The sequence below is a fragment of the Ictidomys tridecemlineatus genome, chromosome 9 (genome assembly GCF_052094955.1).
Source record: "Ictidomys tridecemlineatus isolate mIctTri1 chromosome 9, mIctTri1.hap1, whole genome shotgun sequence".
Lineage (NCBI taxonomy): Eukaryota > Metazoa > Chordata > Mammalia > Rodentia > Sciuridae > Ictidomys > Ictidomys tridecemlineatus.
The window spans coordinates 41,946,468-42,018,556 of NC_135485.1; the positions used below are offsets into that span (position 1 = coordinate 41,946,468).

Sequence of the window (72,089 nt, forward strand, 5' to 3'; positions counted from 1 at the left end):
AGATTCTCTAATTTATCACTTTAGTGGAATATGTTTCATTTTATTCATGGGCTTTAGTTTTCTCACCTTCAAAATGAAGCCTTTGAACTAGATAATCTCTAGTGCCTTCTACATCATCCCCAATTACTGGGGATTGAAACCAGGAGTACTCTACCACTACGCCGTGTCCCCAGCCCTGGTTATTTTCTATTGTGAAACAGGGTCTTGCTAAGTTTCTTAGGCCTAAGTTGCTGAGGCTGGTCTGGAACTTGTGATATACCACCTCAGGCTTCTGAGACTTGGATTATAGGAATGTGTCACCCAGCTGCGTTTCTGGGTCCTTTTATGACCCCTAAATTTGCTTCTTATTTCCTTATAAGAGTAACATGAATCCTATGATTCTAAGATTCTCCCTCTTCCTTTGCTGAATTCAAATACCGCACCATGCCACAGACTGATCTGCTCTTTGCTTTATCTTCTCATTTTATAAATACGTTTAGTGTTTTTAAAGCCCCATTCAGATTCGTAGTTAACTTGGAGGTTTGAAAAATAGTGCAAAAGAATGTTAAGTGTACCTACCTACATACTGTTCTTCTTCTTTATAAACATTTTAATGAGGGGTAATGTCTTAGATTGTTACATAGCAGAGATGTGAACAAGGATAAAAGTCTGGAGGAGGAAACTCATAGAGCCCAAGGGCAGGGCTGCCTCTCTGGTGAGGGTCTTAAAGCAGACATGGTGGTTCACTCATCCTGAATATGCCTTGGGCCGGATGGATTAAGGGACAATCCTAGGCTTAACTGCGAGAATGAAACCTAGTTGTGGAAGCAATAGCCTGGTTTGGGACTAAAATGTTTGTGTCCCCCAAATTCATAGGTTGAAATCTAATCTCCAAAATGATGGTGTCAGGAGGTGGGGGTTTTGAGAGAGGTTTTGAATGGGATTAAGGTCCTTGTAAGAGGCTTAGGGTTGCTAGTTAGCCCCTCTCTGACACATGAAGACACACAGAAGGTGCCATCGATGAGGAATAGGTCCTCACCTGATACCAGATTGTCCCATGAACTTAGACCTTCCAGTTACCAGAACGGTGAGCAGTAAATTTCTGTTGTTTATAAGCCATCTAGTCTAGAGCATTCTGCCATGGTGGGCCCAACTAGGACAGATCCTTAAAATAGTATTTTTTTTCAACCTAAAATAACATTTATTATATTTCATCTATTTCTTTTTTTTGCTAGTATTTTCCATCTATTACTATTTTCTAGTATATTCTTATGTGTTGTTTTTAGATAGACATGACAGGAGAGTGTATTTTGACATATTATACATACATGGAGTACAACCCATTCCCATGAGGATCCCCTTCTTGTGGTTGCACATAGTGTGGAGTCACACTGGTTATGTAATCATTTATGAGCGAAGGAAAGTCATGTCCAATTAATTTTTATGAAAGTTGTGTGAGGGCCAGTTCTGAATCCTGAAAACACCTTTTCACCAAGTGGACATGAGTGCAGGGCTCTCCCCATAGCCTGTGCAATGCTTCTGATGCTAACTCCCCAGATATAGACTAGACTTCACAGGTGGAGGGCACAGCATGCCATGAGGCTGCCCTAGTCTCAGACACCAGCCATTGGCTGGGGCTTCCCAGGTCATGCTCACTTATGACCAATTTGGGAATTTTTACTCCTTTCCTCAGTTTCAATAATTCGCTAAAACGATTCATAGAACTTAGGAAAATGCTATACGCATGATTACAGTTTTTTATGTTGAAAAAAGATATGTTTAGAATAGCCAGCTGGACTCTGTTTAGATGATCCCAATCGTGTTGGCAACATCCAAAGCATCATAATCAGGGCCCAGTTCAATGGAAGCCTTCTCTCTGTCAGGCCTGATCAGGGTGTTGACCTCAGCCACGTCAATGTCAGAGAGCTTTACAGCCTGTTTGTCTGGTGTTTGGTCTTGACATTGACGAGGAACACTAGTGTGTTAGTGTCTTCCACCTTCAGTCTTCTTCATGGCTGCCTCAGGGGTCGGGGGGAACCTGGGAATGGCAGAGTGGTCAAGCTTGTTTCTCTGGGGCTGCTCTTTGAGGATATGTGGGCTGCCTCTGGAGCCACAATGTCTTGGGCTGCCAGAAGATAGGTGACCTTCAGATCTTCTTCTTCTTCTGACTCTGGATGCCTTTCCACCCTGTCTTCTTGGCCTTCAAAATTTTTGCTTTGGCTTTAGCTTTCAAAGGGGCAGGAGCTTCCTTCTTAGCTTTTGGCGCCATCTTGGTGAAAAAGCACGTTTACATGCTTTTTAAACAAGATTATGGGCTGGGGATGTGGCTCAAGTGGTAGCACGCTCGCCTGGCATGCATGCGGCTCAGGTTCGATCCTCAGCACCACATACAAACAACGATGTTGTGTCTGCCGAAAACTAAAAAAAACAAAACAAAAAAACAAAAAAAACAAGATTATATGTTTTTTCCCCGTAATCATGACATGGTTACAAGTGTATTATAGCAGGAAGGTTGTAAACCAGAACCACCCCCCAAAAAAGAGGCAGAGCATGAGGTCAGGGAAAATCCAAAATGCAAAGCTTGTCCCCAGAGAGTTAAGGTGCACCTCTTTCCCAACATCCAAAAGTGACACAAAACACCTGGAGTATTGCCAACCAGGGAGACTCACCCAAACTTCTGTGTCCAGAGTTTTTTATTTTTTATTTTTGAGGGTTTATTATATAGACAGGATTATTGAGTTATGAATTATTGCCCAAAAGGTTGAACTTGTCCTAACCAGCCCCTTGCCAGAGACCCAAAACCCCAACCCTCTAATCATGTGTTTGGTCATTCTGGCACAACCAGCCCCCATCCTGTGTCATTTCATTGGCTTAACCTCTTCAGGGGACAAACATGAGTCACCTCTTCAGCATATTACTAGGGTCCATCATGAATAACTAAGTCCCTCTCATCACTCTGGAAATTCCAAAAATTTAGAGGCTCCTTTGCAAGAATTAGTGACAAAGTCCAGTTAAATTCTTTTGTGTTGCTTCTGGCTTTGGTCTGTTCTGGAGTCTTAATTTATAAGGAGTACGACTAACAAGCTGCTTATTCTGTCTTTCTCTGACAGGGACTTTAGGGTGAATCGAGGTCGCAAATTGATATAGAGACATGATAACAACTTGGGCTTGGAGTTTCGGATGCCTGGGTTTATCCTGTTTCTACCACTTACTAGCTCGATGGTCTTGGGAAGGGGACTTAAACCTCTCTAAGCTCAACTTCCTCCTCAGTGACGCGGAAGCTTATCATGGTGAAATCTTCTCGTGTCTGTCAAGATGGTTAGCACCATTTCAGGCACCCAGAAGCTCAGGGTTTGCCATTCGTGACTGCTTTGGATTCCAGAATAGCTATCGAATACTACTAAGTAAAATTTAAAGGTACCATATTCTAAATATCTCCAGGCCAAGTAGTTTTATCAGGGTTTTAGTTTTTAGAAGTCGATGATCCCTCTGTCAAAAGGAATTCTTTCACAAAATCCAAATCTAGAAAGAAGACAAAATCTCTACAGAGCTGACCTCCTCTAGCCGGGGAGGGTCAGGCACATCAAGCCACTCTTTTATCTTCAGAATGTTAAAATGTATTTGATGAAGTCAGTTTGAAAACGGGCCTAGGCCATGGCCAATCTACCTCCCCGACCTCCCCCAGGCAGCTCCCGTAGCAGAGTTAACAGAGCTCCTCTGTTCAGTGTCAAAGTCAAGCCGTGATTTTCTTATTTCAGTTTCTCCATGAGTAAAATGGGGGATAAGAATGCCAGCTTTGTTGTGACAGTGAGTTAGAGAATGTCTGTAAATTGTTTTCAGTCTTTAGAGATCAGTTTTAGGGACAAAGGCTTTTGCTCTCTTTAATTTCCAGCGTGCTCTTTGAAAATGTGTGATCTTAGGACAACGTGGAAGCAATGACTTATCCACCAAGGGAAAAAAATGTGCTCTGATTCGTGGGGAAGAAAGATGTCTAAATTAGAGTTATTCAGAAGCCTGTCTGTGAAGCTGGGTTACGACGTGGTCCTTCAGGCCTTCCTGTAATTAAAGGTCCTTTGCTAAGCCTGAGACAAACCTGTTCCATGGGTCCCCTGTTCCAGCAAGTTCCAGTGTCGTAGCCAGGCTTGATGGAGTCACTCTACACCACAGATCAGTTGTGCTCCTTAGGAGATTGGAGTCTGGTCCTGTTTCTGTTCCATTACCTGGGGAAATTCCGTAATTCATTTGAGTATTTGAAGAAATATTCACGTGTGTGTTAGCTTCCTGTCACTGTGGCAACATACCAAAGAAAAACACTTAAAGTGGGGGAAGATTATTTTGGCAGATGGTCTCAGAGGTTTTAGTCCGTGGTTACTTGGCTCGATTGTTTCTGGGCCTGTGGTGAGGGAGGACTTCACGGTGCCGAGGGTGTGCAGAGCAGAGCTGTTCATCTCACGACAGTCAGAAAGCAGAGAGAGAAAGGAGGAAGGCACAGGAACAAGATGCACCCTTCAAGGACACAGCCCCATGACCTATTTTGTCCAACTGGGCCATAACTCCTAAAGTTTTCACCTCCTTCCAACAGCCTTGGGAACAAAGCCTTCAACACAGGGCTTTGGGGGAACATTCCAGACCCAAATTATAACAATAACACTTATCTCAAGAGACTACATGGGATAACAAATACCCTTAACACAGCATCTGCTCTGGAGTCAATAATCCTTAGAGAACGGTTATTTTAAACATCTCCATTATTTATTATGGATTGTAAGTTTGTCATCATGGATGTTAAATCCCTGTCTGCTCATCTATGACCACCAATAAGTTATAACTTGTGAGATACTGCCCTTTCATAGCTAAAAAAAAAAAAAAAAAAAAAAAAGTTGAATCTAGGAGAGATGTTGATTTGCTCAAAGGTATTCTGGGAGTCCTTATTATCCAAGTCTTCATTATCTGCACTCTTGTAAGTTTCAAGCTTTCACGAGGGACCCGAGCTTCATATTATACTCATCCCAAAATGAAGTGGCTGCTTACAGTCTGAGTCCCCTTCTCAGTGCTCCTCCTTGGTTATAATTAGCTTCTATCTATGCTCGTCTCATTAACATCCTTTTTACTAGTTTCCTGTTGATTGCTGCAAGTTGTTGACTTCAGACAATGTAATAAAAAGACAAGAAAAACTGATTGCAAAGTAAAATCTCGAACTTTGTAAAGTGCACCGGATTTCGTGAAGGTGGCTACAGAGATGTTGGAGAACTAAAGTGATACTGAATCAGTTCGTACTTCAACAGATATGTATTGAGCACTTACCATGTACGCCCCCAAATACATCAGATAAAAATCCCAGCCCTCATGAACCCAACATGCCAAACATACACAGAACCACTAGTGAATGAATCTGGTGAAGCTGAGCCAATTTCCTGAAGAGAAAATCACGAGGGAGATGATGCGGTAGATGCTTCTGGTGGTTTTAGGTTCTATGACGTACCTCCATGAGCCTAATTCTTCTACCAGTAAAAATGGGCTGGCTTTAGAGGTTTTCTTCTAAAGAGAGTGTGTCACAGGTGATATTGTGGGACTTTACAGGCTAGGTTGTGGAAAGTGACAGGGCTCTGCCTCCTCAAGTGACCATGTTAAAAAAATCCAGGTACCTTGAAACTGTCAGGCTGGAGTGACCACATGGTGAGATCAGAACAGGACAGAGAAAGAAGCATGAAGGGCCCTTGCCGTTTGGACCCCTCGCTGTTGAAATCTCCCTTGCCAGACGTATTGAGATGGGAACTTTTGATTTGATGACATAGAAACAAAGCTAAGTCAAGTGAGCATGAATGCTTACAGTCAAGGCGTTAACTAGGTCACCGGCTGGCCGAGGTGGGAAAATGGGACCTCTCCTTTAGGGAGACAGCACTGCTGTCTGATCAAGGGACCAGGCTGCTCTCCAACCAAAGGGAGAGGCAAGTTTTTATTGATTTGCTGGGGAGGACTCTGACCACTGGACCGTCCTGGTCAACCTGTGCTCTTGCTGCTGGTGCTGTTGCTCTCATCCTGTGTGAACACTGAGCCTTGTGTTCACAATCTGGGCCTTACGGTAGGTTTGAAGGACTGGGGATGCTTAGGCTGCCATAGCTGCTGAAGAAGCACAGTTGTGGGGTAGAAGAAAATACATATCAGCTCCAACAGGCAAGCAGCTTGTCTACATGCAGGGATGAGCAGAATCTGACCCCCCCAAATTTAAGGCAGCAAAGGGGGCTCCCATAATATAAAGACAGAGATCCCATTCCTATCACCCGCCCGATGTCTGCAGACCCGTGTGAAGAGTCAGTGTTTTCAGCAAAAGCAACCTTCAAGTCCCTGAAAAGTAACCTAGGCAACCATTATTTTTGTAACCCACACACCAGGGTTGTTATCCACAACAAAGCTAGTGGGCAACAAATAATGCATTGCTCAGCTCGGTGACCTCCAAAATTAGTGATTTTTAAGTTGACTCAGAACAAGTGAAGATGGAGATTTTATTTCCAATTTCTCCTGGTGACAATTTCTTCTTGTGCAAACATTCTGCTTCTGTGGTTTTATCAGGGTCTCATAACAGGTCTGCTGAAAAGACACAGGCCGGAGGAGCAATATGCCATGCTACCGAGGGTCATAGTGTATGATGCCCGGGGTTTATTTCATTTTTGTTCCAATCTTTGACCCACCACGGTGGTCCCTGACTGTCTCGATATGAGTGAATGCACTGGCACATTATCCCAGCCCTCAGTCTGACCCCTCCACGTGGTGACAAGTGGAGCAGAGATGAGCTCTTGCCACTGAGCCCTGCTCAAATTGTCCAATTGTGAGAAAAATCGGTGTTGTTATTTTAAGACACTAAGTTTGAAGGGAATCGGGGATGTAGCCATAATTGGAAACTGCCTCAATGAGGAAGATAGGCAAAGGCGTTGCCCAACCTCAGACTAACCACGTAGCAAGAAGACAGAAGAATTTTTGAATAATTTTTACGGAAATAACTCTCTTTGTAATCATTCTCTTAAAGTCGAATGGGAAATGATGAATGGTAAACTGGGTTGTCATTCAATTTTTTTGGGGGGGATAGATGAAAAAAAGTACCATGACTCCATATTAAGATAATGTGTAAAGATGTTTAGCTCCTACCTTTTGGTAAGTAAAAGGCATGATACACACATCCCGTGAATTCATATTTTCATTTTTCTAGGTAGAGTCCTCATCAAATCCTTCATGCTCGCCATGATTTATACCCCAACTTTGTTTCCTAGGCACCTTAATCTACCTTTTCCCATCTACCTATTTTCTCAGGACATCCTATAGCAGTGATGGGAAGTGGAACAGGATCAATGAGGAATTCTATTCATTATGATTCTGGTACAGAAGTTTTCTTCTGGTGAACTCAGGAGAAAGTATAGGCCATGTTATAATCAACCCAAAGCATTGTCAGTAAATTGATTTTGAGGAAGAAGAAGGACATGAAGGATCATTGTTGTATTTAGGTGGTGTAGGGAGATGAAAATCCTATTAGAGCGTACTTCAAACCTAAGAAGCCCTCATGAACATTCCTGAAACAAAGGCACTCCAATCAGATGTGGTTACAGAGGCCTTGCCTGACATCAGACTAACAACACAATCCATGGTTTATTAGAATTGAGTTTTTAACTTTGAACATCAAGATGTGTATGTAACTTAGAGAAGGTACCACATAGAGGATAAGGGATCATCCATTTAAGTTTGAACTGCTTGGAGTTTTTGTCTAGCCATCGAGGTCCCTTTGGGATGAACCTGGTGTTTTCATATTGATTGCTTTCTTCACTAATGTAGTTAGGGAGAAGAGAGAATTTTTGCAGAATGTTGGAATTTAGCAGGGGGAGAATGTATTCGACTGACTGCCTCTCCTTGCTTCTGGGCATGGTTTTCTCCTTGAAGGTTAGAACCAAGGGGATTCTTTATCTTGCAACATTTTCATTTAGGGCAATCAAACACCACAATCTGAAGTCTTCAGCTTCAGGGAATCTCAGACTTCAATAAAGAGGATGGTATTTTATTATCTCCTTGGGTTGTTTTGGAACTTTGAAAAAAATTACACAAACACTTCCACTAACTGGACAGACTGTAACAGTGCAGAACAAACCACTCGAGTCCAGTTTCACTTAGGAAAGCAATTTTCATTGTTCAAGACGCTCCTGGTAAGGATACTCCTACAAGTAGATTTTGGCTCTCTTGAAACCTCTTCTGTAAGTAGCCGGCACTTCTGGGGGATGCAGTCAGCACTTGCATCTTATTGAGGGCACAGAGAGCGGCGGTGCCAAATCAAAGGAATTGCTCATTGTAGATAAATGGAGGACTCCAGTATTTTGTTTTTCAAGATTTGCTGTCCAACACATACCTCCTTTACCCACTAGGAGATTTTTCCTTTCATGAATGAATCTATGTCTGAAACCTTTTAGGAGTGAGTGTAGGAAGATCTGCCTGACATACCTGGATGTGGAGTCAAAGTCCCAGTCCCATCCTGGGCTGTGTGCTAGCAAGTGACCACGCCTGAGCCACTAACCCTATAGCATCTCAGTTTCCACATTCCTTGCAGGAAGGACCAGAGGATTACATGAGGTGGTTTGCTGCCCTCAGACAGTATCTGGTGGGTAATAGATGTTCTTGGAGTATTAATTAGCACCTCATGGGCTATTCTGAGGCTTACCTTTCCTATCAGCATGTCAGGAGTGCTGTGAGCCTCAGAAGTGTATGACAGAGAGACTGTGATGCAAGAGACAGATTTAAGGTAGGTGGCCCTCAAGAGGGGCATCTGCAAGGATAAGTGGGGGTGCTCTGATTAAGCAGCCTTTGGATGATCTGCATGATTTTAACTGTTTATTGGGAGGGTCATCAGGTGATCAAGGGTTAAGGACCAATGTTCTCATTACTGATGTGGGCTACCTTTAATCCTAAAAGCAGAAGGGAACATCACTGTCATTTCCCAGAAGTGGGTTTATTTCTTGGACCTGTAGCAGGCTGGTAATTGGGATAGTGTAATAAAATAAGAAATATCTATTTTGTCTGCATCTCAGGACCCCGGCCACAAAGCTTCTAAAACCCTTGGAATTTCCTGAGTGATTGGGTACGCTCCTTTCCACCAAGCCCGAGTACATGCTAGCATAGTATCTCTTGGAGGATGAGAGCCAGAGGAACCAACTGTATGATTAGAGGTTGGGATTTTTGACTCTACTCCCTGGCCAGGGGAGGGGAGAGGGGCTGAAGATGAACTTGATTACCAATGGTCAAGGATTCATTGATCCTGACTGCATGAGGAAGCTTCCACAACATCCCCAACAATGGAGTGTGGAGATTTCTGGACTGGTGAGAGTGTGGAGGTGCTGGGGGTGGGTGTGCCCAGAGATGGCGTGGAAACTCCATGTTCCTCCCCGATACCTTGCTCTGCAGTTTCTTTCTGAGTTGTAACCTTTATTATGAATCAGTAAGTAAACTGTTTCCCTGAGTTCTGTGAGGAGCTATTCTAGCAAATTATCAGGCCCGAGGGCGGGAATATTCCATTTAAATAAGACACTCAGATGAATAGGAGACCTGGACTGGCAATTGGCATCTGAAGTGGGGGTGGTCTTATGGGATGGAACTCTTAACCTGTGGGGTCTTCACCCATCCTGGGTAGTCATTGTCAAAATTAAACCATCAGGACACCCAGTTGGTGCCTGCAGAGAGTTGGAGAATTGCTTGTTACAGATAACTAGCACAGGGCTGATGATGTGGCTCAGTGGTAGAGCACTTGCCTAATGTGTGTGAGGTCCCCTGGATTCTATTCCCAGCATAAACAAAACAAAACAAAACAAAACAAAACACCCAATGTACTTGGTGTCAAGAGTGATTCATGGGGCTGGGGATGTAGCTCAGTGGTAGAGCACTTGCCTGGCCTATAGGAGGCCCCACACAGACAAAATTGTGCATTTCAAAGGTTTTGGAAAAATAATGAAGTGTTGTATGTAATAAAAAGGTTTTCTCTACAGGCCCTACCTCCTCTGAACACTGCGGGTGGTCTTTGGGCTCTCAGGTCTGTTTACCTGGAGTCGTCCAGCATCTAGCCCATTCAGTGAGCAACCAACAGTCTTTGCCCAGGGGCTAGTGGTACAGGGAGGGTAAGATGCTGAGCAGCGAAGTGCTCCAGGAGACCCAGCGTGGGAAAATGATCGTCTCAAACCATGTGGAAGCAGCCGGTGGGTGTGTGCGACCAGAATGTCTTCTTTACTGGCAGCGAAGCCCCTTTTGCTGACATGCGCCAGTGATTAGTTCTGTGGGGTGAGTAATACAGTGCAGCACAGTGACAGTCAAGGAAGAGACAGCCACAGGTCAACCAGTTGGAGGAAGACAGAAGTTGAGTCATTAAAACTAGATTTGACCCCAGTCTTGGAGGTCATTTACTTGAAGTTGCAGCTGACAGAACAGGCGTGAAACTTGTGCTTGGCGTGGAGTTCCTTTCTTACTCCTCTAGCTTCATCTTTAGCCTTCTGTCTTTGTCTGTGCTTCTCTGTCTGTCCTTTCCTCCCTGTCTCTTTGCCTATGTTCCATCTCTCTGCTTTCTTTCTTTTCTTCTGTTTCTCCTTCTCTTTATCTTTTCTTCTCTACCTCTGCATCTCTCTCTCTCTCTTTCTTGGAGAAAGGAAGTGTTCTGACTCCTTTGTCTCTCAGTACTGAGGATTGAACCCGGGGCCACATACGTGACAGGTAAATACTCTACCACTGAGCTATATTCCTCCTCCGTCAGTTCTCTTTATTAGACTTAAAAAATTAAGTGAATAAAAGCCATCGACTCCCATTTCATAAATAAGAATTGCTGGAACCCAGAGACCATCATCTCTCGTTGGCAGAGTATTTCTTAATGTTCAAAGCTCAGAGAATTGGAGGCTTGCCTGAGCTCTGCCGGTCAGTGGGCTGGTGGCCTTGTTGAAGCCAAAGCGTACACCCCAACAAGAGGGACCCTTCCCTGAAGCCCCCAGGATGGATCCTCATCAGGACTAAGATTTCCTGACCACACCAGGGCCCAGGTGGTGTGGTCTGAAATAGAAGAGCTGGGACCAGGCCTCGTGTCAGGACCACAGACTCTGTGCCTTCTTTTTTATCTTAGTGAAAGTAACGGAGGAGAACACCAAGCAGGAGAGAGGGTTGAGGAAGAGGAAGAGGAAGGAGCCCCGCAATGGCGAATGGAATGTGGGGCTATGTGGAAGGGAGTGTTTAATTTCATGGAAGCTGGAATCAAATATTTCAGATCCCAGCTAAGATCATAAACACACTGGGTGATCTTGGGCAAGTTACTTAACTTCTCCCGGCCTCTGCATCCTTCCTCTGTAATGCCATAGGGTTGCTTGTGAGTGTAAGAGGAGCCTGTCCCTCTCAAAATATCTACTACAGTGAATCAGGTATTCAATGAATGATGATGAAAACAAACCCCAATTTATTTTGTTTTTAACATTAGCTGGATGAGCTGCCTCCTGGGTCATGGCCTGGAATCAAGGGATATTTTCTGAATTCTTTAATTAGCTAGGTGCCAATTTCCTCAGAAACAAAAGTCAGTGAAACCTGTTGTCTGATCACAATGCCTGCGGGGTGACACAAGCTGTCATGTTCCTCTGTCATTTCAGTAGAACTTGGTATGACCTTCAGTAGAACTTGGTATGACCTTCCCATACCACCCTGCCTTGACACCACCTCAAGGTTGTGTTGAGGTGTATCAAGACAGGGTGGTATGGGAAGGTCATACCAAGATGGTGCATCTAGCCAAGACTCCCCCCAAAGTAGACCTGGTGGTGCTCCTCTGATTTACACACCCCAGGTACTTCCCACACAAGACTTCCATCTTACCAGGTTGAATGGATTAGAGTAGCTGAGTGGGATGATCTCAACGCTATGGCTCCACCCCACCAGTTGGTCGAAATCCTTGCCTTCGGGCCAATGCCACTGCTGGAGCACATTGGCCTATGGACCAGCAGCCTTCCTGGAACTTAAAATATTAACAAAAAAGAAGACTCATCTTTTCTAGTATTTTGTTTGGCCTTTTGTGACTGCCTCTCCCTGCCACATACTGCAGATGGAGGTATCTTAGCAGCAGAGAGAGCGAGCAGTGCTTACCCCCATCAGTGCAGTGAGCAGTGGCCAGTAGATTCACTTTTTTGACAAAATCATTTCAACAGGCCAGTGTCACCTCCATGTGAGTCTGTCCTTCTAATAATGCTTACAGAAAAAATGGCAGCATATAGAAAGGGCAAAGCAGTGGCCTGCTCTACACTGCAGGGGGAATCCAGGGGTGGACCTGAGGTTCTCGTTCCTCCTGGGCGGCATTGACAGTCACTGATGACAGCTGTGTGATGTGCCATGTCCTTGCCTTGTTCTGTTTGTGTGTTTTCTTTTTCTTGGGAACAAGAAAGTCTTCTCCTGGATTAGATCGACAGTTTCAAAAGAAGTTCTTGGAATGGAAACATCAGGACATGTGAAAACTCCTCTGTGATGAGGCATAAAGGGAATTCACTGCAGCTGCTGATTTGGTCCTTACCTTGTGGATCCCCACACTATCCCGCATGCATTGGAAACACCATTTGAATTGATTCAAGTGGTTAGAAACACAGGCTCTGCACCCAGAGGCTTGCAGCCAAGTGCTCTGGCTCCACTGTGTACCAAGTGACTCCAGAACTGGGCCTTCAACTTTCTTCAGTCTTTTGTTCTGTAAAATGGGTTTAATATGCCATTTGCCTCAGGATTTGTAATAAAGAAGTGCTAATTATTAAAAGTGAAGAAAAATGCTCCCTGGCTCATGTTGAGCTCTCCAGAAGGTTTACTATTATTATTAATACACAGCCCCAATTCCATGCTAGCTATTCTTGGAGGTGAACCTAAACATATTTTGTGTAGCAATCAGCATGTTGGCACCATGGTCAGTTGGCCAGTTCTGAGCCCTGGTTTAGTACTTATCAGGTGTGTGACCTTGGACAAAGGATCCACCTCTCTGGGTTTCAGTCCTCTTATCTATGAAATGGGGACAAGTCAGGGTAGCTCGTTCCTTCAGAACACGGTGGTGAAGATTAAATGAGAAGTACATGAACAAATCTCCATGCCTTAGTATCCCTCAAGATAAACAGGGGTGATGGTGCAGCCTGCCCCGTGGGGCCCTTGGGAGGCTTCAACGAGGGTTAACTTCAGGCGAGGTGCTTAGGACAGTGCTGTGAATACAAGAAGCACTTCAGTATTTTTGTTAAATGACATCATTTTCATATTACTGTCACCATTTATTCAATGTGTGTTGTCTAGAACTTTCATCTAAAGTAGCCCACATATTCCAACTGGCCTTGCTTTGAATCTCCTCGGGCGATGGCCGTTTCCCAGGCCCCTCTGCTCGCCTGGGCCTGTTTATCCACTCTGGTTTTTTATTGACTCAATCACTGCTTCCCTGGGTACCGTCCACACACACCAAGTTAATGGCATGCTATTTGCTGAGTGAGGCTTTTCCCAACTTGCTGCAGCCTAGGAACAGTCTCTAGAGCTCTCCCTGACACAGAGAACTCAGGTGTAATACTATGAAAGCTCCCAGTGGACTCCTGCTGTACCTCGGTTGTGTGGCCATAACTGCTTTTAAGCAATTTCAGAGTGTTATTAGCCTGCGGTCTCTGCTCGGGCAGGAGGAGTTAGCGTTAGTTAATGAGGGCTTCCAATCTTGGGCTCTTTGGAATCTTCGCTTGTATGTTTTATTTTCCATGGTGCTTGTCAGGACACATAAACTCAGACCTACATTATTCCTCCACCTCCTCAGAAATCCTTTCTGGAAAGAGCCAAATACAAAAAGTGAATGTTAATAGCTTAAAAGTTCATTTATGCAGCCAGTATTGGAAGCACTGACATACACCAGGCACGGGGCGGGGGAGAGTAGAGGGGACAGCGAGAGGCCTTGGGGAAGAGAAAAATATCATAGAGATGCGCAGACCCATCTCCACCATAGAAAAAAGAAAGAATTCATGAATACAAGCCATAACTAACTTTTATTGAGCTCTTACTATGGCCTCCCCATGCTTTATCCTGATCCAACCATGCTGATTACGATGTAATGTTAATCTTTAAGAATACAAACAGACAACACTCAGGCAGCACTATGTGCTAGCTTCTATTCTAAATATTAATTTATTTAGTCTTCACAAGAGGAAGTGCCAGGTGTTAGATTGGGTTCTTCAGAAGGCTACATGGAGACTAAGATTGTAGTCCCTGCAGAGCGGACCAGGTAGCTCTGAGCTATCTCACCCTAGAGGTGAGGGGACTGGGGTATGTATATACCCACTTGTGTGGGGTTGGTGGTCGAGGGCCTCTCCCTGTGATTATTAGCTCTCTGGAACTTTAGATGGCACAGGCAGAATGACTGGGCTGCCACAGAAAGCCCTCAGGGTATTAAGATTTGGACGTCCAGAACCACAGTGGCAGGGCCCCAGGGGACGTGTGGAGTGTCCCAACAGCTCTGCCCCGGTCCTCACACTAGCTCTGGGGAACCTGAAGCACAGAGGCTGAGTAACTTGCCCAGTGTCACGTGGCAAGGAAGTGGTGTTATGTTAGATTGTGTTTCCTTCTGCCCTAGCTCATGGGTTGAAGACCCTCCCACCCCCCCACCCCTGAACCTCAGAATTTGACCCTCTTTGGAGATAGAGTCGTTGTAGATGTAGTCAGTTAAGATGAGGCCATTTAGATGGATCTGGCTCCGGTATAACCTGTGTCCTTATGAAAAGGGGAAATTTGGGGGCTGGGGATGTGGCTCAAGCTCGCCTGGCATGCATGTGGCCCGGGTTCGATCCTCAGCACCACATACCAACAAAGATGTTGTGTCCACCGAGAACTAAAAAATAAATATTAAAAATTCTCTCTCTCTCTCTCTCTCTCTCTCTCTCTCTCTCTCCTCTCTAACTCTCTCTTTAAAAAAAAAAAGAAAAAAGAAAAGGGGAAATTTGGACATAGATGTGTGCACACAGGGAGAATGCCATGTGAAAATGAAGGCAGCGATCAGGGGAGCATCTACCAGCCAGGGAACAGTAAAGATTGACCAGAAGACGGGGGAGAGGCATGGGGAGAGTCTCGCACAGCCTCCAGAGAGAGCCAGTCCTTGATCTTGGACTTGCAGCCTCTGTTGAAGCCACTTGGTACTTAGTTACGGCAGCCCTAGCAAACTAACACGTGTGGCAATTGCTCCTTGTTGATTCCCGCTGCCAGCTCTAATTCATGGGTGCAAGGAACATGGTGTGAGGACGGGGAGGAGGATGGGAGCTGGCGGCATACTAAGGACATCAGGGTCACTCTTGCTTCCTCCGTTCTGTCTCCTCCCATTTGTTCTCAGTGCCAGGCATTTATTGGTTGTGTCCTATGAAACAAGATGCCGGCTGAGCTCTTGACCGACACCACTCCACTTCAACCCCACGCAGCATGAATGGAAGGTGTATTGGTACCTGTCTTACCAATAAGGTGACTGTGGACTCAGAGAGGCTGAGTAACTTGCCCAAGAGTGCAGAGTAGTTAAGAAGTGAGCCAAGATGCAACCTCACGTGGTCTGGCTCACGCTGTGCCAGGTCCTCCTTTGTAGCAGTGGACTGAGCCATGATCTCAGAACAGAGGTCTGTTTTGGAGAGATCTTCAGGACCAGTCGAAGATGCTGCCAGGGGGAGACCTGAGCTCAGGGCCAGAGGGAATTTCCAAGGAGAAATGCTGTGAACAGCAGAATATTAGGTGCATCAGAGCACCAAGTCCTGTATGTCTTGTTTTCTTAAAAAAATCTTCCATTTTGGGTATTAAGGGTGCTCTCCTTTCCTGTCTCTGTAAGGGGATGTGTCCTCTGGGTGCCCTCAGTGTTGAGTTAGAGGGACTGTGAGGACACGACTCTGCAGATCCGCCTTGTTCCCTGCCAGCCCCCTCTCCCCCATCAATATTGCAGAGAATTTCGTTCTACTGCTTTTGTCAATTTTCTCAGTCAGAAAAATGTTCCAGCATGCATCTTTTGTTCTTTTTCTGAGGTGGCTGCGGAGTTATAATTTACTGGCATATAGAGAAAAGTAGATTTTTTTTTCCATTGCAATTCCATTTCCCCCCTCCTTTGGGATTCTTGGGAAAACCTGATTAAAATGTCAGCCAGAAGAATGGCTGGTGATTCTTTAAGAGGACTGATTAAACCAGGATGACCCAGAGCACTAACAGGAGAAGAAAGCCCTGTGGGGATCTGAGTAGGTAACTTTCTAGTTATTGAAGTAGAGGGAAAAAAAAAGTAAGAAAGAAATGCACTTTGATAGAGAGGAAAGGTGATATTAAAATTATTATGATTAACAATGGTAATAATAGATACCACCTGAGTAATTGCTGTCCCAGGCTCTACACTGAACCCTTGATTTATTATCTTTAATATTCAAACTCTTCCAGGCAGGCGGGATGGCGGCTCTTACCTACATGGTGTATTGGTTCATTTTCTGTTGCTGAAACACATGATACCACAGACTGGGAGAGTTACAAAGAAAGGAGGTTTATGTGGCTCAGGGTTCTGGAGGTACAAAGTTAGGGGGCCACATGTAGTGATAGCCTTGCTGGCAGAGTCCCAAGGTGGTACAGGATATCACACGGCAAGACACGGGGAGGGTACAGGTATATATATATATGTCTCTTTGAGTCTCTCTCCTTCTTCTTCTAAGGCCACCAGGATTCAATCATGGAAGCTCCACTCTGGTGGCCTTATCTGATCCTGACCACCTCCCACAGGTCCCACTTCTACACACCATAGAGGGGTCAAGTTTCCACCCTCTTAGTACCGCACAATGAGGATGAGGTTTCAGGCCAATATCCATGCCGTATCCAAGTCATACCATGAGGCCAAGGGTGCCCTCAGTTATGTAGCCAGGGCCGTCTCCTGGGGCCTGAAGGTCACATTCAGGGTGGACTGTAGGGCCCATTACAGGAGGGGATTGTCAGGGTCATCCCTGGGATGGGGCTGCACCAGCCTGGGAGACTTGGTTCCTTCTCTCTGGGATTTGAGCACCAACACTTCTGGACTTTTCTGTGGCTGTGCCTTTTGGGCCTTGTCTCATTCCTGCTTTCAAAATTTCTTGCTAATTTTTTCCTGCTTAAAAATTTTCCTTTGAGCCAGGTGGCGGTGGCACACACCTGTAATCCCAGCGGCTCGGGATGCTGAGGCAGGAGGGTCACGAGTTCAAAGCCAGCCTCAGCCAAAGTGAGGCACTGAGCAGCTCAGTGAGACCCATAAAATAAAATAAAATACAAAATAGGGCTGAGGATGTGGCTCGGTGGTCCAGTGCCCCTGAGTTCAATCCCTGGTACCCATCCCACCAAATTTTCCTTTGAAGGAGAAGCAGCTCACAAATACACTCATATAGAGTCTTTGATTCTCTGCAGAAAAAGGGGAATTTGGTGGCTTGGTTGCAGCATTTTAATTTTGTGTTTTCTGAGGAATGTTTCTGATCGTTAGACTGTCCTGTGGGGGACATAGAAGTGAGACTCACACATTCGGACTGTTTGATCCCCTGAGGTTATTTGTGGCCCCTCTGCACCCTATGGCTACATCATGGAGGGGAGGTCCCTAGGACAGAGAGCGTGGTCTGTCCAGCTGACGTTGGCCAGGTTTCTGCAGGGGCTGACCTTACCGGCTCCCTTCCTTCCACCCCTCTCCTCCTCCCTTCTGTTATCCAAGACTCAGTGCAGGTTAAATCCACTCAATTATCGTGTCCAATACAATCGTTTTCATGGCATGGAGCACCTGATGGCGTTGCTGTTTATCTTGTCATAATCTCCTGCCTGAGGATTGGCTCTGGGCTCCGCGTGGCTACCTCTACGTCTTGCTCCATGGCACCTGCTTCTCCCACCCCACTCCCGTCTTCATCTTGCACTGATTACAGTTCTGGACCCACAGAGATGCTGCGAGTGTTCTGTGGAAAGTCTTCACTAAGCTCCATTTCTATAATAAATTCATCTGCAGAATGAAGAACTGCTTCATCGTTGAGGATGAGGTGGGTGTGAGCAGCCTGAAAGAGACGATGTGAGGAAGAGGGACACCACTGAAGAATACCATTCGGCCCGACATGGGGACTTCCCTTAAGGAATGATGGTGGGACTGCAAACAGGTGCAACGACTCTGGAAAGCAGTATGGAGATTTCCCAGAAAAGCTGGAATGGAACCACCATTTGACCCAGCTATCACACTCTTTGGCATATACCCAAAGGACCTAAAATCAGCATACTACAGGGACATAGCCACATCAATGTTTATAGCAGCTCAATTCACAAGAGCTAAACTATGGAACCAGCCTAGGTGCCTTTCAACAGATAAATGGATCAAGAAAATGTGGTATATATATACACAACGGAATATTGCTCAGCCATAAGAATAAAATCATGGCGTTTGCCGGAGACTCTCGTGCTAAGTGAAATAAGCCAATTCCAAAGCACAAAAGGCCAAATGTTTTCTCTGAGATGCAGATGCTAAATCAATGGGGAGTGGGTAGAAAAGATTAGAAGTACTTAGAAAGGGGAATGAAGGGAAGGGAGAGGAGATGGGAAGAGGAAAGACAGTAGGATCAGATATTTCTTTCCTATGTGCCTGTGTGAATACACAGCCCCACGCAATTCCACATCACGTACAACCAGAAGCATGAGAAGTTATACTCCTCAATGTAGGTCAAAATGCATCCTACCATCATGGATAACTCATAAGAACAACAACAGCAAAAGAGAATCCCTGATGTCGACAGTCCCACACTGGCAGGCAGGGAATGGGGTGAGCCAAGGGTCCCAGGTGGCAGTGTTATTCCTGGGCATGGCGCACCTGTAGGCTCCCGTCCAGAATGCGCTACATCACAGCAACAGGAGGACGTGGGACACTCATGGAACATTTCAAACAAACAGCTCCTTCTTTGCTTAGAAAGGAGAGACTTCTGTAAAAGTGTGTGTCGAGGAACCTGGTTCTGGCTGTGTTGAATAAAAGCGTTGGAACTGAACGTTCCCCTGGGCTCTGATCTCTGTGCTCAGGCAAGTCATAAACAGCGAGGGAGCAGCACCTCTGCTCTGGATGGTTTCCAGTTGGCCTTTCTCCAGGGAGCAGAGAACTGACCACCCTTTCTGCTCTTCAAAAAATTAAGAACCTCACCTTCCAGCCTTGGGCAGGGGGCTACAGGAAATATCTGGATCTTACTTTATCCCACATTTAATAAGACCGAGTCTCTATCTCTAGGGTCTTGCAATTTTATTACTATAAAAAAAAAATCAAAGTCTTTTCCTCTCTGGAGGGCAGTGGACCACTGATTTGTGTATACTCGGAGCATGCTTTGGTCTTCTCTTTGGTTTTCCCATACCACCTTATCACATATAAATCAAGACACTCTATAAAAGAAATCTCAATGACCAGTCCATTCTCTACATCCTTATAATCCTCCCATGTTTTTGTTTTAAAAATCTACCCTAAAGGAAAGAACTGAACTAATTTTAAGCAGACTTTTTAATGCAAAAATATACACAAGGGAGCAAAGGGCAAGAATTTAAATTACGTGAGATGATGAATTTTTTTTTTCAGATAATACAGTTATTTGATAACGCTAGCTGGTCTTGAAATTTCTCATTTGCAATTAGATGTATGGTGGGTTTTTTTTTTTTTTTTGTATTCAGGAGAAAATGTTTCCAAATAGACTCATGGGGTTTAAAAGACTTACATTAGAAATGAAAATCAAACAAAAAAATCCTCCCCCAAACAAAAGCTACCTGTGTTCATTTCACTAGGCAGAGATGATGGGGCACGTGATCCCAGGTCTAGTTTCTGGTGTCTTACCATCTTAGAGTGGATTCCTAGAATATGGTGTTTCAGGGTCGGCAGAAGCTTGGACGAATATAGTCCATGCAAATCTCCAGTGCTCAAATCTCCAGTGCTCTACCAAAAGGTCCCTTGACATCTGCTTGAATACTTCCAGGGACGGGGTTGGGGTAGGGCTTCTCTAGCTCACCCACGGGGTGTCTCATTTCATCTATAGAAAACTTAAGGAAGTTTTTTATGTTGTTCAAAAATCAGTTCAAATGCTTTTTTTTTGTGTGTGTGTGTGTGTGGGTTCAGTCTTTTAAAAAAAAATTTAAAATTTGCTCTAATTGGTTATACATGAGAGCAGAACACACTTTGATTCATTGTATACAAAGGGAGCACAATTTTTCACTTCTCTGGTTGTACACAAAGTAGAGTCACACCATTTGTGCAATTATACATGTACCTAGGGTAATGATGTCCGTCTCATTCCACCACCTACCTCCATACCCTCTCTCTTTCCCTCCTTCCCCTTTGTCCAATCCAGAGTTCCTCCTTCTCATGTCCCTCCTTCTCATTATGGATCAGCATCCACTTATCAGAAAAAACATTCGGCTTTTGGTTTTTGGGAGGGCTTACTTAGCTTAGCATAATATTCTCCAACACCATCTACTTACCTGCAAATGCCATAATTTTGTTTTCTTTTATTGCTGAGTAATATTCCATTGTGTATACATGCCACAGTCTCTTTATCCATTCATCTACTGAAGGGCATCTAGGTTGGCTCCACAGTTTAGCTATTGTGAATTGTGCGGCTATGAACATCGATGTGGCTGTGTCCCTTGTAGTATGCTGTTTTTAAGTCCTTTGGGCATAGACCAAGGAAGGGGATGGCTGGGTCAAATGGTGGTTCCATTCCAAGTTTTTGAGTGCAAAGATGTTGTTTAAGCTGTGGTGAGCAAGCTATGGACAAAATAAAAAGAAGTCCCCATGGAAAGACCCCAGCAGGGAAAGTACTCACATCTTTAGCTTGTGTGGTCAGAAAAGGTCTCACTGAAGAGTGATTTTTCCAGTGGAATATCTGAGGGAATAGCATCCCCCCCCCCCATGGGCACAGTAAGTGCAAAGGCCCTGAGGCAGGAGTGTGCCTGGTGTCTTTAGCCAGGGACCCAGTGTGATAGGAGCCAGGTGGGTGGTGGTTTCCCCAGGAGAGAGGTAGGATAGGAGGTTAGAAAGCAATTAGGAACCAGGCCACATGGGGACACTGGTTTTTATTCTGAATAAAGTGAGGAGTCACTGGAATGTGTTGAACTGGGAACTAATATGCTGTTGAGGGAGTTTAGGCCAAAGATGATGGTGTCTTGGAGGTTAAGGGGGTGGGTTCTGCATTGCTTCCGATTGGTCTCACCCGAGGACCCTGGTGTTACCTTCTGGGGCTCATTTAACCATGTGGTCCTCTTTCCTATGTTTGCCTCTTTTGTTTTTCGAGATGGGGTCTTGCTATTGTTGCCCCAGGTTGGTCTTGAACTTGTGATCCCCCTGGTTCCACCTCGGTGGGAGTAGCTGGGATTATAAGTGTCGCGTCCCTGTGCCCAGTTTCTCCTTCATATTTTTGAATTAAAATAAGGCATATGCCTCTTTTCTCTTCCTGTTTCTTTCTCTCACTCTTCCTTCCTTTTCTCCCTAAGGGACCGTTCTGGCCACTCTGTCCTGAGCCTCCGCCGTCTATTTCTGCTCAGTCTTGGGCTTCGAGAGTAGCAGCAGTGCCTGGAAATGGTCCGTCATTTTTCAGGCCTGGAAACAAGTCTCAGTAGCTGAGAAATGGGGATAGGGACTCTGGGATGTGGGAAATAGAAGCCACAGGACTAAGTGAGCCCCCGATTCAAAGGTTCTCAGAGCAGACCTTGCCTCAGTTTTCAAGGGCAGTATCCAGGAACGGTGAAGAACTTGGGCTTTCTGCCCAGTTCCTATAGGTTTACCTTTGAGTTCTCCTTTCTATTAACTGTGTGACTTTGGGTGAATCACTCAGCCTCTCTGAACTGTGTTTTCCCACCCATAAAACGGTGATAATCGCAGTTCTGATTTTGTGAAGCTGTTGTTAGGTGCAATCCTATACAGAAGCTTTTGGCTTAGAGCCCAACACAGAGTGAGTCCTTGGTAAGTATGGACTGTAATTTTATAATATAAATTCATACAAACCTAGAATGTCACAAAAATGAAATATGAGGTTTTCATTTGCTTTGCCACAGATACTAAAAGATTCTCTTAATAACAATTTCTCTAGTATATTTATGCTATGCCTTAAATGATCCAAATTGGGTTTGCACACTGCATTTAAGCAGTTAGCTTGCATAGCGTTTGGCTTACCTGTGCTGTGACAGCAGGGAATGTACCCAAAGCTTCCTGTCTGTGCAGACGCTGTGGTGCTCCCTGTGCCCTACTCCTCTCCCAGACTCTGGAACACGGTGACCCCAGCACTGGGTAGAATTGCTAAAAAGTTTTGAGAATCTCACTGTATTCTAAGAAGTGTTGCATTTGATTTTTCCATTGAAAAACTTGAACAAAATGAGAATACAGAAGTAGAGCACTTCAGGGGACCACAAGAGTTTCGTGTCATTGAAATCACAGGATTGGAAGGGACTGGAGAGGCCATCCAATGCGTCCTTCTCCTTCTGCAGCTGAGGACATAGAGGCTGACAGAGGTGAGTGAGGGACTCATCCAAGGCCACTCAGCTTATGTGTGGCAGCAGGGACTCAGATGGCCTTCAACCCATGGATCCTGGTTAGGAATGGATTTCAATTGCCATTCATTTTTTAAAAAAACTTATTTATTTTTTTTCTTAAAAACTCTGGGAATGAAATTTGTTCTTTTCCGTGGAAGTCTATCTCAGTATGGTAGCTTTTCCTTAAACATAACCCAAGTCCCTCCTAGAACAATTTTGTTACCCAAACTCAGGCCTGCCACGGAATTATCACGGCTCTGGAACATGCTGAATGTGGCCAAGAAGAAGAAAACTCAGTGCCCATGGCACATTCTTTATTCCTCCATTTGCCTCCAACTTGAACTTCCTAAGTCTCCTCGGATCTTCCCTCCATGGCCCCCTGTTGATGTCCCTCCCACTGGAGTGTGGGTGCCAGGAGGGTGGGTCTGACAAGTGCCTGGAAAAACGGGCGCTCAGTAGGTGCTTGCTGTGAACTGACTGAGTGCCTACAGTGTGCCAGGTGTTCCTCTTGGCCCGAAGGAGCGTAGTCTCCCTTGCACCATGAATAGGGACAAGAGGAGAGAAAGTGCACCTGCCCCTGAGTGGGAAGCAAGGCTCACACTCACCTGCCTGTCCCTGGCAGACTCAGAGGCACTCTCCTCTAAAGAGTAGTTTCTCTCTTTAACTTGCACATCATGCGCCCTGCCTCACCACCCCATGTGGCACACATGTGGCAACACACACACACACACACACACACACACACTCACATCTGGAATCAGTGTGAAGTGTCATTGTCCCCCTCATATACATTTCTCACTGCCTTGCACAGTAGCTAAAATCCCCTCTATGGGAAGGATCTCTGGGTTAAGGAACAACTATCACAGACCCATTTTTAATGATGAATATTTCATCTATAAATGCTAAAACATGAGCTTTTAGCAACACCAATACCTTCACATGAATTAGTGTTTTCAGGTCACAGATAGAAATGAACAGAACACTCAGGAAATGAACATAAAACGGTTACATTCCATCGACAAAGGAGAGAGGAGAGAGGGCTGAGAATGTTCTAGAACATTGCTACTCAAGGTGTGATCTGGGAATAGCTGCTGTTCCTGCATCAGGTAAATAACTTCACAGTCACTAAGCCTTCTTCTTAATTAAGCTAAAATCACCCCCGCCCCCCGCCCTGGCATCTAGGCTCTCTCACTGAGGGAAGCAGATGCTCATTTCCATCCTAGTGCAAGATCCTTGTTCCATCACTGCCTGCAACAGGAGCCCAGGGAAGAGCTACATACATTGATCTAGAAGATGGGCCACTGCCGGGGTAGGTAGCTAAGTCCAGACAGTGGAGGAGATCTGGGGCTTCTGGGGCAACTGTTCCTGGACGTGGGTCGGAAGGACAGACGAGTTGGTTTTGTTTACCTTACAGCAGTGCCTAAAGACAAGGGTTGACTGAAGGTTCTCTCCCTCCCTCCCTCCCTCCCTCCCTCCCTCCCTCCCTCCCTCCCTCCCTCCCTCCCTTCCTTCCTTCCTTCCTTCCTTCCTTCCTTCCTTCCTTCCTTCCTTCTTCTCCCTCTTTCCTCCTTTCCTTCCTATCTTCCCCCCCACTTTCTCTCTCTCTCTCTCCCTTCCTTCCTTTCATTTATTTCAAAATTTTGCACCTGCTTTAGTATCTGGCAAATGCAAACAACACATTTTGTTGAGTATCACTGTAGTGCAAAAGAAAGAATAAAGAATCAAATCTCAGAAAGTTAATATCCATGATTCTCCATATGAGCTGGGGGATCCTTGACCAACACCTTCACTTCTCTGTTCCTTCATTTATGGAAATCCTGTGACAGAAGACACCATACAGCTTTACTGTAGCAATGAAGTGTAGTAGCATACTTCAAATCCAGAGTTCCAGGCACACAGATTTTTTTTTTTGAATAAATGGACTGAGTGATATTTGCGTGCATTATTTTACGTATCCCTCTCAGCAACTCTATGAGGTGGGAGCTCTTAGCAGCCCATTCTGTAGAGGGGGAAACAGAGACTTAAAAATACAAAGCCTAAGAAAAGTTGCCTGAAGTCGGAGCTGGAGCCAGGATGACTCATAGATCAAAAGAACTGCTTGAAACTAGCACCCACGATTTTCCTGAGGTTTTTTTTTTTTTTTTTGTTATAGTTGATAATAATGAGTCGGCTGTGTGGGCAGCCACATGATAAAGGAAAACGAACTGAATCATTAAGCCTCCACTTTATCGTCTGCACTTTATAGACTGCAGAACTGACTTGGGCGAGGAAATTCCACCAAAAACTTTAACATGGAAAGAAAGAAAAATGGAAAAAGGCGAGATCCCTCTAAATAGCTCTGCAAAGGTCAATGGGATTAATATACCCTTTGAACATGGTTATTTTAGCTGAAATAAGGAAACAACATGGGGGAAACTTCACAGACTACTTGTATAATAGAAATGTAATGTATTTGCCCTTTTCCTCTTCCTTTATAGTGAATGTGTGATTACATGAGAGGCAAGTTGGTAGAATAAATGGAACTACCGTGAGGTGGTGTTCAGGAAATGGGTTGATTATCTGTAAATGTTATTTTATGTTCTCAGGTTCATCAGACTTTTCAACTCAAGGTGCCTTGAGAAGAATGAGTAGATAATGGGCAACTAAATTTGATGGATTAGAAGCCTGGAGAAAACGTGTGCTCTTGGGGACATTTGCAGTCGCCTTCTATGTTCTTTATAATTTAAACAAACTACTTCTAAGTCACTGTATAGGTCAAACTTAATTTTTAACCTCTTGTAAGATGAAAATTAACCTTGAGATAAATTCATAGAATTTCCCAAGTAGAGATTAGAGCCATAGCAGACATTAGTAAGCATTCTCAGAAAAAAGGATTGTACAAGTTTTGAAGCCCCTGAGTTTGGCAGAGCTCCTTAGACTTCCCTACTGCAGAATCTCCTCAGAGTCGCTAATGTGCTGACGTGGATTATCAGCCTCCCAGAGGGTGGCAAATAGCATAAAATTACTTGGGTAAAAAAAAAAAAAAAATCCCCTATGCTTTCTCCCCCACCCACTGGAACTCTTTTCAAACCATTTGTGGGGAATAGAGTTCTCTGGAATATACTTTAGAAAATATCGATCTTCTCCAACCCTCTTTATTTTATAGTTTAGGAAATCGAGTTTCACAGAGTTTATGTACCTTATATTCAATATCTTATTTTTGTGTCTGCCTAGAAGGTGTGCCTGTAAAATGATACAGTTTTAATTTTATGAACATAGAAATATTGCTTGGACATGAGTGTCATCTTTCACGATGGGACCCTGGAGTGTGTTTACGTGGCGTCCTTCTAAACCTTCTGGAGCTTCTCTTGGGTGTTGCCAGGCTCGGGCTGTCAGGCTGCCACAGGAGACTTCAGCCTGCCACTGGGAGCAACATCTGATTGGGGCTGTTGTAGTAGAAAGAAACTCAGACAGCTAATCAGAGACTAGCTCTGCTAGTCCCCCTTCAATCATTAACAAGTGACATGGCTTTACTTTTTAAACTCTTAGAGCCCCAGCTCCTATGTCCTAAAGACCACCTATGTCCTAAAGTCACATGTGGACATCCTTACGGGATGGGTTGTCTCTGCTGGCACTGTGGTTTCAGCTCTATGGTTTATGAACTTTTACACTGTGGGGAAATTTTTTTCCACTGTCTCTTCCTTTTTAGAATGGGAACATGCTATAGTTTGGATCTTAAGTGTCCCTCAGAGGCTCATGTGTTGGTCTCTAGCTGCATGCTACTGGGAGGGGGTGAAACTTTAAGAGCTGGGGCCCTGAGGGAGGTCTTTGGTCACTGGAGGGTTTTGTGGAACTATGGTCTCTTCCTCTCTTGCTCTTTTGCTCCCGGGCCATGAAGTAAGTGTTTTGCTTTGCCATCTTCCCCTGCTACGATGTGCTGCATCACCCAGGCAGCAGGGCCAATCACATGTGGACTGCACCTTGTGAATCTTTGAACTTAAAGAACCTTTTTCTTTTTAGAAGTTGATTAGCTCAGGCATTTGTTTTAGGGACAGAAATCATACGAACACAGAACATGACTTCTAGAGTTGTGTGGCTTAACAAAATAATATTTGTAAAGTGCTTAGCAGTGTCTGATGCATAATAAATGTCCTATAAGTTCCAGGGTGCCATCCCCTGTCTAACCAGTAAAATATTACACAGACTTGAAAATGGCTCCCTTGGAGAGAACCTTTGATTTTGCTAAGGGTAAATAGGTGGGAAAGCAAGGAAAAGACAATTAAAAGGACAAGAGATGAGAATGATTTCTTGGGTCAAATAAAAATTTACATATAATATTGAAAATGATAATGACTAAATGTGGACTAGAACGACCAAAATGTGACATTGTTATGTGTTTCTGTGTAATAATAGGACAACAAACTTACCAGCTGAACACTGTGCACACTTGGTATCTCATGGTTTCTGGGGGTCAGGAGTTTGCACCTGGCTTACTTTGGTCCTCTGTAACCTTGCAAAATTCAGCTGGCGCTGGGGTCTCATCTGAATGCTTGGCTGGGGAAGGGTTTACTTCTGAGCTCACATAATTGTTGGAAGCATTCAGATCTTTGCAGATGGTTACAGGTATAAAGCATCTTCCAGAAAGAAAGACTACAGTCTTCTGTGACCTCGTCGTGTATGTGGTCACGTACATCCCATCATCTTTGTCATATTCTGCTTTTCAGAGCAAGCCCCACACCATATTCTGCTTTTCAGAGCCACTCACACTCAAGCGAAAGGTGTCACATGAGGATGTGAACCAGGAGACAGAGACACATGGGGAGGGGGGGGCACCTTAGCGTCTCCTGACACAGGTTGTTTCCAAAAATCTAAGCCAAAAATTTAAGGTCAAGGTTTTGACAGAATGTGCTCCTGAAATCAATTTTAAAAGATGCCATTTTAAGAAAAAAAAAAGCAGCATGGTTAGAATATGTGAAGTGTCCCAAGATGACCTCTTTGAGGGGGCAGTGCCCATTTCTACTAGAATTTATATCCCATCAGGTTTTTGTGGCCAGTTATATTATTTCATCATCAAATTTCTTCTATTCCCAAACTAGAGGGAGTTTTCTATGACCTCTCATTATCTAAAGAGATCTGAAAAGACAAACCTAACTTTATTTAAATTTCTTTGTGTGTTCGGAGTTCTGAATTTGCCACACAATAGCGTTAAGTATTCACTTTGCCTTGGCTGTGGAGGGCTGTGGGAGTTGCTGTTAAGTAGCTCTGGTGGCTTCTATTATAATCAAATACAATCGCCAGGCACTTGGCATTGAACCTCACAAGGTGGAATAAGTTTGTATAGAGCTGTGTCATGCTCACCTGTGTGAGATAATCAACTTGAGCAGAAGGACACACTCAGCATCATGAGACACCCAAACTTGATAAGTACCCCTCCACAAATGGTCCGAGGGCATAAGGTCATCTTAACTTTGGAGTTTAAGGATGCTATCAAATCGACAGATCACAGGGCACAAAAATCTCTTAATTCAGTTCGATGAACACAGATTTTTCTGGAGAGTGTGAGATTATAGCTAACATGAAAAATGGAAGTGAGTTGGAAGGGTCTTGCTTAGTTTCTACTTCATAGAAATCGCAGTGAGCCAATAATAAGTGCATTTGGATGCTGAGATAACTCCCTGGAAGAAAATCTTCAGGGAAGATTTTTCAAAACTCTGATCCATTCCCCAGGATTTGCCGTCATGTTATTGATTCATTATGTTCACCTCATTTGAAGCATTATTCATCTATGACTTTGGTTTGTGGCTGAATTCTACTGAGAATAAAATCAGCAAAAACATTTCTCCTTGAACTTCATTTTTCTTTGCATGTTCTTGATAGCATCAACTGGGCCTGGAGAATTTTTGTCACAAGCAAATATAGGCTTATTTGTATTGAAATCTGATATACTCATCATTGACACTCACAGTGTGTAGATGTACAAATGAATTTATAAGTAAATATGAGGTTTCTCCTAAATGTTATTGTATCGGCAGATTAATATTTTCAGGCTCGTGCTTAAAAAAAAAAATCACAATCCTGGAATAAGTCAGCTCAAGACCCCAAAAGAGAAAAACTCTAGCACTACCCCTAACCACAGAACTGAACAACGAAAGAGCTCATCCTCACATTAGATTGTTGTCCTAGGTCGGCCCTTAACTTGATATGTGACTTTGGGAAGTTCACTCAACTCCAGATGCAAACATCATATAAAGGGCTTTTTCAGATCTAGAATCTCATAACTCTTGGGGACACAAAGAGGTGGCGCCCTTTTATAAACAAGAGTGTCAAATTTCTAACCTCTGATCTTCTGGTATTTTCAAGGGATCTCTGAGGTCACTGGGTTGACTCCTCTGAGCAGGGGTGAGAGAGGAGGAACCGGGATGATACAGAGATGAATAGTGAGTCCCCAACCATCAGAGGGAAAGTGTTAGTGATAAATTCAGCCACCTTTATTGAACATTTTCAAACGCAGGGCACACTGCCAGGTATTGCAGGAGATGGGCAAATAGGATTAAGACATAGTTTCTGCCTTAAAAAGGCCCACAGGATGGAGGAAAAATAAGAGTTGATAAATAAATAAAACAACCCAAGTCAAGACAGGGGTACGATTATGGCCACAAGGAAGATTCAGACCTGTGGTTATTAAAGTTTCCATGGAACAATCATATCTGGTTTGGGAAGGATGGGCCCAGAAAAGCTTTCATTAAAAGATGACACGTGGAGTGGACCTTAAAGGATGGGGAGGAGTGTACCCGATGAGAAGGAGGCCAGGGAGCTTTAGGCAGAGGGAGACGACGAATGTGGTGTGGGGATGGGAAAATGTGAGCTTTGGGAATAAAATGGCAGCATTCCATTTGGTTGGACAGTGGGCAATTGTGGTAAAAAAGTAGGCGATGAGCTCACGACTTCATGAGCTACAGAGTGACTGCAGCCCAGGTAGGTTATGTGGCTGGGGCGTCCTAACTGATGTGGCATACTGTCCCTCGGAGACAAACTCATTTTCGTCTTTATGCCAACAGGATGCATTTTAAGGACACGAAGGTCACTGCAATAATATCTTGTCTTTTGCGTGGATCCGTGTGTAGTTGCACAACCTCTGTGTAATGCAATGCTTTCTAGCTGCATTAGAGAATGTCTAAGATCTCTGTTACCCAATACCATCAGGCACCATCCAAGGGTCACGTAGTAGCATTAAAGCTGCAAGCCTCTATGTGACGAGAACCATTCTCTGTTCAGATATCCTCTTGAACATGAGAAAGCTCTGGTTCTCAAAGGAACTACTTCCAAAGGAGACTAAAAATATAGTATCCTTTTATTTTTAGGATCCTGATGACTGTCTCCTTCATAATCCTTTTGGACTTAACTATCCTTTAAATGTTTGTCTTGCACCTCTTTTGGAGACTTTTTTTCCCACTACTGAGTTCCGTGCCAGCTGCCTGTGTTCTCAGAGCCCACATCATGGCGTGTAAGGAATAAGCGACTCTCCTGCAATTGGCCTTGTCCTTGTCAATTGCAGGCACAACTCTTATGAATTATTTAAGCTCCTGCTGTCCTGGAGTGAGCCCAGTAGTGCTTCAAGTATTCATAAAGAAGGCCCTTAAAGAGTGGGGAATCATACTCTTAGAGGTAGTGAGTGGAGGAAAGTGGCAGTCGTAGCTGAAGGTTTAAATAAACACTGGGCCAAAGACCTGAACAGAGGCTCCTGGTAGATTTGTGTTCTTAGGGTCAATTCTGTAGCCTGTGTCCTGTGCTGTCTAACTTTGAAGTATTCTCTTATGCCTCTGGTTAACTAGGGAGCAGAGTAAAATTATAGCAACAACCCCCTTAACAACAAGGAATCTGCCAAGTGCAAGAACTATGTTAATCTTGAAAAAAAATCCCATGATGTGGTGACTGTTTTCACTTTTCAGATGAGGAAACTAATGTTATCAATTCAAGGTCATACAGCCAGTGGTGGAGCCCAAACAGGCAGCGGTTTCTTTGCCAGTGCAGAGTCAGGAGAGCTGGGATGGTGTTAGAGTCTGTAAACAAGTCAGGATGGCGCCTGGCATTTTGCCAGAGGGAGTGGTTTGTGAAGTAACACCAGCGAGCCATTAAGTGTGGAGGTTCCTTATTGGTTGACTGCTGTATCTAGTTTATGCTAATTAAGATAAGCTGTGTGGAATGTATAAATATCCCTCCGGTCCTACAATAAACGGCTCCCACTCCTGCTGTATCAATGTACACAAGTTGCTCGTCACCCCCTGGTCATTTTGCTGCAGCCGGACTGCGGCAGGATGGTAAAGGCCCAGTGCATTCCTAAGGGGTACTGTGTCGTGGGTGTGGCGGATGCTGTAGGACTCTGCCAGTATCCTGGAGGAGATGACGCTCATTCCCAAAGCTCCTGGGAATGTCGGCAGCAGATGACTCTCAGCTGAGCTCTTCTCTGGCCATCGCCCTCAACAGAAAGAGCCACTTCACCCAAGGTCACGCTCTTTCCTCGGGGAGTGAGGGTCATAGACATGTCTATGGGGAGAGTGAGATAGGTAGGGCCTGGCCACCTTGTCCTAAAGCCTGCCAATTCTGCAAGACCAGCTCAGCTCTGGAGTCTGACCACACTTCTTTATCTCCTCCACAGGCACCGGATGATCTTCTGCAGGCTCATCTCTAACTCTGAACTAAGACATCCAGCATAGTGGAAACCACCTGGCTTCAGTCAGGAGACTTGAAGTGGCTCCAACACCTCCTCCCTGGGCCATGGACCTTGAGTACATTACATTGCTAGGGGATAGTCACACATCAGTGGTGGGAATATAAAATTAAGGGAATAGTTCTATAAACTGGGCTCACTGTGTTGATCCCCCCCCCACGTGCTTTCACTTTTAAAAATCAATTTACCTGCAGCCCTGCCTGGATTAAATCCACGGGATATGTTACCTTCCTCAGCAAACAACCTGTTATCTGCAGGCGGAATGCAGGCCTGAAATGCTGATAAGAACACAAGTTACCCAGAAGGGGGAGACTTTTGTGATCCTGACACAGACCAGATCCCAGAAATCAGGAAGTTAAGGATAATTCCCCCTGACTGTAAAACCTGTAAGAACAGGTTCTAATTAAAACCAGTCAACATGGTCAAAATGACCTAGAGTGGTTATGGCAATGGGGACTTGAAAGTCTTATGTCATCCTGCTGTCAGTCAAAAGTTAAGAGGTGGACCTAGGGAATCTCTGAAAACTTCCTTGGGACCCCCAAATAAAACTAGTGTGCAGGAGAGGGACAGTGTGTCTGCTCCTCTGAGAGTATCCCCTTTCCCCCTTTTCTATGAACTCATGCCCGTTACTCTCAGCAACATGTCTGAAATCCTTCTGGCTTGATCACTAGAATCAGGGTTTTAAGGAATGGAGTGTGTGTGTGTGGGGGGGGGGCAGACTTTTATCCTGCCTCAGTTTCTCAAAAGGCCCCAGACTGTAACAATAATCCCTTCCCTAATCTCAGTTTTACCATGGATTCAATAGAATTGATATTCTAGGGTGGTTGTTAGGATTAAAAAGAGAAACGTATGAAATATAATGCCTGGCACTTACTTTATGGCTGAGCCCCAGTCATCTGTGGCCTGGATTGCAGCCTCAGCAGCTCTATTTAGAAAAGGCAGAAGCCAGGAGGTTCTCAGGGGGGCGGGGCTGCATGGGTACAAGCTTAGAAGGCCTTTGACCTAAGCTGTGTTCCCAGCCCTGACCAGCAGACTAAGCCCCTTGGCTTAGTGGTTTGGCTTTACTTGAGTTTTCTAAGCTCCATCTGTGCTAACATTTTCATGAATTTATATAGATCTATTTATAATAGATAGATCTTCTATTTTGATTTTCCTGTATTAAAAGCATTTGGGTGAGCCTAGGAGGGAGGAAGAGGTGGGAAAAAGGGAAAAGGAAAGAGAGAGGAAGAGAGGGAGGGAGAGGAGGAGGAAGAGAGGAATAGGGGGAGACATGCAGACAGATAGAATAAGAGAGGGAGAGAAATATTGAGATTTTCTAATTTATGCTGATGACTTTGAAACTCATTGACCATGACTGTCAGAAAGTAGTATTTTACTACCTGACACACACATGTACCCCCTCCCCCCTAAAAAAACCCCACAAATTTTAGGAATTAGTGCATGCTCTTACTATGTACAGTATATTGTTCTTTACTATTCTGTCCATTCCATTCACTTCCAGAAGACGAACTGTGGTAGAGAACAATGAGAACTTTAGCAGTGTAAGAGCTGACAGGCTGTGGTTTTGCACAGCAGCTCTGCTTGCTGACATTTAACCATAGAGGCCTGCAGCGGCTAACTGGTACCTGTAAAAGATAACCACAGTAGCAAAAGCAGGAAACAAAGCAACAGGAACAGAACAATCCCTTTAGGCTTTGCGCAGTAAAAGTCTCTAAGCTGTATGAGCTAAGAGTCCCTAGGTTGTTGACAAGCTTGCACCCATATAAAGAATGCATCCTCTAATAGAATTGCACCAAGTCTCTCACATTGATGTGTACCCCAAACTTGTTTATGTAAAAAGTAACAGCCCTGCTGTGCTTGGGGCTCAGACTTTGGGAATTATCCCTCTTTTGGCCGTGACAACACTAAATAAAATGTTGCTTCCAGATTTCAGTATCCTGACCCTCATTTCCTGCTCCAAAACCACACCAAACATCCTCAGAGGCTTGCTCTTTCCCTCTTAGCTTCCCTAAGTCTGAGTCGCTCAGTGAAACAGCAGGCTGAGTTCTGGTGTCCCCCTGCCTCACCTTCACTATCTCACCCTGCAGTGCCTTTGGCTTCACTCTCAGAGTGGAGAGCATCTGTCTGCTGTGAACTTGCTGTGGACATCTGGTCCAGTCTGCTCAGTAGGCTGGTGAGACCCTGGGAGCAGGGTCTCCTGCACATTGCTTTCTCTTCTTTTAGGTCTTTCCCCTGTGAATCCTATATATACTTTTGTATTTTCGTTGCATGAGGCTGGTGGCGGGTGTTGGCATCTCTTTGTGTGTCAGTTTCATTTAAAAGGATCGTTTACCTCCTAAATTGATCATGTTGCAAACTACAGTTTTGTTTATTTATTTTTAAGCCCCTCAGATCTAGCTAATTGTTCTTTTACAGGAAGCAGTGTGACCAGAAGTCCTTAAGCACGTTTGGCACTCAATTCCCTGGTGAGAAAATTGTACCCTTCATTTACATCTGCTAATTTTCAAAAAGGAGCTTGGTCAGCTGAACTTGTAGTAAAAGAAGCCTCATCTCCACTCTGGGTCAAGTTCTTGTTCAACTGCCCATGGGTGCAAGAACCTATTTCAGTGAGCTCCTGGGATTTGGAGCTCTCAGTGGGGGCAGAGTGAGCAGCAAACCCACCCAGGGAGCTGCTTCTGCCTTCCGCTGTTCTGCCACTCGACCAGCGACCAGCGCTCAGCGCTGGCCTCATGAAAGAAGGTTCGGTTCATAAGAAATTACTAGGGAGTTTTAAATTAAAGAGACAAGACTCTCATTACTTTTAACCAGCTCCGAGATGGCTTCTCCTAGCTCCCACCTCCAGCCACCTAATGCGGTGGCGAGGTTTACAGAAGAGACTAGTGAGAGAGGGAGAACACGCCAGGGAGTAGGCTTTTATTGGGGAACAAAAAAATTCCCGGGAAAATCCCATCCAATGAAGGTTAAGGGGGGGCAGCATCCCAAGGTCAAGGGCCATGATTGGGTCTTCAGGGCAGTGGCCAGGCACGCCTCTGCATGGACAAGCCCTCGGACCTAGGAAAGGGTGGGGAATGGCTGTAACACAGCTGTGTCTGAGCGCCTCTCACCCAGCCAGGGAGGTAACTCAAATCACGTTCGAGGATGGCCTCCCACACTCTGTCTCCCTAGGGACAGAATTCAATATCTTTAACCACCGGTCATGGGAACAGATGCTTGCTGGAGCAACGGGCAAAGAAGGCCTGCTCTGCCACAGGTTCCTGAGTGCAGTCGCCGTGTCGTGGAGGACTAGTGAAGGGCTGCAGGGGCGAGGGGCACCTGGGAGAGTGCAGGTTGATGACCTTGCTGTCTCCTTGCCTGATAGCTTGTGCCCACATGCAAGAGCAAAGAGATGCATCCGAGTTCTTGGAGAGGGATGCTATGGAGGAGCTTGTGGGGTCTTCTGGCATGTCCCTCCCTACTCCCAGTGACGAGAACCTCTGCTGCAGAGCAATACAGTACTGAGATGGAAGGGCGCTTCCTTGACGGTGTGCAATCGGGAAATCCATGGGAGCAGAGGTGGAAGTGAGGCAGGAAGATAGATCTGCCTTAGGCAGCCAGGATAAGGCCTAAGAAGGAAAGAAGTGCCAATCTGAAAGGGGACATCAGGTCTGGAAGACATCCCGTGCCTTGCTACTCCCCGTCAGCTTTAACCACTCTTCTGAGTTAGAATACCTGTTTCTGTTCCTGACAACTTCAACCACACAGCTCTTCCTTAGTTACCCTTGCCTCCACCCCTAGCAACCCCTACCTGAAGTGCTTCCTGTCCCCGACAGACTTGTCAAACCACAAGGTTGGACCTGTCCTCGTAATTATGTAAATAAGGGATTGAAATTATGTACTTCTGGTTGGTTTATTAAACTCAGAGCTTAGAGGGCTTAATTGGTTCATCCTTTATCCCACCATATAACCTGTGCTGAGCCGTCAGATAGATATGCCTTTAAAAAACCTTACACAACAGACACCTGATGGCATCCCTCTCTTGGGGCTCCTCTCCTTCAGGAGCTCTGCTTTCTTTCTATGTAATAAATCCTGTTACTTTACTCTCACCCTTGTGTCTGTGGATTCCTGGAATTTGCAAGACAGAGAACCCAACTGCCTAACTGTGTTACAGAAGGTCAAAGTACGGCAGCAACCTGAAAGTTTGGAACAGAAGTTCCGGGTGTCTTGCTGCTCCTGTAAGCCTGATGCTGAGGTACTCTGAAAGCATGGTCTCAACCCCAGCTTTACTGATACTTTGGGCCAGATGACCTTTGTGGTTGGGGTCCTTTGTATTATGGGATGTTTAACAGCATCCCTGGCACATACACACTGGATGCCAAAGGTATTCTCCTCACCTCATCTGGGACAATCAAAAATGTTTCCAGACATTGCCAAGTGACAACATCAACTCTGATTGATAACCTCTGCTTTAGATCATAAGTGCTTTTATAAATTTTTATTTTTAGTTGTAGATGGACACAGTGTCTTTATTTATTTTGATGTGGTGCTGAGGATCGAACCCAGTGCCTCACACGTGCCAGGCAAGCACTCTACCACTGAGCCACAACTCCAGCCCATAAGTTCTTTCTGTATCCACCTTTTTTTGTGTGTCAAACATTTCTGCTTTCAGCACATAATAATAATGAAACATTTAATAATGTTCTGACTTTTTGATGTATGTGAACATCTTGTTTTCACATAGAGAGTGACATATTTTTATAATGGTCATTAAAAATGCTGTAAACAACTACTGAGCTTAGTGATTAAAGAGACGTGCTATTTTTCCCATTTTCTTTGTTTGGTAAGGGCACCAAAGAGAATTCTGCTAGGAAGATTTACTAGCTCATGAAAAATGGAGTGCTCATTGGATATTGATTAAGGAGGAATGCTTCAATAGTATGTCCCTGGATGGACTTCCACGATTTACTAATAAACAACAATCAATAGTAATATATTAAGAACTCTTAGGTGTTTCCAAGGCCAGGGCTAATAACAGCGTCCATGGGAGCCCTGTTCAGAAAAGAAATACAGAAAAGTTGACCCAGCCTTGTCCACGTCCACACACACTCTCAGTGTCAGCTCACCCCATTCCCTGTCCTGTTCTTGGCTAGGTTTCTCTTCTCTCCTTCCAAACAGTGCGTACTGGGAAATGCAAAGCACTTTCAAGTAAACAAAATATAATAGAGGTAAGGGAAGCAACTGGGAAAATAATAATAATCAAGCGACACATTTCCAAGCTCTTGGACTCTCTGGTCTTTTGAGTGAGCTTTGTCATGAGGTCCTCCATGCAGGGCCATTGAGAGCTGGCCCGGAGGAGGGCGTTTGCCGGCCTTAGGAGCAGCACGTGCACAGAACCACTCAGAGAGAACAGAATGTCTTTTGTATCCAAGGAACAAACAGTAGTTAGCTTCTCAGCATTTAATAGCCACAGCAAGGTGAAGGTTACTAGAGAAAGCTGAGAAAAATATTGTGGGACTTGCCTATGAAACCTCAATTATCAAGGCTGTTAGGCTCACAGACAAAGGAACGAACTGTTTTCTGAGTGGTGCTATTTTTCCTTTTTTTCATTGTTCCTTCTTCATCATCATTTACTTGTAACTCATTTCTTGTTGCTCCTTTCGTCTGTTAAGCATGAGCGTGCACCCCCCCGCCCCAAAACACACACTTGGTGCACATGCCAAAAGTGAGGTTTCCTTGCACCCACATTTCCTGTCCCCAAAGCCAGGAAAGTGGCAGGCAGAGGGAAAAGCCTTTTCACAGATTCTCTTGGATTGAGATGAACCTTATCAAATATCTCTGTCTCCATAGTGCTCCTTCTTGATATCTTAGTTACAAGACAGCAAGAATTCAAAAATACATTTCAAATATATTTCTTGGAACAAGACTTTCTGTAGGATTAATTTTCCTCCATGATGAGTGTTACATACTCACTTTAGAAAAATTTGAATTAGAACAAAAAGAAAGAAAGGGGAAAGGGAGCGTTTGAGTCAGCGTTTTCACTTCTGTGACAGAAAGACCTGAATAGAACAATTAGAGGAGGAAACGTTTATTTTAGGGCTCACGGTTTCAGAGGTCTCAGTCCATGGATGGCCACCTCCATTCCTTGGGGCCTGAGGTGAGGCAGAACATCATGGCAGAAGGGTGTGGCAGAGGAAGGCAGCTGGGAACGTGGCACCAGGAAGCCCAGAGAGACTAAGCTCAACTTACAAAATATAAACCTCCAAGCCACGCCCCTAGGAACCCACCTCCTCCAGCTGCACCCCAAGTGTCTACATTGACCACTCAGTTAATGTCTATCAGAGGATTAATTGACTGGTTGGATTAAGGCTCTCATAACAGAATCTTTTCACCTCTAAACCTTCTTGCATTGTCTTACACATGAGCTTACACATCTAAACCATAACAGGGAGTGAATGAGAGAGAGAGAGAAGGAGAGAGAGAAAGGGAGAGATATGAATCTATGCATATTTCTGCCATGGAAAGGTGGCCACCAACAGGCTTCTGATTAACTGTCTGGTACCCAGTAGGGTGGTTGGCAATTGATAGATGGGAAGCCCCTTGAAGGACGACCTGCATTTACCTTTTTCTCCTTTCGTATTCCTAGCAGATCCTAAAACTAAGCGAAAGTTCTATAAAAGTTTATTGAATGTTAAGTAGTTTTTACTTTAATTATATGTTACTTAAAATATGCTAGTGAATAAAGAGACTTGGCTAGCAATCATTTTGACTAACCCCTCATTTTCCAGAGGAAGGACAAGTCTCTTGACAGACCTGCCCAAGACCTAACAGTGGCAATGCAAGGAGTCAACCCCCCCCCCCATGTGAATCCCAGTCCTTTCATAATCAATCATTTATAGTATAAAATATTTCTGATTAAGCTTTCTCAGAAAAATCTAACAATATTTGCTTATTTAAAACTTTAACTTTTGGGGGGAGTTTGAACATAAAGGCAATATTCACCTTTGAAGTTCTCTTTATTTCTTAGTGGTCCCAAGTCCTGACAATGTGTCCTATTTGGTACTGGGGGCTTAAAAAAATCAGTCCATCACCCAGATTTACTGAATCAGAATGTCCACAACCCAGGCATTGATATTTAGAAAAAGCCCCATAGATGATTTTGGTATCTAGTGGCTCTGGGAACAATTGCTCTGGATGGTATATTTCCCTTCTAAGCTGTTACTTATAGATTCCATGCCCCCCTCCCACTGCCCCCTGCCCTACTAGCTCAATCTGAGGTTCTTATTCTCTGTGAAAATGGCATACTAATAAAACTTCCATGATTTCCTACCAGGCTTGTCAATGATTGGTATTTAAAAGTTGAAACCCCTTTTTTGTTGTTGTTTGTTTACTTTTCCTCTTTATTATAAGTATCTGCCTATAAAACCACATTTCCCAGCCTCCTTTGTAAGCAGATTTTGATCATATGACTTAGTTCTACCAATGGGATGTGAGGAGAAATAAGATGTGTAAATTTCGATTGTGTCTTTAAAAGCAAAGAAGTCTGCCCTCCTGTACCTTTTCCCCCTGCCTACTGAGACTCACTAGACCAACTGTGACCCAGACTATCAAGTAACAGAGAATTAACTTCTACCTTATTTAAGCCCCTGCATATGAATCCTTTGATACAGAAAAGCAAGAAGGCTGACAAATCTAACCCTGTATTTCCTGGATCTCATTTCTTTTGTTTATTATCCATGACATAATCCATTGGGAGCTTCTTCTGGGCTGGGGTCAAGCACCATGCCTTCTTTTTCGTTCTGAAAGCATCTATTTCATAGCTATATGCTGACCAATGCCAATCTGTCCACACTCTAAAGTAAAAGAAAAAAAAAAGATGGGGATTTACAGTTTCATTCTAAGACAACTCTGTGAACTACAGGGTAAAACTATAGAATGACATATACCAAGACTGCCACTTATTTGTGAAAATCCATGTTCTCTTCTCCTGGAGCCCACAGTTGCATGACACTTCCCAATCTTCCCTGAAGGCAGGTGTGGGCAGGTGACTGAGTTCTTGATTTATTCTGTTAGGTCAATATCATATCTCTTTACCTGTCTTCACATTGTTGACTATTTCTTAGTTCTGTTTCTTTTCCTTTTTTCTTCTTTTAAACTTCTGTACTCAAACTAGCTTCCCTTGGAGTCTACCAGAATTGGTGCTCTCAAAATCGACTTCATCATGCCTTCTCTGGATTGAGAAACTGTTTTTCCCCACCTGGCTCCTCTCACCCTATCACAATATTCCAACCATGTCCAACATTCATCTTGCAGGTTGCATCTAGAGAGTAACTATTGATTCAGAAAAGTAAGGTCAAACTAACATGTATGCTTTCTGCTTCAAATTAATTTTTCCTTTGTTCCTTTCTGCATATTGTTTTTTTGCATACTTGTTATTTCCAGTCTGTATTGGGCCGTGTGCCACATTTCTGGCCTTGGGAAAAGTGTGCCTGAAAGAGCATAGAAATATCTTTTATTACATTCTGCTTTCTCTGACAGCATACTGCCAGCTGCATTCTTTGTTCCCCTGCGTTCTTCAATTGTCCTTTGAGTAGGAGCATTTGTGTGTTTCTAACTTGGGTACCTCTTCCATTGTCGGGTGCCTATCAGAGCATGGATGTGTTGCTGAAGCTGAAACTAACATGTAAGCAAATCAATGAGTGCTCATTAACAGAAGGGCAAATGCCAAACTTGAAGCTTAGGTATCATTTCTGGAGGCTTACTTCTTTGTAAAATAAGAAGTGTCCGTACAAAGGTACTCATGTTAATGCCCAATGTAGTTTTGAATGTGAGATGATTGCAAAGGTTGCCTTCAAAAACACATTTTGCTTTGTATTGTTTCATTTTGTCGGAGTGTGGAGGCATTTTAACTTGCTACCAATAGAGAAATCTCAATCCAGGCTCTGCTTCAGTTTCTAGACCACTCCTACAACCTTCCCTGCATGCTTCTCTTTTTACTTTTGCCTGAGTATGCAAGTTCTAGTAACAAGTAGATCCCGGATGCATAATCATTCACACTGTAGATGTTTCTCACTCACCAAACTGTCCAAGGTGGGTGCTTCTGGCCGCCTCCATGAGGCCAGTCAGAGAATCAACTGGATTCTGCCAGCTCGGCTTCCAGAGTTGCCCTGGTCACCCTTGTTCCACTCAGAGGCTAAAGGGCTCAAAAACTTCAGGTGGAAGGTTTCTGAGCTGGGCCTGTCAGTCACTAGTCCTGTTCCTTTTCTCTAGCTAGAATTTTAGTCATGTGGCCACATTGAACTGCAAGAATTTTGCTCTTCCATTTTCTTTTGCCATGGTATAATGTAGCACCAGGCCTTTACCAGATGCCCCCACACTCCATCTTAGACTCCCAGACTCCAAAACTGTGAGCAAAAAAAAATAACCTTCTATTCTTTATAAATCATCCAGTCTCAAATATTCTGTTATAGCAACAGAAAACAGACTAATACTCTTTTGCTCACCTGGCTTCTCTACTTAGATTTCAAGATACGGCTCAAAAGCAGCCTCTTTGTTCCATGTTTCTAGTTGCAATGACTTGTTCCTTCCTTTGCCTTTCATCTGAATCTCTGATATGGCCCCTATTTAATTCTACCTTGTGTTCTGTTAGCTTTTTACACTGTAGTTAACTGTGAGCTCCTTTGGTATATCACTACAGGAGGTGGGAAATATCGAGGTGCGTAGTCACTGGGCCTGAATTTAAATCAGTTTTGTTACTTTTTATTCTATTTGATAAAATCACTGTCTCCTCATTTTCTGCATCTTAAAAACAGTGGTCACCCCCCCCCCCAATAATGCTGTAGTAAGGGTTGACTGAGAAGGCACTTGAGATTTCCCAATGGGAACTTGATATAATAAGTACTCAATACATGGGAATGTTGCTGCCTTTTGTCTTTTCCAGGTGATTTCCCCCTGGATTCGTGTTTTTAAAAGTGTAATTGAATGAGCTCTAAGTCTCAGGTCTTCAGAGCATTACAAGTGGCAGTTCAAGTCCAGATCATGAACTGGACTCTACAGCCCAGGCAGCAGAGACCAGGGCAGGAGGAAGGTGCTTGGAATGGCGTCAGTCTATTGGCTGTGCAGGAGCTCACTCGGCTCTGGAGGGCTCATCCCCTGCTTAACGAATTGTGTTAACTCCAGCCAAGCTTGCAGCTGCCTCGGATGACCTCTGAGAATTACTTTACACCAAGCAAAGCTGCTTCACTGCAGATAAGACCCGAGGCAACAGGCAGGTCTCAAGCCAGGGCTGCCCCCAAGTGACCTACGTAAGCCTCCCCCAAAGCTACTGGGGCAATGGAGTACGAAGAGAGGGAAGAGGAGAAATGAGGCACCTTGAGAGTGGCCTAAAACATATTCCTGGTGATTCCGCTTGGTGGAGATTTTTTCCGATGCCTACCTGTGTTCGGGCACTGTGGGCAGTCATATTTTAGCTTGGGCCATTTGTCTCGGTGAGGTGGAGGAAAGAACACCAAGGGATTGGACTTTTCACTGGATTGTCATTTTTCTTACCTGTTCCACTGTCCTTAGGTACTATTATCACCATTTTGCTGAAGTGGGGACCCTGCCTGGAGGAGGAGTCTTGTGGCATGGTGGCTGAGAGCAAGGCCTTGGAGCCAGACCACCTGGATTGAACAGCAGCCTCACAACATTTATTTTCCCACCTTTGACAAATAAAAATTGTGTGTATTTAAGGCACACCATGTGACATTTTGCTGGAATATCCATTGTTGAAACCATCATCACATTCAAATCAGTTAACACACCCATCACTTCATATAGTTACCTACTTCTGCATGTGTGACAGTGAGAATACCCAAGGTCTATTCTCTTAACACATTACAAGTATGTAATAGTATATTGTTATTAATTATGGTCACCCTGCTATACCCGAGGTCTCCAGAATTTCCTCATCCCAACCGACAGTTTGTACCCTTTGACCAACATCTCTTCATTTCCACAACACTCAGCCCCTGGAAGCCACCATTGTTTTCTTCATTTCTGTGAGTTTGGCTTTTTAAAGATTCGACATGTTCAGTGAGATCGTGAAGTGTCTTTCTGTGTCTGGTCTATTAATATCATATCTTCTAAGTTCATCAATGTTGTTGAAAATTACAAGACTTCCTCCTTTCTTTAAGGCTGAATAATATCCCATTGTATGTATACATCAAATTTTCTGTATTCATTCATTTATCAACCGATACTCAGGTGTTTCCCGGGAGTATAGATATCTCTTCAACAAACTGGTTTCCTTCCCTTTGGATATATGCATAGAAGTGGAATTGCTGGATCACAGGATAGTTCAAATTTAAATTTTTGAGGAACCTCTGTGCTGTTTTCCATTGGTGTTATGGTTTAGACGTGAGGTCCACCAAAAGTTCATGTGTGAGACAATGCAAGAAGGTTTAGAAGAGAAATGATTGGGTTGACCTAATCAGTTAATTCCTACCAGGGATTAACTGAGTGGTAACCGAAGGTGGGTAGGGTGTAGCTGGAGAAGGTGGGTCACTAGGAGTGTGCTTTCTGGGTATATATTTTGTATCTGGCGAGTGGAGTCTTTCTCTCTACTTCCTGATCATCATGTGAATTGCTTCCCTCTGCCATAAGAATATGATGTTTAGCCTCAACCTGAGCCCCAAGGAATGGAGCCTGCTGTCTATGGACTGAGACCTCTGAAACCATGAGACCCTCAAATAAACTTTTTCACCTCTACAGTTGTTCTGAGTCTTCAAGTCACAAACGTGAAAAAGCTGTCTAAAACAATTGGTTACACCAATTTATACTCCCACTAACCGTACACCAGGCTTTTCTTTCTTCCACACTCTGGCCAACGCTTGTTATCACTTGTCTTTTGGTAATAGTCTTTCTAACAGGTGTGAGATGATATCTTATTGTGGTTTTGATTTGCATTTCCTTGGCGATCAGTGATATTGAACACCTTTTCCTATACTTGTTGGCTGTTTATAGGTTTTTGTATTTGGAGAAATATCTATTTGGATCCTTTGTCCATTTAAAACTCAGGTTATTATCATTAGTTTTGCTAGGAAGTCGTATGAGTTCCTTTTATATTTTGGATATTAACCTATGATCACATATATGGTTTGTAAATATTTCCTCCTATTCAGGGGGTCACATGCTCATATAACTTATGTGCTGTGAAACCTCCGTGTCTCAGTTTCCTGAGGTGTTAAGTATGCCTGATAGCTTTGTGGGATGGTTCAGAATTCTACAAGTGAATATACATAAAAGACATAAGACAGTGCTGGTGGTAAGGGAGGTGAAAGTGTTTGTTAAATGATAATCACATAATATGGAACTGAAAAAACCTCTCCCTGACTACCTGGCCTCACTACACAGTAGGGCTTACTCCACTTGGTGAAGATGAAGAGCTTCCAAACTTCCCAGCAGTTGCTGTGGTCAGTTAGCCTGCTTGTGGCAGCCAGGATGAACTCATGTCTCAGGTTGGGTTGTTCGGAAGCAGATGATAAAGACAGAGTTTGGTATGCAGGACGTTGATTAGGAAATAACTCCTGTGGAAGGAAGGAGAGGAAACAAGATTGGGCAGATGGAGAAGGTAACCTTGATGCAGGCCTGATAGAGCTTTGGTTAACTTCTTTAGGAGCTCCAAGTTTCATGTGGCCCTCCAGAACTATCTGGATGGGTTGAAATGGTGGGACATGTATATGGGCCTCTGTCAGTCCCTGGGAATGGCTGTGCTGGATGCCCTTGGGAATACAGCTCTCTGCAGCTGAGACCTATTCTGGAGGGACTGACTGCCAAGACAAGTCCTTCCTTGAAGGGGCATCTGGGAAGCACATCTCCACCCCTACCACCGTTCACAAATCCACTGAAGGGGATCTCAGAGGTGCGGGGGTGGGGTGATATGCCAAAGCCTGTGGTGTTCCCATCTTAGCAAGTAAGGCTTTGGAGCTGATGAAATGTATGTGGTTAATATTATTGTGACTTAATGAAGCCAGAATTAGACAGGCAGTCAGTATAAATAGGTCAATCGAGTCAGGTCGGATCAAGGAGGCCAATTTTGAGTGAGTCTGGGAAGTTGGAGTCTGTTTCCTGAGGGATTGAAATAATCCCTTCAGAGCCCCTCCTCCACCCTTATCAAGAACCTGCCCCTGCTCTTACCTGTTGCCAAGGTCACCTGTCCCAAGAATTGCTCCTCCCTACAGGGAGCTATAAGGTTGTCAATGTGTCCTTGGCTGCTCCATCCTGCCCCTCCCCCTTCAGAATGTAAGGGTACGGCGAAACGTCGGAGTAGAGACCACAAGAGACTCTCTTATGCAACAGCAGAAGGGTGGGTTTATTTGGAGACCAGCATGCTGGGGCTCCCTCTATAGCAAAGAGAGATAGAGCCCTGAGAACCGCTTGAGCAGAGCTTATATACTTTTCTTGGAGAGGGCATGGAGGGAAGTTCATTGATGGGTCAGGGTGAGTGGGCAGTTTGCCTGCAACCGAGTGAGGGAGTGCATCCTGCAGTTTGGCAGTTGGGGACAGCACATTCTGGGAACAAGATTAGCAAAGAGTTCACAGTTGGGGACAACACATCCTGGGAACAAGATTTCAACAGTGTTTTGTTAAGCATATAGAAAAACAGAGTGACAAGTACCTATTTTATTAACCTTTCAAGCCCACCTGTTTCCCACCTTTGGGCCAAGCCACCAAGCATTCCTGGGCCTAGTCACCTACGCTGGAAGGAGAAAGATAAGGGGGAAAGGCAGGAGAACAAAGGAAGCCTAGGACATATAAAAAGGGCAGAACACCTCCCTTCTTGGGATTCCAGGATTCCAGCTATGGCCCCCTTCTCCCTCCTGGGAGAAGTCTATGTTACCCCTTTTTAAATGAACCCTGCTTTTTATGCTTGCCTTTATATGCGTGCTTCTCTAATGTTCAAATTTCCACATGTGGGGAAGCAGTACTCGTCACTGATAACCACGGTATCACTTACTCACATCTAGACCCTGGTGAGGTCTGGAGATAGTCAAGTGTTATAAATTGAATGTACGCTTTATAATAAAATTACAGAAATATTGAAAAAAGGAAATGACCTAACATTCCACTATCCCCTTCTCTCTATTGCTCCCTTCTGATCTTTCCTGAGCTATGCCTGAAATTTGATAAAGTCCAGTTTTACCTTGTCTTTATGTGTTTTAGTCTCTCTCTCTCTCTTTTTTTTTTTTTCCTGCTTCGACTAAAAGATCTGACCAGAACAATTTTAGGAGAAAAAGTTTATCTGAGGGCTCACGGGTTTCAGAGGTTTGAGCCCATAGAAGGCCAGCTCCATTCCTCAGGGCTGGAGGTGAGGCCGAACAACAGAAGAGTGTGGCGGAGGGAAGCAGCTCACATCATAATTAGGAAGGAGAGAGAGAAAGAGAGAGAGAGAGAGAGAGAGAGAGAGAGAGAGTCTCCACTCTCCAGATACAAAATACTCCACTCTCCAGATACAAAATACATACCCCATATAGCCACACCCCCAGTGAACCACTTTCTCAGGCCACATCCCACCTGCCTCCAGCCACCACTCAAATTAATCCCATCAGGGATCAATTCACTAATTAGCTTAGGGCCATAACCCAATCATTTCTCTTTCAAACCTTCTAGCATTGTTTGACACGTGAGCTTTTGGGGGCCACCACAGCTAAACCATAACATTATGCCAACTCAAGGAATTAGATCTGAAAGTCTAGACACGGTGTAGGTAGTGTTCTGGCAGCCAGTGTGTGTGTGCAAGCAGCGGCCACATACATCACTGTGCAGCTCAGGCCGTCAGTAGAGAATCGGTGGGAGGAAATAAATACTGTTAGAGCTTTGACTAGGAGCTCCACCCTCCCTTTTAGAGAAATTAATCTTTATGATTAAATGGTGGTGTTGATATCGAGAGCCATGTTCTTAATATCTAGCTCCAGCCTGTTTCTTCTGAGTCATCAGTCCAATTTCCCTGACTTTGTTAGTTTTTGCATGTTTGCCTCCTAACAGGCAGCTGCATTTTGGGATGATTATTTGCATTTTAAAAAATAGGCTGCTCACACTGCATTAAATTTTTATAGCTACTGTGTTCATTGATCAGATCACTCTGTTAGCGGTTACAATTCCAGCTGTATATTTTAATTACACTTGAACAATCAGCCTTTCTTAGTCCTTGAGTAATTTGCTGAGTCTAATTTGTCCCTTTGTCTAATTCTGACTTAAATTATTTCATTAGTGTTGGCAGTCCTGTGTTACACACACTTCCTGGTCTTTTTAAATCAATTTCTTGGGGTTTTTAATTATGTAGAACAGTCAATAAAAGTTGATGCCAACAAAAGAACTATCGAAGCAAATGATCGTGAAGAATATATGCCTGCAAGATATATTTTATTAATGAACATCCTTAACATCTATGCCAAAACATTAACTGATTAATTCATACCATATCCCAGAAAAATGGTCAGCAATTTTGTTTTTCATTTGGTTAATGATAGACTGTGGCACAGAGAAACCACGCAAACTATTGAAAGTTGCACAGTAAGCTGGAGGGAAATGATTAGGTATTTTTGGGTCATAGAAGCATTAAAATAAATAATTTCCTGAGACATAATCAGAATATATTACACTCTGATAAAACACCAGTTTCTCTTAACTATGTATTTTATTTTAATATTCAAAAAATTTTAGAAGAAAGTGACCTGAGAATCTACTTCAGAGGGACAGTACCATCTAACTATGGGCTACAATTAAATCTAGACCTGACTTCTGGGGTCTATACAAGACCTGAACTAAGGCCTGGTGCATGCCGGGTAAGCATTCTACCACTGAACTACATCCCCAGCCTCAGCTTTATTTTTTAAAGTTGAACTTAAATGCCTTTATGAGGGATATGAGCTCCCCAGCTGCTCCTCTCTGCTTGTAGTCTTTTATTGGACCTTCTGGATTCTATTAGGCACTTAGGTTTGCTGGACCTGATTCTTGTTCAATGCTTTCATTTTGAGCTGGAAAACTAAGATGCATGGGGCTGAAGTTGAAAGTTTCCCAGAAGATTATTTGTGGAGATCCATCTAGACCTTTAGTTCTAGTCTTACGAATCCAGTCCAGTGCATTTTCCGTGATGCTGGGCATCCTCTATAAATTTCCTTTAGATAATTAAAGCAAGACAAGTATTTCGCTATATCTTTTTGGATTATGGAAATAAGGCCTTGCAGCTATAATATAGATACACAGAGTACATTGTCAGTTTGCCAATGCTTAAGAAGTGGGTTAGCTTGGTGTGGCGTAGAGGATGCTAGCTGCGAGTGAAAAGACACAGTTCCTCTCTCAGCTGTGTCACTAACTGGAAGCTGTTTGACTCCATGGGCCTCAGTTTCCTAGGGGTGTCATACTAGATGAGCTCTAAGGTCCCTTCCAGCCTCGGGATCCTATGATTCTTTCATGAACTTCAGTAAAAGAATGCACAGGAGGCAGAGAAAGATAAGCCATTTGATTAAAACGCCACTGTGCCAGGAGATGGGTTGTCTTCTGGCAGCACTTTTGAAACTGAGCTTTAACGTCCTCTCTCACTTCAATAGGGTAGGAATTTCAGACTCTGTGGTCTAGGGAAATGGCTACTGGTGAATATGCACATCAACACTTAAAATGCATCTGGAAGTAACTCAGGGCGTAATTCAGAGGTCTTTAGATTCTCTGATCCCTTTGAAGAGTGTGTGGCTAAGCCGCCAACTGTCCTGTCAAGTAAGATCACAAACTCCTTGAGGAAAAGGCCTCTTTTTCATTCATCTTTGTTTTCTGAGTGCTTAGTCCATCGGTATATCATAGGTGCTTTATAAATGTCGGTGCTTATAAATATTGGATGAATTTCAACATTCAGACGAGGACCATGAAATTGTAATGTTGGGAAGGATCTCAGAAAGCAGACTCAGCCTCTCTGCCAGCACAGTAATCCTCTCTAGAGCGTCCTAGCAGGATGCTCACCAGCTGCACTGGTTTACATGCCCATTCGTCCTGTGAATATTCATCGAGTGTCTCCTAGGTACCAGGAAAAATTGGGGGATAGAGTTCTGAATCCAGGAGATATGGTTCCTGTACTAGGAAGTCTGTGATCTTAGTGTGAGCATTACCAGTGACTGGAACACAGCAAGTGTGTTAACTCTCCCCCCTACTGATGGAAAACTCCCAGCTGTAACCATCTTCCTTGGGGAAATGGATCCCCTCCCTGCTGATACCAGCATCAGTTCTCTGAAACTTTCCCCACGTGCCCAGCAGACTGCTCTAGGGCCTTGGGGATTTTCCAGCCTGTTTGCATTTGTGATATGATGCCTTTGTCTGTCCCCAGCCTTCTTGTTCAGTGGGTTTAGCTGCCATTAAACATCCTTTAATCACCAGCATTTGGAAAATAATCTGTGCCACTGGCCATACTTGCCTTCAGGGCAGCTGAGTGATGCTTGGTTCTGGGACTTGGGGCAGAAGAGGATGCTCTCTATATTTCTCTTGGTTGGCCAGGAAAAGCATCAGTGACCTATCCTGTTTGGAAATCCTCTCTGCTGGCCTGGCTTCTCTGGGAGATTTCTTGCCCAATTGACAGAGTCAGTTCAACACTTTCTCCAAAATTTCATCGTGTACCTGGTTGAAAACATTTTTTTTTTTAAAAAAAGGGATTAAAAAAATCTCTGAGTATGTAAGGGGGATAATACGGTTGAAGGACAGATGGGGCCTGAACACAGTCATGAAAAGGTCCTGTCTCAGGAATTCACGGTTCCGACTGTCTGCTCTCTATCTGCATCTCCTGCAAAGCATATTAAAGCCAATCTGTGCTCTTCAGCTCCACGTCCTTGGCACTCAGAGGTTGACCCATAACCCACCTGTCTCATTTTATCTCCTACTAGTTGCTTTCATAGAAGTTCTGCTTTGGGTGAACACCTCTCAGTGTTCAATTTACAAACCCTGCATTTTCTTCTTTGTAGTCTTTGTTTAGGTTTTTCACTCTTTCTGGAAATTTCTTTCCTCTCCCTGGAAGACACTTCCTTCCTATCCATACATGCCCAAAGCCTCCCCTTTCCTGAAGGCCTATCTACAAGGCTACCTTTTCCACAAAGTCATTCTTAATTCATGATAGTTCTCCATCGCCCGACTTCCCGCCAGCCGGAAGTAGTTTCCTCCTACTTCGAGCTTCTATAGAACTTGATCTATGCTTTCCTCTCAGCGAGTATCTGCTTTTAAATCGAATATAATCATAATAGCCATTAAATGGTAATTATACTGGGTTAAGCTCCTTGGAAACAGTGTCCTTGTCTGTTATCTTTGAATTATCTAAAGGCCAGATGGAGTGTTCTGCACTTAACAAGTATTAAATAAATGGAATGAATTGCTTTCAGAAAATGCCACATACAAATATCTAGAAATACCCATAAAAAATGGAGTCACTATGCAGGCTGATCTGAACACGGAGTAACATTAAAAATGAGACAGCTATTCAGAATTCCAAAAACACGTTAAAAAAAAAGCAATTTTAATCTTCAGAAAAGCAGTCTCTCAAAAATATAGTAAAAACAAACAGCCAAATGAAATGCAAACACAAAACCAAACAAAAAGGATTTACATTCACAATGTATACTTAATGTCCTGAATCATCTTTTCCATTTTCCTCTTCAAAAGTGTCTCAGAGGCCTTCCGGTATCCCACCAGAGAACCCTGCACTCTCCCACCCTCAGCTTTAGCCAACTCCCAGGCCTTTCTAGCTCTTTCTGTCTGCTCTTGCCAACAATAATTCAACTAGTCTCCTGTCTTTTTTTTTCCTTCATTTTTTTTCTCTTTCTCTCCTCCATCAGGGTCACAAAAGCATAAGAGTTAATGGAGCATGCAAGCTAGGAATCCCCCCCCCCCTTAATGTGAGCTGGGAGCTGTGGGTACCCCCATCCTCACTTATAGAAGCTTTTATGGCCCATTTAAATTCACCATCAAGACAGCCCCAAATGGGTGTTTTACTGAGGACTTCTGAGACAGGGGATTGCTGTCACTCTTAATTGGAAAGAGCCTGTTAGTGCCTCACAGTCTCTTTCTGAGATGAGCCTTTGGACCAGACAATCTCACACAAGGTAGGTGCAGGAGTGGTCAGTAGGTGGAAGCTGGTTTTGCTGCTGGTTGGCAGACATCAGCTCCCAAGCTCCATGAGAGAGCTCCAAGAGCCAGTCCCTCCTATGTCATTTGTTACTCACGCTGGCAGGAAGCTTCTTGGCCCCTCCCTGGCAGGAGATGACAGTAAGCATTTTTCAGCGTGTGCTTTCCGAATGTAACTAGTATAGTATTTTTTATTCCAGTGCTGCTTGGTTTGCTTCATTTGCTTTTATGACAGTGCTTGGGTACGGTTAAATGACAATTTAATGTGTATAATAACTCATTTAAAGTTTTAGCGAGGGCTTGAATGAAGGTGATGGGGTTTGGGCACATTTCTGAGCAAGCTGTACAGTTTAAACCTAAGCCAGGGGGCGACTTGGAAAGATTTCTTATCTTGTCAGAAAAAAAAAAAACCCAAGAAAACAAAAAAAAAAAAAACAGCTCTAATTTCTACATTCTTTCCCTTTGGCTCAGCTCTTTTTTCAGCACGTTTAGTTTTGTATTGTGCAGGAAAGAAGACCCTGGAATCCAGGCTTAATTCCCACCCTGGGTCTCCTTGTGTTTCTTCTTGGGATTCATGAGAGATCTGAAAATCATCTTTGGTCACTGAAACTCCTCTTAGCCCGCGGCTCTGTGAACCGGAACAATCTGAGGGGCTGAGGTTGGGGACAAGACTAAAGCTCCAGGCTCTTCTGTTCCTGTCAGAACATGAGGAAAATATAACTTGTCATTTATTTGCCTCCTGTGTGTCTTCTGAGGAAGGTCAGGTGACTGGCTTTACCACTATCCAAGGAGCGAGCAGTGAGTGGAGGAGAAGCAGGTATGGAGGATGAGTGAGTCTTCTGTGCCCAGCAGGAGACCCCAGGCTGAGCCCAGGGATTTGGTAGAAGAGCAAGCTCTGTGACCACAGAACCCTCTCTGCAGCTTGGACCAACAGCTCTGGTTGTGGCCCAGGAGGAGAGAAGAGTGGTGCCAAACCTGGCCCAAGGGTATATTTAGTTTTAAAAGCTCCTTGGAAATGAAAGTGGGCTCCATGGACCCAGGGCAGCTCTCCTCTGGGTTGGAGCTTTTGGATCTTAAGCTTTTAATCGTCCGTAGAGACTAGGTGTGGGTTTGAGACTATAGTTTTCAAACTTTGAAATGGCAGTTCCTAGAGCTCACCAGATTTATGACAGTGCTTGGAACATCTCAGAGGTCTCCTTAGGGCCAGGGCTCAGGGTATGGGAGCCCCAACATCTGCTCCCCAGGAAGGAGAGCTGCCTGGGCTTCAACCTAGGAGACATTTTTAGATTCCTTATCTTCTCTTGGCTGCTTTGGACCAGAGAGATTCTAAGCTGTGCCAAGCCAGCATGGATAGAAATGACCCAGTTTCTAGAAATGTGAACCATTCAGGTGTGTGTGTGTGTGTGTGTGTGTGTGTGTGTGTTTGTGTGTGTGTGTGTGTTTTCTTTTTAAAGCATCACCACTTATTCAATATGTATCTTAATTCCTAAATTTGTTCTGGGTGTGATTTGGGGAAGAGTAGCTTCCCTCCCTTTCATACAAGTATCTCTTGGCTCCAGACCAATGAATAACCCCAAGGTAATGATTTCATTCAGTGTTTCACTGCCAACAGGAAGACTCTTGCAAAAGGTAGAGGAAGCCAGGTTTCGGTGGTTCCTTTCCTTCCCCTTGAGGGGTTGTGAGCACAGCCGACCTTGAGGGTCATGCTGGGAGTCTCCTGGTGGAGTGTGAGCGCACAAAGAGGCGGAGAGTCTCTTTTTGTGGAGGCCTTTCAGATCCAACTGGAAATGGATGTCTTAATTACAGATGCTTTTTTGGGGTTTTGTTTGTTTTGTTTTTCCCCTACATGAAGAGGCTGTTAATTTCCACAAAGCACAACAACCACATTTCGGAATGTCAAGTTTTTTACAGTTATTTTGTTTGCATCTCAATGGCCATTTCCAAAATAGGGGCAAGGAGGGTGGTTGGAGCTTTCCGAGAATAACAGGGTAGCCAGAGCAACAGTGGGGGGACCACTTTATAGGGCAATCAGAGGGAGAGCTGAAATCACAACCTTTCATTTATCCACTGGTAATAATGCCGACTGAATTACAGGGTGCTTTTCTGGCAGAAGCATTTGTTTTCTATAGAACAGGACTAGATTTCAGAACGCCTTTTGGGTTAGTAGCCCCATTCCCTCTGACTGGGAGATAAAGGACTTGAATACCTACTCTTGTGTTCCCTGGCTCATTTTGTGTGTGTGTGTGTGTGTGTGCGCGCGCGCATGCGTGTAGGTGTAGGGATGGGAGAAGGCTCTACAAGAGGCATGTGAATAGGGACAGAACTCTTCTCTCAGTCCTCAGGCTTCTGTTCCTGTTGCTTTTCCTTGGTATCCAACCCAAGTGTTAGGAACCAGGAAAGAGAAATGGGCCCCTGGTGGGAGATTGATGGAAAAGATAGGAGACCATGAAGAGGAGGCCACAGATACTTGTCTTTGACTCTAGTGCCTAATATTTGAATCTGAAGGCTGAATGTCAGTTCTTTTATTTTTTTTTAAACATTTATTTTTATTTCTTTTAGTCGTAGGAGGACACCATACCTTTATGTTATTTTTATGTGGTGCTAAGGATCGAACCCACTGTCTCACGCATGCTAGGCAAGCGCTCTACCACTGAGCCACACCCCCCAGCCCCCCAAATTTCAGTTCTTGGAAAGAATTCAATTTAATTTTATCTCTGATCTTGGAGGATTTAGCTGAATGTTCAATGTTTGGTCTAATCAAGATTATGCTGAGCACGGCTTGCCGTCCCACCGAGAGCACATTGAGTCATTTATTAACTCAATGAATTAAAGGGAATGCTCAGGATAGGCACAACCCTGAACGAGAGGAGGAGGCCAGACCCAGGCAGGAAGAGGGAAGGGAGCTGCTGATTTCCCCTTGGGGATGGAAGGTTGTGGGTCATGGAGCAATGGCTTCCAGACCCAGGAACACTTATTGTTAGAGGAGGGAGGATGCTGCTGTTTGCCCTCAGCACAGAGTGGACAAATACTTCACTATGTTGTGGAGTTTGTACAACCATTTAAAAGCTATTCTTGGTCCAAAAAGCCTGACTGCTTGGGGGATGTGTTTGTTTGTACTCAGGAAGGTCCCTGAAGAGAAAGTGAGGGGTCACTACTTGCCCGAGTGGCAATGCACTTCCCATTCACTGGAGAATGGCACCATTGCCCACTCTGGTGCCTTGAGCCCACTGAAGAGGAATGTGTGTCCCAGGAAACCCGGCCTGTATCTTCTAACATGTGAAAGCAATCGGGAGTCCATCTGCTGGCTTGTGACGAGAAGGTCTTTGATGCAGACTAGGATAGTGATTCCAGAGACTCCTATGGCTCTTTTCTTCCCTGACAATTCTTTTCTGAGACTCTGATGTCCCCTCACCAATCAGAGGCAGGCAAGTTCGTGTACCACAGTCACCTCTCCACCTCTGATCTCTCCCTTTATTTTTTGGCACTGTCTTCTGTGTTGAAGGAACAAATAGTGATAGGCCTAAGCCTTAACAGTATCACATTCTCCCTAGAGAAGCAGCCACCATGATTTGTCTGGCTTCCAAGGGGAGACGCGATACACTGGACACGGTAGCTCCTGGGTGATCCAATCAGACACTCTGGCCCATATCAGTGTTTGATTATGGCAGTTAATTTCTCAACATCTCTTGGCCACCTGTGGCCCCAGAAACGGGAGCTGAGGTGCTGAATGTTGGTATGTGATTCTGTGTGTCTGGCCATGCAGGGATGCCAGGGTTCAAATTCCCAACCTGCACATTATCCGCTAGTGGGAGCTAATGGGCCTCTCTTCTAGCAAAGTTGTCTGCCTACTGTTTCTGTTTTCGGAATGAAATGAGGAGTTCACAAGTCAGTCCCTAAGCTTGGCCTCGGCTTCAGGCTCTGAGACCAGGTCTAGGTGAGAAGATGTTGCCGAGATGTGGCAGAGGATGCTCTTGTCGTCCTCTGTGCTGGAGGACAGTCACTGTACGGTTCCACAGGAAAGAGTAGGGGCTGAAACCCAAGTCTGTACCTTGAGACCATGTCAACTTTGAGGGATGGGTGCCTTCCTGATCTCCACTTCAATTTGCAGAATGACATTGTTTACCAAACTGCACTCTGTGGCTTGTCTTTTTTGCCTGCAGGTGCCATAGGTACTTCGACCATTCTGCATCTGGCAGGACACGAGTCCCGATTCACGTTCACAGCCAGCAGTTCATGTGGCCGAGGTATTTTGTTAGCTCCATAGTATTCAACACACTCCATGGTTCATGTTATGGGAAGACGCAGAGGAAGCAGGACAAGTGCGGGGAGGACAGACACCTCTTCTCCCTCTCCCTGGGTTTGTATGCAGCTCTTATGGTTTTCTCATGGGGGGAGGGGAAGCCCATTACAAAGAAAAGCAGAGTAAATTTCAGGGAATTGACACACTCTTACAAAGACAAATGCAATGTGAAATGTCCCCCCAATGTAAATGCAAAGCGTGGAGTTTGTCTTTGGGCTGTCTTCAAGAAATACGCTGAAATCCAATTGCTATGGCTGCACGCGACTCATCTGATCCGCAGGCCTCCCATTCCACAGGGGCGAAGGCTGTTTTGTTTTCAAAGGGGAAAACGTATCTGTGTTTGCCCTCCTTTGCTTTGTAAAATTGAATTGCAGAGAACTCATGAATAATAGAAAGAACACTAAGGACTGTGAAATTAACACTGGCACAAAACAGAATTTCTAAAAGGGGAAATGCTAAAGGAAGGCTCCCTTCCACCTCCCCCCAAGATAGAGGCTGGAAACTGGGACATCTTAGCAGGGAAAGGTAGAATAAATTCTTTAGAGGTCCACTTGAGTTCCTGTTTATAAGAGGGTGATCATTTTCAAATTCTTTAGATCAGATAAATGTTTCTTATTTTACGGAGACTTTCAAGGATGAGGACTATGGAGGTTTATGGCTCCAATGAGGACCTTATATCAAATTTGTCCAGGAGAGCCATCATCTTACTCTTTAAAATTGACGATAGTTAATTTTATTGAGCACTTATTGTGTGCCAGGCACATAACTTCACACAAAATTTCTTACATAATTTTGTAACTTCTGCTGCTGTGGGTTGGATGTGTTATGTTCCCAAGTCACAGGTGGTTCATGTTTTTGGGTGTTGGCCCTCAACATAAAGGTGTTGAAGTGCTGGAAACTTTGAGAGGTGGGATCTGGTGAGAGGTCCTTAGGTCATTGGGTGTGTGCCTCTGGAAGGGATTAATGTGGTCTTCTTGGGACCCCAGTGAGTCCCCAGTCACTAGCTGGCTTCCTGCCCAGTCATGGGATCTGTCCCTCTCACATGTGCTCCTGTCTTGGAACCTCCAGAACTAGGTTCTTTTCTTTATGAAGTCGACCAGCCTTAGGAATAGTGAAGGAAATGGCCTTGTACGACCACCTAGCGAGGTGGGTACAACCATCTCCATGTTATAGTTGTAGAAATTGAGGCTTCTGAAAGGTGAAGTCACACAGCTACTGAGTCATTCTGTCTCTATCTCTCTCTTTTGTGGTCCTGGGGGTTGAACCCAGTGTCTCACACAAGCTAAACACAGACTCTACCGCTGAGCTACATCCTCAGTCCTGAATGATTCTTGAGACTGCCCATTAACCACCAGAGCACCCCTTCATCTTTGTGTCTTCCTGGTCCCTTGTCTGCAAAGACCTCTGGCCACTTCCTAGGATGGCTTAGGAGGCTTCCTACAAGAGTCAACTTTATTGGGACAAACAGTGCTATGGGCTGTTTCTATCCTGGAGTCAACACAGCACATGGAACATGTCTTAAAATTATAAAGAGCTGAATAAGCATAGTTAAGAATCTGAGCTTTGGGGTCAGACAGACGTGGGTTTCATTCTTTCATTCCTTCCTAAGTGTTTATCGAGCATTTACTATGTGCCTATGTGAAATGCTGGGTTTGAATCCCAGATTTACTTTATAGCTGTGGACCTTGTGTGGATTTATTTACTCAATCTCTTAACAAGAAGAATAATAGTTACCTCTGGGCCGATCTAGGATTAAGTAAAGCTAGCACAAAGTAAGAGCTCAATAAATGGTATTATTAATAAAGTGACAAAAGAGTGGTGTTGCTGGGCGGATACCTATTTCTGTTACTTTCCCTTGGGACTCTGCTTGCCAAGGTTTCAGCTGGCTGGTGTGCATCACCAGGGCCTGGGCAGTTAATGTGCTAAACTAAGCTATTAGCCTTTGTGAAAGCCTTTTAGAGAGATAATGACTTAGCCCCGAGCAATACCTAATTCTCAGCACTTGGAGTGCTCAAATGGGAATCATTTCAGCAGGGACAGGGACTTGTGTATCCAACAATCAACCATCTACTAGCTTCTTCACCTTTTTTAACTGCGCTCTCCTGACAGATAGGAAGCTTTCCTGTGTATGATCAAGCATTAGGTAGTTGCTTCAGAAATATGGATAAATTTATTTTAAGTAATGAAAGGATTTCCATTTGTCCTTCTAGGTGTTAGTATCTCACCTCTATCTAATGCATTGTCTACTGACGTTAGCACTTGAGGTTTTTTCCGATGCCCTCAATAACACTACTTGGTTAATCTAATGTGATTCAGCTAATGGGTTTTCTATCAGTGTTTATGGACCATCTCATCCATCCACCTTGGTGCCAGAGAAGAGTGTAGATGCAGTAGGTCCCGGATATCCTCTTTCCAAAGCATCTACACCTGTTTGAAGATCAGGGTGTGGGATTTGGACTTCCATGGTGTATCATCTGAAACATAACTAAAACCATTTCCTCTTTTCATAAAAGTAAAAGAATGAGGTTTGAAACTGTCCTGTTTTTGAGAGTGCAGCTTTTTTTTTTTTTTTAAATCCACAAAGCCTAATGCTTACTAATAGTAGCTGCTTAAGGATGATTTAAGTTATTAGGAAATAAAGTGGGATCAGGACAGATGCATGAAAAGGTCAGACTTGATAAAAGAATTTCATTGTAAACCTATTATTTCAAAATGATCCAGACTCACAGAAGTTGCAAAGACAACTTTCCCCTTTCCCCCTACGGTGCCATCTTACACACTTGAATCAGTGAGCCATTTTTTGAGAGTTCAAGGCACAGTCTAAAAGCCTCCCGCCTGAGGCTCAGGCGAGGTGGGTAATTGCTTCCTAGCCACTATCTCTAGCCTGGGTCAATGCAGACACTGGCTCAGAGGTTTCTGCTCACAATGCAGTTCTCAGGTTAGCAGTGAGAGCACTACCTCCCCCTTCTCTCCACATGCCCCCGTGGATTCCATCTCACCCTGGGCTCTGCCCAGAGCCCTGACCATGCCTGCCATGCTGAATCCCGCCAGGCCCTTTGTTCTCCTGACTCCATCTCCTACCATCTCCCTTGTCCACCTGGGTCCAATGCACCAGCCTTTCCCACTGTGCTGTTTCCATCTCTGCTTGCCTATCAGTTTGCACCTTACTTACGCTGTGTCCATTTCTGGCATTCCTCTACTACTTTTCCTGCCTTATTTTTTTTTTGGGGGGGGTGGGAGAGGCAGAAATACTGGGAGATTGTTATGCTCGAGTTTAGGACCCCCAAAAGACCACCAGAGACCAAGATCCATGTAAGCAGCAAAGAGGGGTTTATTGAGAGCTAGCTCAGTCCTCCATGCGCACACAGTAACTGGTGACTCTGAGAGGCCCCGATCCCAGGGTTTGCAGCAGTTTTATACACTCTTTGGGGAAGGCAGGGACTTCACATACATCATAGCATCTCTTAGCAAATCATCACACACCACGGGAAAAATCATGAAACAACTCTAAAACATGGTTAGCGCATTCACTGGTGGGAACAAGTTGGGTAAGGGTGATTGATTGGTACAAGAGGGGGATTCGTTTGAACTGATTGGTTTAAGCCATGATGGGAGTACGTGCTGAACTACATGGTTTTCCAACACGTTATCAACCACCATAAACTACTGGGGGGTCATCTGGCATCCCAGGTATTTCCTTGTCTCATGCTGATTGATGGTTGCCAGGGGGTTGCTATGGGTCCTCATCTAGCCTGACTGAGTCAGGGACACCTGGCACAGCAGATCTCTCCTGTTATTTACAGACAAACAACTCAGCAGGGTGGGTATGTGCTTAGGAGTGCTCTGTGGGTCTTTCCAAGGACAAGGGTCACACCCCCTTCCTTGGACAGGCTTTGCTCTGAGGTAGAGGCAGTTTTCTCAAAAAACGAAGTCACATCAGTTTCTCAGGATCAAGCTCAGGGGCACTCGACCACTGAGCCACATCCCCAGCCCTATTTTGTATTTTATTTAGAGACAGGATCTCACTGAGTTGTTTAGTGCCTCACTTTTGCTGAGGCTGGCCTTGAACTCCTGATCCTCCTGCCTCAGGCTCCTGAGCCACTGGGATGACAGGCAAGTGCCACCATGCCCATCTGGCTCCTGTCTTATTTATTTATTTATTTATTTGATGCTGAGGTTCTAACCCAGTGTCTCCTGCATGTAAGGCAAGCGCTCAACCACTGAGCCACAACCCCAGCCCATCCTGGCCCCCCCTTTTTTTTGAGCACTTATGTCTAGCCCTCCTCCTACTTATTTTTTGGTTTACTCACTTGTTATGTCTCCCTCCCTTACCTCAAGGCAAGTTCCTTGAAATCAAATTTTTCTCACTCTTATTCACTGCGGAATCCCCTAGAAATGTGCCTGGCATGTAGGTACCTGTGAGGACATACATGCTAAATTAATAATCATGAATGGAGTGTTTAGTTTTTAGCTTGTTTAATTCCACTCTTGGCATTTACATAGAACAACAACAATAACAATAAACATAGTACTTTCCCCTTGTATGAAAATTTGAGATTCTTCAAAACATTTTTTGCATATAAATTATTGAAAAGCAAGTATCTAAAATACCCAGAGAACAGCAAAACTCTATTTGGGATTCCAAATAAGTCAAAATTGGGGGGTTGTTGTAAGACCAACAGAAAGTAGAAATCTACATACCAAAAGAAATCTACATATAAATGAAAAATACATTAAAGACTCAGATCAAAGGACTAAAGGGGGCCCAAGAAGAGAAAGCAACTGGTTTGCAATCTCAGCTTCTCTCCCTAGGCCCTTTCTGACCTCTAGGCAATGTTTCTAACTTCTGGGGGACTCATTATTTTTTTCTGGGGGGAAATGACCCCCCTCCCACTTTATCCTATTTTATTGTTTCCGTCATTTGCTTTGAGATCTTCAAGCTGTGGCACGTTATTTGTAATGAGGTAAGGAAGGCACACTGGCTCCTGCGAAACTTTCATTATTGTTAAAACTAATTCGGTGGAGTTGAGCCCTCTCCCGGGGCTTCCCTATAGCCATTGCTCGCTATCAGTAAATATTCATAAATCTGCTATCATGAAATTAAATAGAATGCCTCAAAATGACTTTGGGGGCATAAGGAGGGCCCCCGAAGAGTGAACTGGGAGGGTGCATTTCATTTGCATGTTTGGAATAAAGAATGTGTTCGTTTTGTCTGCAGTTGATACGCGCAACCCAGGAGAATTCCAGGGAATTTAGCAGATAGGGTTCAAAGCAACCCATTCATAGAGTGGCCACAGGTTCTGCCCACATCCTACTGAGGTATACCAAAGGGGCTTGTGGCAACTTCTCAGGAGTTCTCATCACAGAAAGGGAGCTGTTGGCACTAACTGTGTTTTGGATTATGCTTTCTTGAGACTCCGTGGTGACTTCTCATCCAAGTTAAAAGATTTTCTTTAGGCCAATGTGCATCTACTTAAAGACTCCAGTGAGGGGAACTGACCAGTATAAAAACTCCCCAGGAGAGCCAGGACCATCTTAGTTGATTGATAAGCAATGGGGCTTCTGATGGGGACCATCCTTCAAGGGCACATTGAACTTTATTATTGAATTCTCCCTTCCTTTCCCCGTTTTGTAATTGCCCTGTGCACACATCTAGGTTCTGGGGCCAAGGGCAGAAAGATTCAATGAATCTGGGGAATTGAGAAAGGTGGTGTGAGAAGATCTTTCCAGAAACAGGTTTCTGTTCTTTGGAATCACTTAAAGGAGAACTATCATCTAACAAATTAAATGCATCAGCAACATTTGTAGTTGTAGAACATCAAGGTCAGGAGAAGAAAAAAAAAAAAATGCCCGAGAGGGCACTCTTGTCACTGATTTCAAAGGAACTAATTCTTAGGGTTATTAGCGGCCTCCATTTACAACGCTATATACTCTTGAACGCCAAATGCTCATTATCAAAAATTAAAGAAGCGTGGAGCTGAGATTTGAATTATATTTTAGATAATAGATTTTGGGACCTGCTTCCTATTGTTAAGATTGACCTGACCTTATAACTAATAAAGGTTTCCAGTGGGCAGGGAATCCCAGTGATAGCACCTTGTCTCTATGAACGTGAGAAAAACAAGAAACACTGCCTCTGTTTTTATTTCCACTGTGGCATCCAGTAGGAGCCTAAACAGTCGGGCAGGCCGAGGTGGGCTTTGGAGCCCACAGCCTCTACTGTCCTTGGGCTCCAGAGAGCCTCAGATTTTAATCATCTGCTCCATCTGAATCTTTGCTCAGGAAGGGAACATGTTGTCTTAGTTTCAAAGGATTGATGAGAGCTTAAAGGGTGTTAATGGGTTGACTTGTGCCACCCGACATTTGTTTGTTGAAATTTGAACACCTGTGGCCTCAGAAGGTGACCCTATTTGGACATAGGCCCTTTAGGAGGTTAAATGAGGTCATTGGGGGTGGCTTGAATCCAATGTGCCTGGTGTTCTTGTAAGAACAGGGGACAAGTCGGAGACACATACAGAGGGAAGCCATGTAAGAACACAAAGAAGGCGTTGGTGTGCAGGCCAAGGAGAGAGGCCTCAGAAGACAACAAACCTGTCACACCTCCATCTTCCTTCCCAGCCTCTAGAACTAGGAGAAATTAAATTTCTTTACTTTAAGCTTCCCAGTCTGTGGTATTTGTACTTTGGCAGCCTGAGCAGAATGAATACAATGGATTTCTAGGAAGTCAGCCAGTTATTCTAGTGGTGGGTTTTTGGTTTTCTGCAACAACCCAATCGTTTCTCCTCCAAACCTTGTGGCATTGTCTCACACATGAGCTTTTGGGGAACACATCCAAATCATAAGAGGTGGTTACACACCTAGTCCAGGGTAAGGCTGCTGATACCGCTGGTCACTGGTGATGAGTCCTGCTTCCTCACATGTTGAAGTATGACGTTAGAGAAGCACGCCGAGGCGAGCATATAAAACAGGGCTTATTTATAAAGGAGTAACATAGACTTCTCCTGGGAGGGAGAAGGGGGCCATAATTGGTATCCTAGTATCCCCAGAAGTGAGGGTGTTTTGCCTTTTTATATGTCCTAGGCTTCCTTGTTCTGCTCTCTTTCCCTTATCTCTCTCCTACCTGCCTACATACATGACTAGGCCCAGGAGATGCTTGGTGGGATAGCCGAGAGGTGAGAAGCAGATAGGCAGAGGGGCCAAGGTGGTGTGATCTGGGCAGGAAGGGGGCATAATTAACACTCCCTGTAGGGAGGGACAACCCCTGGGACAGGTGACCTTAGTGACAAGTTGGAGCAGGAGCAGGTCACCTTGATGAGAATGGAGGAAGGGCTCTGAAGGCATTAACATGTCAATCCCTCTCCAACTTTCTGGACTCACTCAAATTGGCCTCCTTGATCGACCTGACTCGGTTTACCTGTGTATCCTGAGAGCTGTCTAGTTCTGGCTTCACTGCCTCACTATGACAACCCTCTACCCTGTCTTCCTACCCTTGCTTTTTTCTTGTTTCAAGCCAAGCAACATATCAACTCTGAAGAACAAAACTTAATTAAATATGGTTTTGTTCACAACAATTCTCTAATCAAGAATAACTTCCCAGAAGGGAAGATGAACCAGATCAAGGCAAGATATGTGTTAATAATTTTAGTCAAAAAAAAAGGAACGACTTCAATACTGTCACCACCGCAGCAAAATTTTTTGTCCCAGAGGCCTTCACCAGAGAATGCACTTGAATTCTCCTGCACTCTGTCGACAACCTTTTGGTTCCTCCATTTTTATTCCTAAAAAACACATTTCTCAAGATTCTTTGGACTTTATTCTTCAGCCAGACAAATCATTGTCCTGCCTTGGACTGGCTTATGATGACCTCTGTGCCTTAGTCTTTCACATTTCACCTCCAAAATGGTTTTGGTTCCCTGTTCCAGCAGGGGACTGTCCTAACAAATTTGTTTTAAAAGCTCATTTCTCAGTTGAGAATTTTTTTTTTTTGAGTAGAAATTAGAAGTTTATTAAAGGACAGCAGAAAAGACTTCTCCGGGAGGAAGAAGGGGACCCAAGAGGTGGAATCCGTGGAAGTGCGGTTGTTTGCCCTTTTTATAGTTTTGGTGATGGAATGTAGGTTGGAAGGCCTGAGGGGTGGGACACAGGTGGGCCAAAGAAGTAATATGATCAGGAAGGACTTCATTATCACTTCTTTGAGGTGGACTTTGGCCTAGGGCCTCTTCAGGACTTCATAAACATTCCATGAGTTGTCCTGTTTTCCCTGAGTCATTCCCAGCATGGCCTCCATTTTAGATTTCACTCGATATTAGACCGATTTACCTAACTATACTGACTACCTAACTTTAAATCTGCCTTCATTCCCCCCTCTAATTTGGGAACTCCTTACTGCTGTAAGGAAAGGGGGAGAAGAAGATCTTTCTGGCTTCTTCAGGCTGAAAAGGGACGATGATGTGGGGCAAGCAGTTTGGAGTCCCCCTTAAAAAATCGGGTCTATCGAGTGGTCCATGATAGGCTGGAGGGCCATTTGAGTGATGGTTGGTCTATAAGAGAAACAATAATTCATTAGTACTGGAACCATATTGATGCAGCAATAAATCCCATAGCACAGGAATATGCCAATGAGTATTATGGCAAAGACAAAGACTAACAATGTTTTCCACCAGGAAGTACCAAGAACCAGAAGCTAAGATATTGTTTCCATGACAAAGTTGCTGAGGACATGGCTTCTATCTGAGCATGTAAATCTTTAAGGATATTTGTCACATTGCCAGAAATGTCAGGGATGTAAACACAACATTTAACTTTTAGGGTTACAGTTGTCCTTCCCTTAAGATACAGTTTAATAATTTAATGTCATCTGATCTTGCAAAATCCTTTTACTAGTATGACCTCTGTGTCTAAGAGAAATCTTTAATTTTATTACTTAGGGCTGGATAACCATACTAGCAAACATTAAGCCTACCTGTGTAGCTTAGGAATATCTGTGGGCCTTAAACTAAAAACTACTCTGGCAGTCCCTTTTAATAGTTATCAGGCATTCCTGTCTGAGAATCTCTTTTGTATCCTCTAGTTTACTTATTTTTGGAAGTTACATTTAACTATTATTATCATTTAAAATGCCCAGGAATAGCTGTGTTTTGGCTTTGACTGTCTTTGCTAAGTGTTTAAGATGAAGCAAGTCAAACTGACTTTGTTTCCATCTATTGTTAAGAGTCAGCTGAGTTACCCTGAGAGTCCTCGGGAACTTCACAGCAGCTTCTCAGTTCTGCTAGTGCCATTTGCGCTAGGATGGGTCCAGGCCTTGCTTGACCACGTGGCTTCCCTCAGAAGCATCAGGGATGTCTCCCTTTTTTGATGACCCTCCTCTTCACAGCAAATGCACTGATTGGCTTTTTGTCCTCCACTGGTCTCATTAATCTCCCTGATCAGGAGGTTATGTGGCCTAGAGTTGCAAAGCTCTTTGGAGAAGTTCCCTATTCCCTGATTCAGACTGACTCAGAGGGCAAGAGCCAAATATTGGTTTTCTTGGCCCTTTAATTTCACTTTAATTTTAAAACTTAATCTTAAACATCCAGCAAATAAGTTTCAACAGCCTTATACTAAGAGTACTGGACTTTAATGTCTATCTCTCTCCTGTAGGTGATAACTCATTATCTTAAATTAACCCAGGTTGTGTGTTCTTAAATCAGTACCTCTGCAAAACATTAACAGGCAATCTTTAAGCCATTTATAAGAAAACTACAAGATAAAATTATCAAGAGTAAAAACATTTAGTTCATATAATAGCTACCTTGAATTTTGGTGGAGTATATCCCCTGTTTGAGATCCTGGCAATCGTGACAAAAACATCTTTTGGACACAACTTTAAATGTACTGAAATCTGACCTACTTCTTTCATAGTCACTTTCACATGTAGTGAGATGGGACATAGAGCCTTATCTCAAGTAAGGTGGGGCTCTTCATAAATCTTAAATACTATAGTTCTGAAGCTGATCCTTGCTTTTTAAACATCATTTTACAAAGCCTACATAAATTGTTATGAACTTGAGCAAACACAACATAATATCACATCTAAAACAAGAATTAAAGAAAGGCTGAAAGCTTTTAACCTTTTGTAGAAAAGTAGCAAAGTACTTTTGTGTTTTGCAATAAAACCTTTACATAGATTAGGCTCTCATTAACTTAAAAATACATTTAAATTCTATCTTGGTGTAAAAAGTAACATGGAACTTTACATAACTTATTGATAATAAGTATAGTTATAGAACACAAATGATATAAATAAATTTCCAACATGTTTTTCATTTAAGCCTAAAATTACCATACAATTTTAGAATACCAGCTTGATATAATGCTCTTTCTAAAGCTTCTACCTTACAGACTTGTATACCTGGAAGATATGAACACATTAATGGCACCAATTACATTGATGTTTTTATATTAACCAAGTTTAGCTTTTAAAGAAATAACATAGCACAATTCTCTAAAACAACAGCACTTGTTTAACCAGCTGTTTAATTTCTTTAAGATTACTTGCTCAAAAACTTACACTTATAACCAACTTGCACAGACCTTCTTTATCACTTACTTAAGCCCTCTTATTTACTTAAACTCTTATCCAGAAACACACTTTCCCTCTATTAAATCCATACCTAGAACCTTCTAGTTTCTCTTTTTTATCTGTTAACCTCCTTCTGTTCACATTTTGAAACAATACCTGTAAACTTTTGAATCTAAGCAGATTATTTCATTGACATCAACATTTTTTAGGGCATTTTTGAATACCTAGAAAAACTTATAAGCTTAATTTTAAGACCTCTTTTTTTTTTATCTATTTACCAAATTTAAATTGAGCCATTTGAATCACGTGAATCAAAGGTATTTGGATCCATTTTTAATTTTTCATGAGCGCTCCTCATCTGTCAATTGTCATATCACTGCATGATATATGGACATACACACAGACATGCCGACATACAACATGTAACAGAAGTGTAACACATAACACAAAGGCCTTGCAGCTTTCTCAGGTGAAATCTCATTGCAATGTTTAAAAAAAATCCAGTTGAAAAAAAAAAACAAAACAAAACAAAAAAAAAATCCAGTTGATCAAAAATAGAACTTATCAGAAAAACATTAACTCGTCTGTAGGAACAAAATCATGAGCTCAAAAAAATATAGAATCTAAGAAAAGGCAAAAGTCCTAGAAAAAATTGACTGGCCAGTAATTAGTAAATGCCATACAATTTACTCTTTGGTTTAATCTAGTTTGAGTTCCCATAAAAAGACACTTTTACCCCTTTTTTTTTCTTGGGCCTCAGATCTGTCTCCTACTGAGTGCTCCAGGCTTCTTCTATTTGCATATCAACTTAGTCCTGGCTGAGGTCTGGAAGGACCTGGAAAACCGGAATTCTGAGCAGAAACTTCATGCCTAAGGCATTTTAACCATAAGTCACAATTTTCAGGTTTGGAAGTTGAAATTATGATAAAAGTTTCCTACACCAGAAAAACTTGCTCACACAAAACTGAAAATAGGATCTTTCTTGATAATATAAAAGCCACCATCAGAAGAAGTTCCTTCAGGATCATTAAGCTACTTTCTTTGTTCTGAAGTTCCTAAAGTAGTATTAAGAGTTACATGAAATTGCCTGAAAAATTTTTAAAAAGAACCACACACTATCATGTATATCCAAAATTAAGCTTTTAAAAATTTCCAAGACTGTTGCTATTTAATGTCATTTCAATAAGCCAGACCAACGTTTTAATTCAACACTTTTTCCTAAATCTTACACACTGAGAGAAACAGATACCAAATCATAATTTACTATCCTTGCCCAAATCAATGTACTGTATACCTAGTAAAATCTCCTTAGGCTACCCAGTTCAAAAATTGATGAAAAAATAAAACTGAATGATTGGGAGTTATTTACCAACTTGGAAGTAGAGTTCTTTTAATTTTCTATCCTAAATATTTAAGTTCTCTAGCATGAATTATCTGAAATCACAAACTAAACAATTACCTAACCCTAACTTTTAACTGCAAGATTATGCAATGCTTCAAACTCATTTAGATACCAGATGTTACAATGAAACATCTTTTAGACACACATTTAGCCTAGATTATCCCCAAGAAACAATCTATAATAACCTTTAAAACAGACCAGATAAGAAAAAAATCTCTCCAGGTTTTGAACTTCCATTTAATTATGACTCTTATCAGTGACACCTTAGATTTCCCCATGAGTGGACCCGATGTTCTCATAGGGGCAACTATAGGTGTAAAATCAAGGGTCTCAGTGTGACTGACTTTACTGCATTTGGGTGGAGTAATCCTTACAGTGCAGGGAAATTATGAGGAAATTTCCCCAAAGAGAAAATGGCTTTGGCAGCTGCTGGGAATTCCTCAGTTTCCTTTTCACTTGCAAGATTAGCTCCTTTGGATAGATCCAATCCCAGGCAATCTGGCATCTCCTAATCTTCCAGTAGAGTCAGTTTTTATCTGCCTTAGGTCTTGAAGGGGGAAGGGGGAAGAGAAGATTTTTTCTCTTCATGGCAGATATCATAGCTAAGTCTACTTTACACTGTTGGCATAATTTAGGATTTTCCCTTAGAGCAAAGAAAATCTGAACATACAGCACCTCACACCATTTCCTTTTTTGTAAATTTTATCAAACTGTAAAATTGTATTAAAATTGATATTTCCCTCTGGTGGCCAGGTTTCTCGTATTTGAGGCCAGGCCAAGAAAATGAGGTGCTTTTTCTTGAGTACCTGAGGTTCAAATCTATCCCAATTTTTCAATACGCAGGCTAGTGGTGCACCTGGCGTATTGGAGAGAGAGAAGCTCCCGTCTGAGTGAGAAGAAAACAGGACTCAGGCGCCCACGCTGCGCCGGAGAAAACTGTTCTCATTAGGGACGTCTCCCTAACCTTGAGCTTCCTAAACAGTCCAGAAAACCCATCTCTCGCCTTGCTTTGCCAAGGGGTTTCTGGTCCCCTTTAGCAAAGTGCTAGGGTCTCAGTTTGCCCTGTGCCAGAGACCCTGGGAGGATTCAGACTTAAGGGCCTTACTGCTTTCCTCCGGACCACTAAATACCCATTGCAAAAGAGAATCCTGTGCTTTTTTGTTGCCTTTGCTCTGTAGACTAAAGGAGCCGCCTAAGTGTTAAGGGAGATCTACTGGTTGTAAGGTAGCAGATTACCTTAGAGTTGATAAGATTAAGGAGTTGATTCTAAAAATGCCTCTCTAGTAGCTTAAGGAACACAGCACATTTTAAACATTGGGCGGTAAAACAGGCTATTGAAAGTTACCTATGCACCTTAGGGAACCTGGACAGATCTTTCTAATTATCCCATGCCTTTTTCTCAGTCCTACAACCTGAATTGCTAACATTTCTGACCTGCGAAGGAAGGGAAGGATCCAGGAGGAATGGATGCGGGGTTGGAAGTGTTGAATGGCCCATACGGAGGCAAATGTGATTGGGGCTTTCCCTCAGTGCCATTCATCTACCCATCACCCTAGATACCACTGAGGGCTGTCGGGAGGGGGCTCAAGAGAAAGGAACCTTAAGAATTTGTCTGAGAGTAGCCCAGACAGGAATTCCTCAGTTGTTCCAAACTCCTTCCTCCACCTCCACACATCCGAGGCAGATCGGGATTAGGGACACTGTGTACTCACGCCAATTGCTCTCCGGGCCCAGACAGAAAAGTTGGAAGCGGCTTTGGCAGAACCCAAAATGCCTGCTCTGTACCGAACAGGTGATTGAGAGCTGCCTAGGCCAGGAAACCTCTCACCCGAGTCTTGAAGAGTGGCGGCTGCACTAATTGCGTTTAAGTAGCCGTCAGGTGCCCACCTTACCTCCAGAAAGAAAGAGAGAGAAAGATGCACCTCAAACAGACATGGGGTGCATGCACTTACCTCGGTGTAGAAAAATCTCGGTGGGACCTCCAATATGTTACCGCTGTTGACCGGTGACGAGTTCTTGCTTCTCCAATGTTGAAGAATAACATCAAAGAAGCACGCCGAGGCAAGGTCAGAGTAGAAATTAGAAGTTTATTAAAGGACAGCAGAAAAGACTTCTCCCGGAGGAAGAAGGGGACCCAAGAGGTGGAATCCCTCAGTTGAGAATATTTTGTTCACATCTCTGAAGAAGGAGACTCACTAACTGTTCTTAATAAATTTAAAAAATATTTCTGGCCAGAAAAAAAAATCCTTTAATTTATATCTAAATTAGAGCCCTCACTTTAAGGCTTAAACTTATTTTTTTTTCTTTTGTTTTCTTAAATATGACAGAAAGGCTGTCATCCTTTTCTATTTAAGAGTTCTTTATACATTTAAAGCCTGTTATAAAATTGCCTTCTAATCTACTTCCCCAGCTAAGTACTACTTTTTTAAAATCCTTTTCCTAACTTTTAATTACTATCTACAACTTTCTGTTTCTAACAAGCTAAGGCAGAAATATCATATTCCATCGATTTTAAGATGTAACTTTTTCCTTCGCATTTTAACATATTACATTTCAACCTTTAACAAAATTCCTCTGACAATTGATGACTTCTTACCATTATAAACAGCAGCACTGTTTTTTCCTTAGTGATAGTCAAAATAAAGGTGTATCTTAAGTGATCAAAAAAGGCAGGGAGGAGTACATTAAAGGAGACTAAAAAGTACATTAAAGGAGACATGACAACCAAATGCTAACAGCAATAAAATAATTTTTTCTGGTAATTAGGAGGAACACGAATGTGAACTGTGTATCAGTCGGTTCAGGCTGCCATAATAAAATATCAGACTTGTGATTTATCCAACAGGTATTTGTCTTTTTGAGACTGGATCTTATTATAGACTCCTGGGCTCTTTAGTGATCCTCTCACTTGTAGGATGTGCTGCAGTTGTATACAAATGAGTTTCTCTACCGACTGCTTGGAATTAGCTTCAGGAATTTCCTTTTTTTGTATCCATGCATCTGAATGAGAATTGAGTTACCTGGCAACTCTTGGGCTTGCAACTGTGCATCTTCCTAGAGGTACCGGAGTTACTTCACTCATTATTTGTCAGCCCATAAACCCACACCTGTGTAGCTGGGACAATAGGTGTGTACCACCATGCCCAGTTAGACCACGGAATCTTCCTCTCATTGTTCTGGAGGCTGGAAAGCCCAAAGTCAAGTCCCCTGGAGGGTTTAGCTCCGGAGAGGGCTCCCTTCTGGGCTTGCAGGTGGCTGCCTCCTTGTTGTCCTCCCCGCCCCACAACCTTCCAATGAGTGTGAGAGTGTGAGTGGGGAGGGGCAGAGAGTGAGAGAGAAAGGACAGCTAATTACGATCTGATGTGTCTCATAAAAGGACACTAATTCTATCAGACAGGAACCCCATCCCTATGACCTCATTTAACCCTAATTACTTCCTAAAAGTCTCAGCTCCAAATACAGTCACATTAGAGGTTGGGGCTTCAGCAGATGAATTTAGGAAGGTAATAGTTCAGTCCATAGTAAACTACATATTACATAAAATTGTAGTGTAATGATAAATTTCTTGGGTGTGATAATGATATTGTGGTTCTGCAGGAGCTTGTCCTTTTTCCTAGGAGATTTTTGCTGGAGACTTAAGAAGTGAGAGGTCATGAGGTTTGCCGGCAACTTACTTTCAGTGAAGCATAAAAAATATATTTGTGTGAATATGCTAATGCAGTGCATGTATGCACACACACACACTCATATATATATATATATATATATATAGAGAGAGAGAGAGAGAGAGAGAGAGATGTTGTAAGATTTTAATAATTAATATTTCAAATGAATTTAAATAAAGAGGATGAAAATGTTTATTGTACTGTAATTTCAACTTTATGTTTAAAAATGTTTAAAGTAAAAGGCAAGGGAAATAAATGAAAACATCTCAACTTTGATGATATTTGATAAATGTTGAAACAGAATTTTGTGAGAGGTGCTATTGGCTCAGTTCGGATGCCTGATTATTGACCAAATGGCCACTTAGGGTCCACCAATTCAGGTATGACATTTGGAATGAGTTGTGTGTAACCTTGAGCGTGTAAACTGTTCCATGTTCTATAAACATGAAAACCTGGGTAATGATAATATCAACTTTGTAGGTTTGTTGTGAAAATTAAATAAGACTATATACAAAGTATTTTGAAAAGTGTGTGAAACATAGTAAACAAAAAACATTAGTTATCACATCCTCATGGTCAACATACTTATTGTTCTATTTACTTAGGACTTTGTTTGAAAAGACAGAAACGAGCTTTTACAAGTTTATGTACAAAAGAGGAGAGATTTATTATAAGAATACAAGAGAACTAAGCAAGGTCAAGGCCAGGAATTTCAGTCAGGTACCAGGAGAAAGGGAACCCAGGCATAGGAAAATGGACATGACCAAGGCAACCACCCCTGGTTTTTCTCTCAAGATCTTGTCTCAGCTTCTCCCCCAGACCAGCAAAGTTGTCTGAAAGAAAATCTGATGGTTCTCATTTGGGCCAGGTACTATTTCTGGTTCAGTCAGTGGCCAGGTGGGGGTGTCATGTAGCTCCAGAGCCCAGAGTGGAAGTGGGTTTTGGTTGTTCTGAAAGATCAGGGAGTGATGCCCGCGGACACCCTGACCAGCATCTCTGATCTGAGCCTGGGGAGACACCAGGAGAGAAGGAAGAACTGGGTCTCTGGAAGGTAACGGTTTTGAAACGCTTCTCCTGCAGTGTCGGGTGGGTTCCTAGGGAATCCTCTCAGTCTGCTCTCCAGGGCTTCACCTTGTGTTATCCCCTGTTTTCAGAGCCACTGAAACCTATCAAGAGCCCAGCCTTGGGTTGCTAGAATATACTCAGGGAGGCTGGACCAACCCAGGCAACGATGGTGAAGACTTTGTCATCAGCAGGAAAGAGGTTTGGGAGATGAGGTTGGAAAGGGAGAGTTGGGAGGAGAAATGAGAGGAACTGCCGAGTTTAAAATCTGTGGCTCTCTGGGCACCCTGGTGTATGACTATAATCAAGGAGAGGTCTGCCTTTTTTCATAAACTTCAAAACCAATTCCTGGAAACTGGAATCACTGTTCATTAATATTCATGCTAAATTGTGGATTTTTCTCTATTTTGACTTAGCCACATTCTTTGCAACTTTTTTTCCCCCCTTGAAGAATTCTCTCATTAGAACCGTTTCTGAACTCAGTCCTTTGAGACACGTAGATAGGTAAGTCTCACTCTCCGTGTTGGGGTATTTTTGTCTTGGTTGCGTTTCTTTTCTGGCTTCTCACTCCATGGGCTGATTCAGGTATGTAGCTCCCACAGACTTGAAAGGGCTCTGAGGTACAGTGAGAAATAGACTCAAAGAAATTTCCCAAAAGATAGTTTGGATTTATATAAAACATTGGTTATATTTTTTAAAAAATATATGAATATTAGTCCTGGGAAATAAATGGATATTATGAGTACCAGCCAAATTCAAGACATTTTCCTCCAATCATAGAA

General features: G+C 43.5%; 1 long non-coding RNA gene and 1 pseudogene across 1 annotated transcript; one reads left to right on the forward strand and one right to left on the reverse strand.

The window, feature by feature from the left end:
• Window positions 1-960: 960 nt before the first annotated feature.
• LOC120892270 (uncharacterized) lies at window positions 961-33,137 on the forward strand. The gene is made up of 2 exons (XR_013425789.1): window positions 961-1,066; window positions 31,139-33,137. It is a non-coding gene; the product is annotated as an uncharacterized LOC120892270 (long non-coding RNA).
• Window positions 1,723-2,256, reverse strand: LOC101973411 (large ribosomal subunit protein uL23 pseudogene; annotated as a pseudogene).
• Window positions 33,138-72,089: the final 38,952 nt, after the last annotated feature.